We start from the raw sequence: 72,089 nt of genomic DNA, 5'->3' as shown, positions 1-72,089 counted from the left end.
TATTTTTCAGTTCTAGAATTTTATTGAATCTTCTTATGGTTTCCATTTCTCTGTTGAGAATTCTCATCTTTTCCTTTAACCCCGTGAACACATTTTTAATAGCTGCTTTCATGGTCTTGTCTAGGCTATCTAAGGATCTGTTTCTTTTTACTACTTTTGTTCCTTATTGTGGGTTGAATTTTTCTGCCTCTTCCCACATTTCTTAATTTTGTACTGTATGATGAATGTTGTCAATGATTTGTTGTAGGGACCTAAATTATGTCATTTTCTTTTAAAGAGTGTTGAGTTTTGTTTTGGGAAGCAAGTAAATAACTAGGGGGCTTACCTGGTGGCTGGACTATAGAGAATCTGCCTGCAGTGCAGGATACCTGGGTTCTATCCCTGGGTTGGACTAGACAGTCTTTTAGGTTCTCTTAGGCTTTGTTTGGGCTTCTCTTAGTGGCTTCTTTAGTGGCCTCTTTAGTGGTAAAGAACCCTCCTGTCATTGCTGGAGATGCAGGATCACTTCTTGGGTTGAGAAGATCCCTTGGAGAAGGAAATGGCAACCGACTCCAGTATCCTTGCCTGGTAAATCCCATGGACAAAGGAGCCAGGTGGGCTAAACTCTCTAGGGTTGCAAAAAGAGTTGGACACAACTTAGTGACTAAACAAGAGCAAGGCTTTGTTGACTTTCTTTTTAAGGGCAGGTCTTCTTTGGTTTTAGCCTTAAACTTGTGCTATGGCTTTATTTTCAGATATGATTCTTGCTCCAGAAGTGTGACCTTTTGGGGTTCTCAACTGAATGCCCAAGGTCTTGGTGAGTTCTCCTCATTCTGTCTGCACCCGAGCTTTAATGTTTTTAGCACTATACAACTTCCTGTTTATGCAGTCAGTTTTCAGCCCTGCAGCAGCTGCTCTCTACAAGACTTTCTTGAGTCTTGTCCTGCAAAGTCCCAGCCCAGCCTTCAGCCAAGGACATATGGTGAATCCCACACAGACTTTTGGAACACCCACTTTTGGAGCTCCCTTCTTCCTAGTTCCCTAAAAAAATCCAAGGACTTCTACAGTCTGGAATTCTGATCTCTGCCTTTTCAACTTAGCAAAAGTGCCAATCCACTCCAGTTGGGTTTTATTTTGTTTTTTTAACATTTGGAAAATGCCCCTAATAGAAAACATGGAGGTTTACCTTATATGTTTCTCTTCTCTCAGGTATCACAATCCTTCACTGTCTGTTGTTAATGCTTAAAGAAAGATACTTCATATACTTTGACCATCTTTATACTTGTTCATGGTGGGAGGGCAAATCTGGTACCATTTACTCCCTTATGGTTGGGAGCAGAAGTTTGAATGCTGTTTGTCACCATAGGGAAAGATTTTATAACTAACCACAAATGTGTTTGGTGAAAACAATGCAGTAGAAATTGAAGTCTTTCTCACTGCCCTCTCCCCTCATACCCTCAAACACATGCACCAATCATCGGAAATTCTGAGCTCTGATTACCACTGGGTATTCCAGTGTGACTAATGTCTTGATTCCAGTGGTGTTCTAAATATTTTCATGAGTTGCCATTAATTAAAAATTTAAGAAGACTGACCTAAAAATCCACAGTTTCTACTCTATTTTAAAATGAAAATATCTGGTGATATTAAATGGCAACAGTAACCTGGAGCAGAGTAGTGGTTGCCTTTTTTAGAGAGAATGTGTGTTTTCTGATCTGCCATAGGCTTAAGCTAGTCCATTTCACTCATTATGTTGTCTGCCTGATCCCTGTAGCTATTTATATGTGTGAGCCTGACATGTGGGCAGATAATCTTACACATAAGTAGCATGCCCACAATATCCAACATGATCTACCCCATCACTACCACATTCTCCATGATAGCTTTATTCCATGAATATACCCAGTTTTCCCAAGCTCCTGTTGGCCATGTAAATATTTATCTAGAGAAAAGAAATAAAGAGACAGGGAGCAGATATGGAATTAAGTTAAATTTGGCCAGTGTACCTTGGTCTTCATGTAGGTAGAAGTTCATCAGTAAGTGGTCAGGGGCCAGCCATGCTGTCTGTTGCCGTTCTGATTCCAAGATTAAGATGTGTTTATGCCTTTCAGCCAGTAAACCTCTCTATTGCTTAAAAGCTTCTCAGATATTACTTTCCTGGAAATTCAATTTGGCCCTGCTCTGAATTTTATACCCATAGTTTTGCTTGAAACTCAAAGAAATGAAAAACCATAATTGTTTTGCTTATGCAATAGGGAAATAGTCTTTGTGTTTTGTAATCAAAACATTGCTTTTTCTTGAATTCTGTGTATAGTGTGGGGGGGGGGGGCATGTGTTTTGAGGGATAATAATATTAACCAACATGTTTTGGATACTTACTATGTACTAGGGATTCTGCTAAGCATTTTTTATGAAAAGTTAAATTTTGTCTGCAACAACAATCCAGAGAGGTAGGAAGGAATGTTCTTTTCTTTTTACAGATAAAAAAAGAAGTGAGGCAAAGAGGTTAAATACTTTGACTGAGGTCAAATAAGTGGTGACAGTGGAATTTGAAATCTCTGAATTGAAAATGAAATATGTCAATCAAGTGCTAACCAGGTTGTGCTCTTTGACTTTCTAAGTGGAACGGTTGCCATCAAGGGTGTTGAGGATTCTCCACCCACCACCACTCTAGCAAGCCCATGGTTTATGCCATCCAGAGGGTCTTTCATACCTAGAATTATACTCAAGCATTCACTATGAAAAGGAACTCGTTCAAGTGCATGCCTCTTTTGTGTATAAGTCAGCAAAACCTGCAAAATGAACTACAGAGTGTCCCAGGGAAATGTGCAAAGCCCATAGGAAGTGAATTTCACCTACTGTGCTCTACACTGACTTTGCAGCTCATCCCTCTGTATTGAGCTCTTAGACCCAGAAAGCAAGCAGGACAGAGGCATAAAGAAAACCCCTTTAGTTTCAGGGCCAAAAAGCCTGCAAAGACTTGGCTGAGGGGATCAGGTAAGCCTTGAGGAGTATTCTTTCTTCCCACTCAAGTTCATAAAACATGAAAGCTAGAAGGTCCCAGGGAGATATTTTCCTCCAGTCTTCTCATTTTATAGATGGAGCAACTGAAGTCCAGACCCCAGTCAGGTGGGGTGTGACTTCCTAGCCACTGAGTCAGCGATGGAGGAACAGAACCGATACCCAGACCTTGTGATTTCCCCAGGACAGTGTTCTCCGCACAGCACACACAGTGGGTCTGCTGGGCAGGACCTAAGGGTCTCCTCAGAAGATGACTGCACTCTATCTTCTGGCCGCAGAAGCAGAGGGAGAGCAAAGCATCCACAAAGAAGGAGCCGGCAGTGGAAGAACAGTGATCATTCTATCAACAGGCAAAATACCACATTATTAAAAGCAGAGCTAGCTTTTCCTCTTCTATTACCACCCAAACTTTCATAGACATTTCTAAGCTGTCTTCCAAGAGATCTGAAGTAATAGGAAACTGAGGATATTGTTTTATTTTATTGGTTCCTTCTCTGGTGATTAGTGCCAGGAACTTATAATAGTGAGGGTCCTGACTTGGAATACCTCTCTTGTTTCAGTGCTTTGACACAATTCTTGCTGCTTGACCTTTTTTATGTGTAGTATGGTGTCCCCTTGTCATCAATGGAGAAAATGGGCTGGCAGAAGTCAACAGATGTTCTGAAGTTTGTTATCTACTAAGTTCAAAGTCTGGACCTGGAACCTCTGCATTTCCAGTTGTTTCTTCTTATAGATGTTGCTGCGGCTGCTGCTGCTAAGTTGCTTCAGTCATGTCCAACTCTGTGCGACCCCGTAGATGGTAGCCCACCAGGCTCCGCCATCCCTGGGATTCTCCAGGCAAGAATACTGGAGTGGGTTGTCATTTCCTTCTCCAATGCATGAAAGTGAGAAGTGAAAGTGAAGTCGCTCAGTCATGTCTGACTCTTCACGATCCCATGGACTGCAGCTTACCAGGCTCCTCCGTCCATGGGATTTTCCAGGCAAGAGCACTGGAGTGGGGTGCCATTGCCTTCTCCTCTCATAGATGAGCAACCATCAAATAAAACACATTGAACTCTAAAGGAGACATAAGTCTGAGGAGGCAAACTTGGAGTGGTGGACAGAGATGGAATATATTCTACCCATGGACGTATGTCAGCTCACTAGCTGTATGACTATGGCCAGCCACTCAACTTCTCTAAGCTTTCATTTTCTCATCTGTCAGTTAATAACAATCATAGCTGCCTTATGGGGATCAACATAAATATTGCATGGTTGTCCTTACAGGACATAAAGTAGTTGTCATGTAGTAAATTGTTCAATAAATATTAGAGAGTGTTCTCTCCAATAATCTTGGTCAACACTCAAATTATTCAAGAGTAGCCAGAACAAAAGATCTACATCTGGTTAAGGAAAATCAAGATACAAACAGAAATACCAAACCTTGACTGCAGTATGGCCTCTGATCAGGCTCCTCCATGGCACGGATACATGTTTCCCTCTTTTGATGACCTTTCAGATATTCCTATTGGCAAGCATTAAGGCAGAATAAAGATTTTTAATCTTTTCTAAGCCTCCTTATTTAAATTCTTCACAAAAAGCTTTGTATCTATCTTTGATATGCTGATTCAGTATGTGTATGGGTTTTAAAGAAAGAATGGTTGAAAAGAATAAAGACTGGAGACAGTGCTCTTTTGAGGCTATAGCCTGTGCATACTGGATGGCATCACCGACTCGATGGGCATGAGTCTGAGTAAACTCCAGGAGTTGGTGATGGACAGGGAGGCCTGGCGTGCTGCGATTCATGGGGTCACAAAGAGTCGGACATGACTGAGCAACTGAACTGAACTGAACCATGTCAGTCATGCTCTCAGGTTTTGGAAATAGGAAACAGAATTCCAAGAGGTTGAGTTCTAAATGCCAATGATAAATTGTAAAGTCTAGTTGAGGATACGGTTATCCCAAATGTGGGAATGGGGATGGGCCATGAAAAGGAGCTGTGAGTGTGGAAACAAGACAGTTGGGAAAAGGGCCCCAGAGCACTTACCGGAGCAAGGGCAGTAAGAAGCCAAGCTCCATGATGGACCTGTCCCCCCGGTGACTGACACTCCAATCTCACATTTCAGACAAAAATAAGGATTATTGTAGAAGTGGCAGAGGAGTTAAGGGTCCTGATACCGGCCCTGCCACCTCCCCTGTGTGACCAGGGTGGACAAGTGACTGTGGTTGTTTCTGCCTCCTTTGCCAGATTATATTTTTAATAAAGTGAATATTATTTTTCCCTTAAAAAATCTGCTTATTTTTATGGGTTTGTATCCACAGAAATTGTCATAAATAAAAATATTTAGCAAACTGCCAAAATCAATATAACAAATTGTAACCACATTTTGTAGTAGATTTTGGTGCATCTGCCTAGTCTCTATTTCACTGTTTTTCTAAGAACTATCCACCTACCCAAGTGGATAGGCTTTTGTTGCTATATGTATGCTGACTGACACTTCTTTTACTGGTTGTAAGTGGATTGGATTAGAGATGGAGAGTGGACCCAAACTGGACTAATGAGATTCTCTTTTAGGATTTTGGTATTCAGTTAGTTGGAAACCTTGATGGGTGGGAGGTGATGAGGTTCTAGGGCTGGGCCTGTGATATTCCACCATGTGCAAAAGGAACTGATATAAAGAGAAAAAACTAAAATAAAATAGGCACCTGGGGAGAAATAGAACTTCCCAGATGCCTCAGTGGTGAAGAATCCACTTGTCAGTGTAGGAGATGCGAGTTAGATCCCTGAGTCAGGAAGACCTCCTGGAGGAGGAAATGGTAAACCACTCCAATATTCTTGCCTGAAAAAATTCTATGGACAAAGGAGCTTAGTGGGCTACAGTCCACAGGAGTCAGACACTACTGAGTGACTGAGCATGCATACAGAAGCAAATAACCTCACAGTCACAGAAAACCTGGCAATAGCCCCCTTGGTTCTGATGGATTGTCCAGTCCCTATTTCCTTTTTTCCTGGAGCCTAAGGGTTGTTGAGTTCTATGAGACACACAAGGATTCTTTCAACAAGTTTTAATTTTCTCATATCTGAGTCTGTCACTTGTTCCAAAATTCTAACTGAGGTAGTGTGTATCATAGTGCTGTGTATGATAATTAAGTGGTCAAGATTATTATCCAGCTACTCCGTACCAAAGGTGTCCTGTAGGGAAGGATGAGTTTCTCCTGCTCCCTCCAAGAAAGCTGGGCTTCTGCCAGAAAAAAGCTACAACAATCGCTTTGTTCAAGTTCACTCACCATGCAGTTCTATTTTCCCTTCCATGTACGTGCCTTCTCTCCAACTAAACTGGAAGCATCTTTAGGGAGATGATTGTACTTACTCATCTTTTCATCCCCTGTAGCACCTGGCCTGTGATACTATTGAATTTGCTGATGGTGTTCATGTAAAAAGAAAAAAAAAAAGAAACTTTCTACTTCAACAATTTTCCATTTGGGCAAAACTTCTCTTACCTCGATTTAGGAAATAATCACATTTCTGTCTCTTTTTTTTTTGTTATAACTGATCTCTCTTCTTAGCTTTGTGTCAATGAGGAGATAGGTTTATTTAGCCAGTAATTTCCACTGCAGAAAATCTTGGTCCCAGATTGCCCTGCAAAAGCAATATGTTCTGTTTTATTTTTATATTACATTATATTTATTTTAATTGCATTCTCCATCTGGTCAAAGATAGCATTAGGCATCATACATAGAGAAAAGAAACAAAGAGATATCTAACCATGATAATAACTGGAATTATTATTTTTTAAAACTATCCTGGGGTACTATAACCTCTAGGAATGAGGCGAAAAACAATAGCCCTTTTGTTAGAGAGCCCTAGAATGATTCTGTAGAGGAAGAGAGAGAGGCGAAATGAATCAAACGGACTCCTAGTGTCTCCTGAGTGGCCCTGAGTGGACTCTTGCAAGGTTCCCACACCTGGAACCGGTTCCAGGACAGTGTGGACCACGGTGTGAAATGATATGTACAAGCTCTAAGTTATCTCGAGCACTTTTACTATTTCCCAAGCAGTTTCAGCAGGACATTAATGCACAGTTTCAATCACATATTTTATTAATAAACTTTAGAAGAGACCCCCAAAGGGGAGGTCGTTTCCTTCTCATTTCAGAAGATGTCTCTGCAAAACTCTGCTAGCAACTGGAGGTCTTCCAAATGAAGCTAATATTTTGTCAATGGTTTAGCATACTAGAAATAAATCCTAAATTGGATGCCTGCAGTGGATGGCTAGGCACTTGGCTTCTGGGTCAGGATGCCAGTTGAGGGGTTATCAGGGATGTTGAATTATTTTATTCCTGTGTTTAAATCTGAAAATGATGGGACTGGAGGGGAAGGTTTACACATGAAAGTTTGCCAAGAAACTGTGAGTGGTAACATTTCTTGATGAGAGTCCATTCCCCCAGCCACTCCCTACAACCTACCACTTAGGATATTTATGTTTCAAAAAAAAAAAAAAACCCATCTGAAACTGGCATAGGCAAATAATGGCATTTGTTGGCTCAGAGACTGATGATTCAGGGGCATGTATCTTCTGGTGGAGTTTGACTCAGAGATTCACGACATACTCCAAGGCTCCATTGATTTGATAACCTTTTGTCCATCTTTAGTGTCAGATCTTTTCTTCAGGTTGGCCCCAGGCTCAGGTTCCAGAAATGGTTTCACAGTTTGAAACATCCTTTTCCCATGCCAGTCAGAAGAGAAAGTACCTTTCCTAGCCTTTAATAATGGTAGGGAAGCATTTCCCCCCGAAATCTCAAAGAAAATATCCTTTGCACTTATTTGTCCAGCTGGGTCATGCGCTCATCTCTAAGGCAATCCTTGTGCCTGAGACGGGGGTGGATGGATTTTTCAGATCAGCTTAAGCTTATCAGAGCTCATACCAGAAAGAGTATGGACCTAACAGAAGAAGAAGATATTAAGAGGGGGTGGCAAGAATACACTGAAGAACTATACAAAACAAGATCTTAATGACCCAGGTAACCACGATGGTGTGATCACTCACCTAGAGCCAGACATCCTGGAGTGTGAAGTCAAGTGGGCCTTAGGAGGCATTACAATGAACATGGCTAGTGGAGGGGATGGAATTCCAGCTGAGTGATGATGATGCTAAAAGATGACATTGTTTAAGTGCTGCACTCAATATGCCAGCAAATTTGGAAAACTCAGCAGTGGTCACAAGACTGGAAAAGGTCAGTTTTCATTCCAATCCCAAAAAAGGGCAATGCCAAAGAATGTTCAAACTACAACACAATTGCACTCATTTCACATGTTAGCAAAGTAATGCTCGCAATCCTTCAAGCTAGGCTTCAGCAGAATGTGAACTGAGAACTTCCAGATATATAAGCTGGATTTAGAAAAGGCAGAGGAACCAGAGATCAAAATGCCAACATCTGTTGGATCATAAAAAAACTAGAGACTTGCAGAAAAACATCTACTTCTGCTTCATTGACTATGAAGAGCCTTTGACTGTGTAGATCACAACACACTGGAAAATTCTGAAACAGATGGGAATACCAGACCACCTTATCTGCCTCCTGAGAAACTTGTATGCAGGTCAAGAACTGGACATGAAACAACAGACTGGTTCCAAGTTGGGAAAGGAGTACATCAAGGCTGTATATTGTCACCCTGCTTATTTAACTTATATGCAGAGTACATCATGAGAAACACTGGGCTGGAAGAAGCACAAGCTGGAATCAAGATTGCTGGGAGAAATATCGATAACCTCAGAAATGCAGATGACATCACTCTTATGGCAAAAAGTGAAGAAGAACTAAAGAGCCTCTTGATGAAAATGAAAGAGGAGAGTGAAAAGTTGGCTTAAAGCTCAACATTCAGAAAACTAAGATTGTGGCATCTGGTCCCATCACTTCATGGCAAATAGAGGGAGAAACAGTAGAAAGAGTGGCTGACTTTATTTTTCTGAGCTCCAAAATCACTGCAGATGGTGATTGCAGCCATGAAATTAGGAGATGCTTACTCCTTGGAAGGAAAGCTATGACCAACCTGGACAGCATATTAAAAAGCAGAGACATTACTTTGTCAACAAAGGTCCATCTAGTCAAGGCTATGGTTTTTCCAGTAGTCATGTATGGATGTGAGAGTTGGACCATAAAGAAAGCTGAGCGCCAAAGAATTGATGCTTTTGAACTGTGGTGTTGGAGAAGACTCTTGAGAGTCCCTTGGATTGTAAGGAGATCCAGCCAGTCCATCCTAAAGGAGATCAGTCCTGGGTGTTCATTGGAAGGACTGATGTTCAAGCTGAAACTCCAATACTTTGGGCACCTGATGCAAAGAGCTGACTCATTTGAAAAAGACCCTGATGCTGGGAAAGATTGAGGGCAGGAGGAGAAGGGGACGACAGAGGATGAGATGGTTGGATGGCATCACCGACTCAATAGACATGGGTTTGGGTGGACTCTGGGAGTTGGTGATGGACAGGGAGGCCTGGCGTGCTGTGGTTCATGGAGTCACAAAGAGTTGGACATGACTGAGTGGCTGAACTGAACTGATGCGAGGAGCCAACTCACTGGAAAAGACCCTGATGCTGGGAAAGATTGAAGGCAGGAGAAGGGGACGACAGAGGATGAGATGGTTGGATGGTATCACTGAACTCAATGGGCATGAGTCTGAGCAAAGTCCAGGAGATGGTGAAGGAGAGGGGAGCCTGGAGTGCTACAGACCATGGGGTCACAAAGAGTCAACATGACAAAGTGACTGAACAACAACAGCAATCAGAACTTCTACTGGAAGTGGGACTTTTCCTCAATGGAAATCTGGAATGCTATCATCATGAAAGAGGAGGAAAGGGGTACGGGAGCAAAATTCCAGGTATGTTCAGAGTCATGACCAGTACCACTGACTACCCTCTGTGCTAAATGGCCCCCTTTCACCTGATAGTTACTACTCTTGATGCCAATTTCAGTGTATTTTATAGAAAAATGAAAGAATTTTTCTTGTATTCTGTGAGATCTGATAGGAACTATCCTTGAAAGAACATTCTAAAATAAGAAAGATGCACTTAATAATTAGAATAACCAGAAGGCTGTTATAGACACAGTTGGTGCCCCACTCATATCCCTGTTCAGGGGCCCTTCTGGGGCCCTTCCACAGCTGCTTTGAGAGGTGGCTGCTAAGAGCTAGTTCTCATCCTGCTCTTTGGGGAACTGTTGTTGGCCGATGGGAGCTGCTTTGTTCAAGAAGTTGACCTCAGTTCACTCCCAGACACCCAGCTAATTGGTGACTAATGGGATACAAAATTCTTGCCCCCATTCCTCAGGCTGAAACAAATCTGGTGAGCAGTTTGTCTTCTGAGCCCCTTGTGCCTCAGACCACGTCTCGGTTTTAGCTGACACCCTCCCCACTCTGATCCCCTCACTCCCTGACAGCTTCTTCCTGAAGAGCAGCCTCTGAGATCACACTACCCAGACCTCTGTCTCAGGCTCTGGTTCTACAGAACCTGACTTGGTGTAGAGGAGGAAAAAGCAAAACACAGATGAACACTCAAATGGAATCAGAAGCCGTGGTTTCAGGCGAGTTTGATGATCTAACAGGTTACAAGAGTTGGAAGGAGCCTGAAATAATTTAAGACTTTGCTATTTCCAGGTAACCACCCCCTCCCACCCTACCCCCACCCAAGTGAGTCAAATGTAAAAGGAAGGATGCCTTATAGAAATGGAGGTGGCACAGATGAGCTCAGGGCTGCAGGTAAGCCTTGGGAGAAGTCCATTCACATCATTGGCCTCAAATGCTTCCCTCGTCCTGTCTCTCCTCTCTGCATCTACTTCACTGTGTCCCTTCTCCACTCCCTAGGCTGCGTTGGGGGAAATCATCACAGTTAGGCCAGAGCTCTAAGTAGCTTTCTCTTGCACTTAGGATTGGACAGGACTCCACCATCCCATTGTTTTGCTCCAGAAGAAACCTTTTTTTTTTTTTTTTTTTTACAAAAGTTTATTCTTAAATGTACAATAGGTTCCAAGACAACACTTCATTCTAGCTATAGGTGGCAACAGATATCATGGCAGGGAATCCAGGTGTTTAAACAGGAATGGAACTAAGGGTCATCACTGCCTCAGGCACAAGGGAACAGGTTACTTTTTGCTAGATTTCTTAATTCCACCAGTGGCCAGGGGGCCTTTCCCCACAGCCTTTGCTTTTAGTTCCTCGAGTTTCTTCTGCTCCTCCTTCTGCTTCTGCTTGAATGCCTTATCTTCCTTGTCCATCTCCTTGGCTTGCTTCTTGGGCTGCTTCAGGGACTTCTTCTTGCCACCTTCGCGGCCTGACATGGTGCCTGCTGCCCCTTCCCCAGACCCTGCCACCGGAAGCCAGGAGAAACTTTAATTGGCCCACTTGTATCCCTGGACTTGTATCCAGAATCCCTGGACCAATTAAGGACCAATCCCTGGACTTGTATCCAGAATCCCTGGACTAATTAAGGACCAATTTAGGCCAGAACTCTAAATAGCCTTCTCTTGCACTTAAGATTGGACAAGACTCCACCATCCCATTGTTTTGCTCCAGAAGAAACTTTAATTGGCCCACTTGTATCCCTGGACTTGTATCTAGAATCCCTGGACCAATTAAGGACGAAGCCCATGGAGGCTTGATCTGCCCCATGCTGCCATGATCACACAGCAGCAAGCAGAAAACATTGAACATTGTGCACTGGCTATTGGAACTTCTGCCTAGAAGTGACATGGGTACTTTCCACTCACATTTCTTTGGCCAACACATGGTCACACCCAACTTCAAAGAAAAAAATGAAGCACAATCATATCACATGACCAGAGGTGGAAAGACAGATTCAGGATGGCACCAATAGGATTGTGATAACAGTAAACATTGAAGGTTCATATTAAGTTGACAGGAAGTAATTGTGATAATGAAGAATTCCTCAAGGAAATTGTGAAAAGATAGTGTAGGCTTCATTCCCTCAAAATTTGGGGAATAATAACTTAAATCTAATCATCTGAGATTGCCAGATTGTGAACCAGGTTGGTGGTTTTCATCCTATGCCATGGATGGAATGACTGCTTCTGAAGCCTCCGTAAGAGGTTAGGGATGGGGTTCTTAGTACTCCTATTTTTTTCTTTTTCTTTCTTTTTAACTATTTTCATCTGTTTTATTATGTATGTGTGTATTTGATGGGATTTTGCTTTTTAGCACCCATTCATCCTCAGCACTCCAATTTCTATTTGGAAAATTATGTCCTCCATGCTGTGTGCAACCTCAAAATGTCCTGCCCATCAGCCACAGAGGCTACTGGCTTCTTCTACCAGAAGCTCTCACCACTTGGTACAGCCAAGCACTTGCACGCATGTATACACAGTCTCTTAGTCGTGTCCGATTCTTTGCGACCCAATGGGCTGTAGCCCACCAGACTCCTCTGTCCATGGAATTCTCAAGGTAAGAATACTGGAGTGGCTTGCCATTTCCTCCTCCAGTGGATCTTTCCAACTCAGGGATTGAACCCGCATCTCCTGAGTCTCCTGCATTGGCAGGCAGATTATCACTGAGCCACCTGGGAAGCCCACCAAGAATGTGACCCAAGCTTAATCAGACTCTCCTGGATTTTGACCCTCAGATCAGTAACTACAAAGGCAAAAATAGTGGTCTGAGTTAATCTAGCACCACTTCTGTTCCTGCTGTTTTGTTTATTCTCAGCCTCATGCTTCCATCCTCCCTTCAATCACCAATACCTTTCCAGTACATCCCCTTTTGCTTTATTTAGCTCACTAGTTTCTGTTGCCTACAACCAAATAACCCTAGGTGGATAAATTTTCATTAAGATTGGTTTTTGTTTATTTTTTACACAGTTCCACTGCTAAAATATTAGAATTTGGACAGGATAATTTTAGATGTTGTTCCTAGTCCCATGCATTTAAGCTTGAAAATCACCAACAGAAGAAAATATTTATTGCAGAATGGGAGCTGACACAATGCAAATGTCACAACCAACAGGAACCACAAAGAAACCTAGGTCAGTAATAGGCTCATGTAAAAGATTTCTCAATAGCTTTCCCACCAATCTTCCAGTGCTGGCCTCTGAAATTTTACCCTTTCTAACATCCAAATGGTCAAACGCTGCAGATTTGCACATCTGGAACTGTGTAATCTCAGTTTTGCTTGTGAATTTCACTCTACATTTCTCTCTGTGATGGAGGAGAAAGAACATTGTTCTGTGTGCTTGCTGAATTTGAATGAGGTTTGTACAGGGCATTTCTGTAAAATAGAGACACCATTTTTGGTGAATGATTTGTATAATCCTGGCACCACCTCCTCAGTCTTCCTGGCTGATATTTACAAGTTTAAATATGGTTAATGATATAACATTCCTGCCAGATGGTCAATAGGAGCTACATGGTTTCAGATATTTGAGCATCAGACAAATGCTTGATTCCTTTGATGGAGACTCAAACATGAAGTCTTTTTTGGAAAATAATTTAAGCCTGAGAGTGCATAAACATTATGAGAGGTAAACAAAATTAGCCAGCAGAGATAAATGTAGCAAGAATGTGCTTAGCATGGACCATACCGGCTTCTCACCTGGGTTGGTAATTGGTGTCTTGTCAGGGCTGGTCCATGTCTTAGGACTCTATTTGTGTGTTCTGTCTAGAACACCTGTTGTTACATAGGTTGCAGGGTGTTAACATGCAATTGCTCTGTGATCTGCGCAGTGTTCATTTATTTTGTTTATAGGACTTTGCTCCCTCCCACTATAAATGTTTATAGGTTTTGCTGATCATTTTCATTGCCTCCACGGTCTCCACCGCCTTCCTCCTGTAAAGCATTCTTTGGCCGTAGTCTGAAAACTCTGTCTCACGCTGCCTAGAGGATACTCCACTTCATTCCATCCCTCTGCTGAGTCTCCACCCTGCATGTCTGTCTTCCCAGCCTCTATCTCCCTACCTCACTCACTTGATTATTGGTAATACTCCTTGGGGGCTTCTCAGGTGGCACAGTGGTAAAGAATCTGCCTGCAATGCAGATGTGGGTTATATCCCTGGATCGGGAAGATCCCCTGGAGAAGGGAATGGCAACCCACTCCAGTATTCTTGCCTGGAAAATCCCATGGACCGAGGAGCCTGGCAGGCTAGGGTCCATGGGTTCACAAAGAGTTGGACATGACTTAGTGACTGAACAACAACAACAATGCTCCTTGAACAGCCACCACCCACAGTGAACAGCCCGGGTATTCTCTGAGAAATATTTCTCACTCTCTGCAAAATGGTTACTTCTTCCTCCTTACCCAGAAAGCAACCTGGTTTCCACCAGGAAAGACTGACCTCTTGGAAAAATATCACCCCAATCCTCAAAACAAATTTTTATATGTGAATTTTTGTTGTTTGCTTTGTCTTCTTTTAATGCATCACTTGGCTGTGGCAAATGCAAGCACATTTCAAGTGCTAACAGCAAAGAGTAGAAAGACTATTGTGTGTTTCCTGTCTACTCTTTCCAGGTTCTAATTGAGGATGACTCTTGAGCTTAGGTAAGAGGGTGGAATAAGAGAGAGTTTCATGGAAGAGAGGATTTGCAGAGAATATAGAACAGAGTCCAGTGGAAGAGGGTTAAGGAAAACAGAAAGCAACTAGTTTTGGACAAAAAATTAAAAGGAAGCCACACAGACTCTGGAGGTGTTCAAAGCTGATTAAAGACTGGCCTCTTTCTCTTTGAGGATCGGTTTCCTTTGCACAGATTTCCTAAACAATCCACCCCGCTGACCTCACTGCTCTCTCCTCCACTTGCAGGTCTCTGGCAAAATCCAAGGAGCGATAAACAAAAACTACAAATAAGTGCTCCGGAATTAGAGGTTCAACTCCTGAACCATGAACACATCTAGTAAATTACATGACATTACTGAACAGTCATTACTGTCCTTCTGACCCTGATCTTATCAGGCTCATTCATTCCTATAAACGTGCCTATATAAATCAGCACTTCAGCCAACAGTCTCTTGCAGGGGAAAGGTATTTGCTTACCCTGTCTCTTATCCCTCTGTCCCTAGGTCTGTCCTGAGACGTCATTGTCAGGTCCTGGGAAGTACTGGACCTGCTTCATCAGTTATGCAGTCACGTGAATTCATTTCTTACATGTGCGTCGCACAGGGCAATTCTGTCACTAGCCAGGATTCTCTTTTGGCTCGTCTCCCCCTCCACCACCCCCACACCACCATTCCCCTAGCTATCTAGAATCTGGGGCCAGCTTTGGGAATAGCCCTGCCTCTTAGGAGAGAGAGTGCTTTGCTATGCTCTTCACCCTGATCAAGGAGATCTTTCATTTCCAAAGGAAAGATGTTTTATTTTGCCCCTGAATTAGAATAATGAAACATTTCTTGTAAACCTGGAAATTAAAATGCAGACAATACACGTCCTTCAATTTCCTTTTATTGGTCTTCAGAGGTGAACCAAGGAACAGTTGTAAATATGTATCAGGGCAGCTCCTGGCCTGGAGGTATTGAAACTCCACAGATAGCAAAGCCGAGTGCGCTGTCTGGCGTCCCCGCGGGCCCCCTCCCATGTGTCCCCACCCTCCATCTCCCTTCCATCTCTCTCCCCTGTTTACAGTGACTTTGAGGCTGGTAAGAAGCATTTTGAGGTGACACTCGAGCAGCTGTGTGGTCCAGAATGCATTATCATGTTATGTCTCAATTACAGTACTCTTCAGTGGATGGGGAAGGCCGGCACAGCCAGGATCCAACCTTGGAGAGCACTGCCATCTCCTGGAAAACCCTCTATCCTTGGGGCCTGCCGTCCCGGCTCCCCCAATGCCACCGGGAGGGAGGCAAAGCCTTAGTCATGGTCTTCTATCTTTAGAACCCAAGATCTGGGTACACAGAACCATCTTCTCGGCCCCTCCCACTTGGAACGCTCCAATTCCCTGAAGGAGACCAAAAGGTGTGGCTTTGTCCTGTTAATTAAAACAAGTAACTAGGTTGGGGAGGCCACTGGTGCTGAGACAGTGATCATTACTCCCGCCTTCTGCTCCCAAGGCTGGTAGCAGACGCTGCTTCCTGTAAGTGAGTGCCTGGCACCAGTACAGTCCTGCCTCCGGGGTCTTCGGAAGAAGCTGTAACCTTATTTACACTGTTGAGGATGGTGCTGGGGACTTGGGGCCGAAGTCACCTGCTCAGGCAGAACTTGGGAGAGTTCTGTGGCAGTTTCTTATTTCCACCTTACAGGCGTGATGTGATAACTAGTGAGATATTTTTCAGAAAGCACTGAGGACATAGAAAAGCCTCTCTGAGTTTCCACTGAAACTCAAGGCACGTGAAAGCCAGCACACATGATTGTGTCTTAGAGGTTCAGTGGATCTTCTGTAACATAGCTTTATTGATTAGAGCTGGCTCGTGGTCAGGCTTGGCCTAGAAGAACAAAATACACTTGGGAAGATATCAGCCTCATCGTTATGAACAAGAATAGGGTAATGGATTTGTCTACCAACAGCTTTGCTTTGAAATAAAAAAGGTTGTCAGCATAAAGGTAAATAAGAAAATATTCTCATTAACTGAATTAATTGATTTCAGTTAATTAACTGAATTGTTTAAATTCAACTAGCATCCCTCTGAATCAGTAGTTCTTATCTTTTGGAAGACCCTTTGAAAAATGTGAAAATGTCTGTATCCTTTCCCCAGAAAAATGAAGACACATTCTGCATTCGATTTAAAAAATTTCATCACCACCTGGACAAAGCCAGAGTGATCTTAGAGGCACTCAATTTAAAATGCCCTTTGTAGCTTGACTTTGCAACTCCAGGTTTAAATTGTGGGTTTCCTGATTATTTGGGGGAGAGATGGAGGCCCTAGAAATATTTGCAAATAAGCTAACCCCTACATTGGCACCCACAAGGAATGGACAGGTAGTCCCTTCTCTTTCACTCCCTGGACTTATATTGAAAGTCGGTTTAAATGCTCATCTTTTGAAAATCCTGGGCTTGTGAAGGTACACATCTGAAAAGCTCTGATAACGTCTTGTTTTCAGCCTGGCTCCAGGAAAACAAAGCTGAATCAAGGGTTCTGCCATGGCACCTATTTAGACACATCCTGTGTCTCTGAGCCTGGAGAGAAACCCTAATGAAAGTGATTTGGGAAAGCGGCTTTCCACTTGGCCGAAGGATGCAACACCACCTCTTCTGACACGGTCATATTTGTATTCCTGCAACCCTTCCAGGGGACTGTTGTGTATGAAACAAAGGGCAAATTTCATGGCACCAAGGTGAGGTGAATTGTCAGAACTCCTTTGAAATTGCAGTAAAATATGGACACACAGGATTTATTCCCGGGATCCAGGCTTCTAACCCAAGGCTTGTGTCCTTGTCTTCTTGTTTTTATATCGATCAACAGTTTCTGCAAGGAAGCCTTCTCTTTCCCTTCCTGATTTGTTGGCAGACACTGCGTGGTTACATGGGGAGTTTCTGGTTTGAGTTTCCAAAGAAGTTTCACCCTCCAGATTCTCTCCTGCCTGGGCCACTTCAGCAGGTCACTGGGCACTCACTTTCATTTCTGCATTTCACTATTTAAACCTCATCTCTCTCCACTTAGCAGATGGAAAAGTGAAGCACACATAGATAAGGATAATGAATATAAACTCCTGGCACCTAGTAATGATAATAACAGATAAATACCAATTGGTTCTTGTGTATCAGGCAGCTTATTTAGCACTTCATGTGCTTTTTCTCGTTTACTTTCCCCAAGAACCCTATAGAAGACACAATTATGAACTCTTCTTTTCAAGTCATATAAAAGAAAATTCAGACATCGAGAGAAGATTCAGTTAACTGTCATGCAATAATGCTGTGTAACAAACAGCTACACATTCTCCACGTCAGACAGCAGTAAGCACCTAGTTAGACTGTATCTCTGGGTTTACAGGAGGTTGGAGTTACACCAAGCTGGATTCAGCTGGAGCAATTCTATTATTTGCGTTTTTCATCCTTTTTAGACCAATGTGCTGGCTGAGGCATAGTCTTCTCATAGGGATGGTGGCGATGAAAACAGCAAAGTGGAAACATATGAGGCCACTGAAGTCTTAGGCTCAGAACTAATACAGGGACACCTTTACCTACACAAAATTAGCCAACACACATCACATGGGTGAGCCTAAAGTCCAGAAATGAAAAGGACACTCTGCCCAAGATGGAACTATGGCGAAGTGTATGTAGAAAAGGGTGAAGATACCCTGAGAAAACCATAATTCAAAAAGTTACAGATATCCCAATATTCATTGCAGTACTATTTACAATGGCCAGTACATGGAAGCAATCTAAATGTCCATTGATAGATATAGATAAAGAAGATGTGGTACATAATTACAATGGAATATTACTCTGCCATAAAAAGGAATAAAAATGGGTCATTTATAGTGATGTGGATGAACCTATAGTCTGTCATACACAGTGAAGTAAGTCAGAAAGAGAAAAACAAATATCATATATTAATACGTATATGTAGAATCTAGGAAAATTGTAGTAATGAAACTAGTCGCAGGACAGGGATAGAGGCACAGACATAGAGTATGGACATCTGGACACAGAGGTGTGGAGGGGAGGGTGGGATGGGCTGGGAAAGGAGCACTGACATATATTCACTCCCATGTGTGAAGTAGATAGCTAGTGGGAAGCTCTACACCACAGGGCGCTCAGCTTGGTGCTTTGTTATGACCTAGACACGAGGAGAAGGGAACGACAGAGGATGAGATGGTTGGAGGGCATCACCGACTCAACGGACATGAGTTTGGGTAAACTCCGGGAGCTTACCTGGACAGGGTAAGCCTGGCGTACTGCAGTCCATGGGGTCGCCAAGAGTCGGACAAGACTGAGCGAGTGAACTGATTGACTGAGAGGGGTGGGATGGGAGGTGTGGGATGGAGGCTCATGAGGAGAGGGGATGTATGTATACATATAGCTGATTCACTTTATTGTATGGTAGACTCTAATGCAACATTGTAAAGCAATTATATTCCAACTAAAGAAAGAAAGAAGTGAAGAACTGGAAACAAACCTGCTAAGGGACAGGCTCAGAATTTGAACCAAGGCAGCCTGGCTTTAAAACCTAAGTTCATAACTACTATGTTATATCAGAAAGGCCACTGTTGCTTTATTAAAAAACAGCTTGTCCCTCACAGACTAGTGGGATTAATGTAGACAAACAAATGAGAATAGGAGTGAAAAGCTATTAATAAGGAGAAAAAATAGAAGAATAAGAAATAGAACAGAGAGGGAGGTTGTAACTATGGTGTTAAATCACAATTACCAATATTCACCAGTTACTGAACACTTGCTTACATTTTATATCATCATTTCAGAGTAAACAGACTCCTGAGCATCTATACGGACATGTGTCAAATGTTTTGAGACTCAGAGTCACTTTTTAGTAATTTGGGAGATGTATCCCATTGTGGCAACAGCACTCATTTGGACAGGTCAGGGATACTGTACTCTTTTGGAAAGGGTGCTGGGTCAGAAATATGAGGATCCAGGCTCACAGGGAGCGGCAAGAGAGCAATGCCAACATCAGGAAATCAGATGAAGACAAATTGGAGGGACAATACCTTAGAATGACCTTTGAGAGCCAGTAGGATTGGGACAAAATAAAGGTGATGGGTAAAGGGTAGATGACTGTGCACAGATGAAACTTTTGCCTATCAGGGAAAGGCAATCTCATTTCTCTAAATTTGTGCCTCAACTCAGAGCTAGATTTCTGGTTGTTGTTGTGGTGGTTGACCCTCACTTGTGTCCAACTCTTCGACCCCATAGATGGCAGCACACCAAGTTTGTTTCCCCATCCTTCAGAATCTCCCAGAGTTTGCTCAAACTCATATCCATTGAGTCGATGATGCCATCCAACTATCTCATTCTCATTATTCACAGATTGCTGGTGGCTACTGCAAATAATCTGACAAGGGAGAGCAGTCTATGTCAAGGCCAGGTATCCAAATTCCTGGTCATCTTCAAGGAGGCCCATTCAGTCCGTATTTGGGAATTTGATTGAAGCTGTTGGAAAATATAAGCACTTTTCCTCCAGTGTTGCAGAGAGCGTAAAATGTAGGCCTGGAGCTGTGGGTGGTCACTGGCACCTATGTGGAAAGAACCTGCTTTAGTCAAACCAACAGAAAAAAATGCTGATGCAAAAGTGAAAAATGAAAAATTACTAATTCTGATAACACTTGGAATTTCCAGATCCTTTTCTCCCTGAACTCCTTCTATACATTTCTATGATCCAAACTGGTAAATCCCCTTTTATTGGTTTAAAGCCAGACCGTTTGGGGTTCCAGTCCCTTGTATCTGAAAAAAATCTCCCTAAGACATCTGTGGTTCCTTGGAAGAAGGCATGCTCTTCAGTCCTAGGGTTCAAGAACTCCATTCCTGCAAGGGTCGGATCCTGAGGATTTCCTCCTGTGACCAGGGAGAGCAGCCAATATCAGATGCTTGGCTTTTTATTTTAAGAGGCAAACATCCAGAGACAACCAGGTGTTTCTTCACTCTTCTCCCCGACTCTGAGAGAGGATTTGTGCATGCTTGTTCCCGCCCCACCACTCTCCTCCTAGCTCCTGATTCCCAACAATACTCCCCCTCCCCTTCCCACCCTGCCTCATTCTGCTTCATAAAAGACTGAGAATACTTTCATTACAAAAGCATAACTGAATGGAAAATCCATGGCTATTCACAAGCTCTCAAATGAGAGAATGTGTCTTGCATAGAACACATATCATTTAAGCAATCAGACCCTTTCCGAGTATTGCTCCATCTTTAAGGCAAGTAGGGGAAACCTCCCCGGGGCCACCCTAGATACTGTCACGGAGCCTGAGGTCGTGGCTCTTCTACTCTTAGCTCTGTGCACGTGGCCCATGTGAGGTGTTTGCTTGCTTTTCTGTATTTTGAACTAGATTCTAAGATCCTTGAGGGAAGAAACTTCTTTTCACGCTTTATCCCCTTTTACTTAAGAAGATAAATCAAGGTACCCTCGATTACCCAGTGGCATCTATATCCCAATGATGAGCCAAGTGCGCTTGATTAGGGTTCTGCAGTGTGTTTCCTAGAGCAGTAGCTGCAGCATCACCTGGGAACTTGTTAGAAATGCAAGTTCTCAGGCCCCACTTGCTGAATCAGAAACTGAGCTGAGCCCAGCAAGCCATGATTAACAACCCTTCCAGATGATTCCACTGCCCTAGCCTCTTGCTATTCACCAATAGTAGCAGCCTCATCTGGGCGCTTGTTAAACATGCAAAATTTCATGCTCTACCACAGACGTGTTGCTGTGCCTGAGAATCTGTGTTTGAACATGCTTCCCAGGAAATCTGTAGCTCCAGTCATGTCCAACTCTTTGTGACCCAATGAACTGTAGCCCACCAGGCTCCTCTGACCCTGGGATTCTCCAGGTGAGAATACTGGAGCGGCTTGCCATACCCTCCTCCAGGGGATCTGACCAACACTGGGATTGAACCCACATCTCTTATGTCTTCAGCAGTGGCAGGCAGCTTCTCTACAACTAGCACCACCTGGGAAGCCCCATACTCTAAAGCAGTGTTTCCTTTATTTTTAAGAACATCACTTCACTTAAGGAAAACTCAAGTTCTGATGCCTGAGAATTGGAATTTTTAACAAGCTGCCAGGTGAGACTGATGCTTCTGGTCCGTGGACCACACTTCGAGTAGTAAGTGCCTAGAAAGAAAACAGCAAGTTCTTCAAGACTCAGGGAAATTGGGGGCAAAGGAGAGCAGAGAAACATCTCCAGACCTACTTACTAACCATCCTCCTCCCAAGATCGGGCAGAGCAAGTCTGTCTTTATCTGATTTTAATATCATACTTTAAGGAAATTTTTGATTTCAAATAATAATTCTGCTGCAAAACAAATCTTCTAGGCAACTGCATTACAGAAAATAGCCTTTAAAGTGATAGACTTGCACACCTAATTCTAAATTAAATGTCATAGGGCAAATTAGTGTATGTGCAGGAAGAACCTGGTGGATTGAAATGAAGGTTGCTTGTTCCTGGAGACTTGGTTTAAAGTTGCAAAGCAAACCTTAAGTTTTAACTGATACTTCAGTGAGACAATTTTGCATTTCCTATTTCCTGTCTGAAACGAAATGAATGGCTCATCATTTTTCTATACTGCTTCCCTTTGGGCTCCACGGATCTGTAAGTCTGTATTCGGCGTTGGTCTGTTATACCTTTCTTGGTAGTGATGGGGTAAAAATGAATTAAGACAAAGTCTCATGATCTTCTAATACCACTGTTTTTCTGTTTGGCCATGCCCAATGATTCCAACCCTCCTTTTTCCACATCCCCATAATCAAAAAGACCCCACACCGAATCTTTCTGAACAATATCTCTGATGTCTGTTTGTTTCCATCTTTATGGCCACCAACTCAACTGAAATCTTCTTCAATTATGTATGTGCACCATACACTATATTCTTAACTGTTTGCCTAATCTGTCTCTCCTCCAACTGTCTCATTCTAATCTGTCCTTTTAGACTGATCTTTGTGTTAGGAAAAACACACTGACTGAAACCGCCCACCCTGGCCAGGCACCATGGTAACCGTTTGCATGAGCTATTTTACAAAAGGAGGTCCTAGTAAGGAACATGAAACTAACAGGCCACCCCCAAGCATAAGAATTTGGGAAAGGTCAAGAAGAGATGCCATGTGTTCTACTGTCTCCCAGAATCCTTCTCTCTGGCAATCGTTTTGGCTGAGCAGTGTGTATGCCCCACCAGTAAGGACCCTGAGTTAGAGTGATGGGCCAAAGACAACCCAGAAACTAATCCCACCACCATAACCCCTGAGACCGTGAGCCACTTGGCAGAGCAGTTCTCCCGTGTTCCCTTAACTTACTGCACTCCACCTGGGCACCTTCCCAATGAAGTCTCTTGCTTTATCAGCTCGTGTGTCTCATTGGACAATTCATTTCTGAGTGTTACACAAGAGCCCACTCTCAGGCCTTGGAAGGGGTTCTGCTTCCTGCAACATTGACATGACATGGGTTTAATTACCCTCTTTGTGCAAAAATATGGGGACTCCCTGCAGTCTATAGGCATAATGGCTAAACTCCTATCCAGTGCTCAGGGCCTTCAACAAGCTGATTCCAGCTTGACTTTCCACCTCACTTTCTCAGGATCTTCCACCTAATCAACCAGATTTTGCTGGTGGCAGGGGTGGGGCGGGGGGGGGGGGGGCAGGGGGGGGATCCAACCCCGTGAATACACATTCTTCTTTGCCTCCTCTGTGTTTCTGTGGTTGCTTTTGTACCATTTATGTAAAGAGGGAGGGAGACTTTTTTTTTTTTTAATTGGCACCATTTTTAGAGCTGACTTGCACAAATGTATTTTTTTTTTTTTTTAAGAACAAATTCTCAGAAAAAAAACATAATAAGAGCTCCAGAGGAAAGGAACATGCAGGTAGGAAAGGAGTTAATACATTCACCATTTAAGCTCTTTGGAGCTTTATTTTTTATTAGTATTATTTTAAATGAATGACTCCTTGGAAAGAAATAAAATTCTTTTTTCAGGGGAGCTAAGAAAAGGCTATGCAGTCTTGATTATGGCAGAGTGGAAAACTGTTATAAGTGGCTATTATTTTCTCATAAAGTCTTATCATAATACCAGATATTTCAAAATTTACAAGTCCATAAAGGCTAATCTTTTTTTTACTGTGCCTTCAATAGAGACCAGACTGGAAATGCATATGTTTTCCTGAAGTGCAAGTCTTTTCTGGAACAAGATTCCTCATGTTCCAGAATGGTTACATCTTCAAAATAGGAAATATTTCTGTCCATATGATGTTGTAATCCCCAGGCATATTCTGAATATTAAATACAGTAATACTTTAAAAAATTTATCTCTAGGTTTTTAAAATTAAAGTGTAGTTGATTAACATTTGTTTTCATTTCAGGTATATAACACAGTGATTCAGTCATATATTTTTAATATATTATATATATAATACATATGTAACATACATGGGGCTTCTCAGATTGTGCTAGAGGTAAAGAATCCAACTGATGCAAGACACCTGGGTTCAATCCCTGGGTCGAGAAGATCCCCTGGAGGAGGGCATGGTAATCCACTCCAGTATTCTTGCCTGAAGAATCCCATGGACAGAGAAGTGTAGCAGGCAGCAGTCCATAGAGTCACACAGAGTCGGATACAACTGAAGCGACTTAGTTCATAGTCACACATATAATATACATAATACATATATATATTATAGATATATATGCTTTTATTAAAAGCCATTTTAGGAAATTAATAAAGTGTTATGTTTTGGTAATAATTCCCAAGGAGATTGTCTTATGTTGGGTTCCCTAGAGGTAGATCCAGAAGTGAGGATTCATGTACAAATGGCTTGTTTAGGAGGTACCACCAAGAGAAAGTGACACAGGATGAGGAAAGGTGGAAGCCAAACGTGGCTGTAATCTCAGAGAAAGGCTTTGGAGAGTCACATAAACCGTATCCCACAGGAACTCTGGGACGCGAGTGATGCTTTGAAGTTTTTCCCGACCTACTGCAAGGGGCTGGGTTTCATATTATTGGACCCACGTGTTTCTATCCAGGCAGAAGCTGGGAGTTTTGCTTGGTGGGCAGAACTCACAAATGCATCTAAGCTCTCTGTGAAAGTGAAGTCACTCAGTTGTGTCTGACTCTTTGAGACCCCATGGACTGTAGCCTACCAGGCTCCTCCATCCTTGAGATTTTCCAGGCAAGAATACTGGAGTGGGTCACCATTTCCTTCTCCAGGAGATCTTCCCCACCCAGGGATTGAACCCAGGTCTCCCACATTGTAGGCAGATGCTTTACCGTCTGAGCCACAAGCTGAGAGAGAAGCTCTCTGTAGCTGCAGGCAAATCACGTGCAGCAGCCCAAGGGCAGACATTGGATAAAGAGTCACAGAGACACATCAAGGACAGAGAGAGATGCAGGAGAAGGGACCTGACAAGATCTGGAGGAAGCACTGGCCGGGGCCACTAGACAGTACTTTTAACATGATAGGACCAAGAAGTTCCTATCCCAAGAAATTATTTGATCAATCAAGAATGATTAAGAACAGTGTGACCACATGAAGGGCGCAGATGTGTTTTCTTGGACCTGTGTGGCCTTGTAAAAATAAAGCCATTTGGGGACTTCCTTGGTGGTCCAGTGGCTAAGACTTTGCACTCCCAAAGCAGGGGTTTGGTGTTCAATTCCTGGTCGGGGAACTAGGTCCCACATGTTGCAACAAAGAGTTCACACATCCAACAAAAAGACCTCTGCATGCTGTAATGAAGATCAAAGCTTCTGAGTGCCGCAACTAAGACCTGGAACAGCCAAATAAATAAATGTAAAGAAAACAAAAAAAACAAAAATTTAAAAAATAAAAGCAAGAACATTTGATAGAAAAAAAAAAACAATGTGACCATAGATATGCTACTTACATTCTCTTCGTCTCAGGCTCTTCATCAAATTAATAAAAGTGCCCAACTCAGGATTCTTGTGAGTATTATGCAAAGGAATACATGCAAAGGATTCTAATCACTACCTATAGTATCAGATTAATAATTATTAATTTAATTTTTAAAAAATCTTTCATGTTTAATATCGTAATTTTATATTCTTGGGCAGTGGGCCTCTCTTAGTGACATAATAGTATTATACCAGATTCAAATTATATGCAGAAGATAAGAATAACACCAGGCAATATGAAGAATGTGTTTTCAGTAACATATCAGAAGACTGCTAAACTGCATAAGAAAAGGAAGGGAAATAGAGCTTGGCCATACCTAATGTAAGCAAAAATATAACTCATTTTGACACTGAGGTAGAAAAAAGAGCTAGAAGCTTGGATACTATCTGAGTTTATCATTTTGCATCATTTTAAACTCTAAATTCACCTATGGGTCAAGAAGATCTCAATCCTTTGTAGGAATTGTTATGAGAGAAAAAGCATCAATCAAGTGTAATGGAAAGAAAGAAATAGTATATAAAAAAAAGCAAAATATTTAAACTTAGGAGTAAGTTGTGTGTACACACTCAGTCCTGTCTGACTCTTTGTGACCCCATGGACTGTAACCTGCCAGTTTCTCTGGCCCATGGAATTTTCTAGGCAATAATACTGGAGTAGATTATCATTTCCTTCTCCAGGGGATCTTTCCAACCCAGGGATCAAACCCATGTCTCCTGCACGTTCTGTACTGGCAGGCAGATTCTTTACCACTGTGCCACCCCAGGAAGCCCTAGAAACAAAGAAAACAAATGTAAATATGCTGAAGTTCACGCTGTTTCCTACGCTGCATGTGATAACTTCCTGTCTCTGACTCAGGGGGTCCATGTTTTCTAACAATCCTGAAACAGCAGCGAGCTAACTTTCTAGCTTTAAAATGTGTCTTGTGTGCTCAGTCACATCAGTCATGTCCAACTCCTTGCGACCCTGTTGCAGGAAGGGGGACCCCTTCCAGGGCCCGAAACTGGGCTCTTGTCTAACACTTGGAAATGAATTGTCAGAGGAGACACATGTGCTGACAAAGCAAGAGATTTTATTGGGAAAGGGCACCTGGGTGGAGAGCAGGAGGCTAAGGGAACCCAGGAGAACTGCTCTGTCACATGGCTTGCAGTCTCGGGTTTTACAGTGATGGGATTTGTTTCCGGGTTGTCTTTAGCCAATCATTCTGACTCAGAGTACTTCCTGGTGGTGCAGCCTTGTTCAGCCAAGATGGATGCCAGAGAGAAGGATTCTGGGAGATGGTCAGACATGTGGTGTCTCCTTTTGACCTTTCTGGAACTCTTCCGGTTGGTGGTGGCTTTTTAGTTCCGTGTTCCTTAGCGGGACCTCCTGTCATAAAACAGCTCATGCAAATGGTTACTATGGTGCCTGGCCAGGGTGGGCAGTTTCAGTCAGTGTGCTTCCCCTAACAACCCTAAGGATTGTATTCCGCCAGGCTCTTCTGTCTGTGGGATTCTCCAGGCAAGAATACTGGAGTGAGTTGCCTTGCCTTCCTCCAGGAGATCTTGCTGACCCAGGGATTGAACCCGTGTCTTTCCTGCACCTCCTGCATTGCAGGTGGATTCTTTACCCACTGAGCCACCTGGGAAGCCTTAGCTTTAAAGTAGGGTAAAATAAAATTTCAGACCCAACAAAGCCTCAGTACAGGCTGCTGCTCCTGCTGCTAAGTCACTTCAGCTGTGTTTGACTCTGTGCCACCCCATAGATGAAAGCCCACCAGGCTCCTCTGTCCCTGGGATTCTCCAGGCAAGAATACTAGAGTGGGTTGCCATTTCCTTCTCCAATGCACACATGCATGCATGCCTGCTAATTCGCTTCAGTTGTGTCCAACTCTATGCGACTCTATGGACAGCAGCCCACCAGGCTCCTCCATCCACAGGATTCTCTAGGCAAGAATACTGGAGTGGGTTGCCATTTCCTTCTCCAGTACAGGATACTTTCAAAATTGCATTAGTTGCATCAGTTGTGAAGTTTTCCCAAACTACTACCATTTAAGACCAGAAAGTTGAAAACATCCTTGAGAAAGATCAGTGTAGTCATTCATCACTGTTCTAGTCTTGCTTTTAGCATCCTTTCACACAGAGTAAAATACTTTCAGAAGAAGTAAAAAACATGTCATGGCCCTCAGTCTCCCATACCCTCAGAGAGATGTGAAACCCCTGAGAAAGCTACAATTGTATCTGAAACTTTTGGAAAGATCCCTGTAGGAGGTTTCAGGCAAGCTGATAGCTTGCATTTCCATCCATTCCCTACCAGCTTTATTTGGCTGTAGACTCAATCTTTAGACATGAATCGAGCTTTGTAGCTTCTATAGTACTCAGAGGTCCAACTTGTTAACAGACAGCCTTAGAAACTAAAACAGGGTCTGAATGAAAGCTAATAAACTGAGTCTCAAGCCTCAGCACCTCAGCTCTTTTCTAGGATATGGCATTGGTGACCATACTAGTTTTCTTCCTTCACAGGCTGACCATTGATGAAACCCAACCATTTGCTCCCCGACAATGCCACAATTGTGGAGCTGGCATTTTTATGTAAATAGCTGTTCTCTGATTCATTAAGCCCCGCTGCCCCTGACATTTTCCTTTCTGACCCTTATCAGCCACACACTGGCAAAACACAAAAAAATAAGAAGGACAAAGAAAGGCAATAAAAGGGTTACAAGCAAGAAGTGTATTGTGACTGTGACCAACAAGGAAATTCAGAAATGGGTGACTGAACACCCAAGGATGCCTTGTCAGTCGGTCACAGTGACAACATTTGTTCAAAGCCTGACAAGTGCTTAGCATCATTTCAAGGTGTCACATAGAGATACATAGGAAATGACAATCATAGGTGCTACCTGAAGAGCATGTAAAATGTCATGGACAAGATGGCACCATTAAATGGCTGTGTGTACCTGGAAACATACAATCTGGCCCTTACTTACCTCTCTACTTACTCTTTATTTCTTTCCTAGCCCCTGTTACAAGCTGCTATGGTTAGTTTATATATTTGTGTTCTTGATTATAATGGCTCCCCAGAAAGGAGATTTGCCTGGTAAGCAACACTGTCCATTTAAGTCACTCTCACCCATTAGAACAGAAATTCTAGGAGAATAGGGACCATGTCTACTTTACTCACCATTGTAAACACAGAGCCTAGCAAAATGTACCTTGTAGATTCTCAAAAAAAAGTTTTTTTGAATAAGTAAAACACTAAATAAATAAGTAAAATAAGCAACAGCTATAGAGAAATTATATAACTTTATCTTCTGACTGCTGCTACTAACAGAGTTACACAAAATTAAGAGTAAACTTGGATCAAAGGCACGAGCAAAATTTTCAAAGAATTTATATAGGAAAAAACTTTCTAGACCCTGAGGCAACTGCCTTGAAACTGATCACAGATCAGTTTCTGTGAGCACAGGCAAGATCAGAACTTCCTAGATGACCTAGATGTGTGAGCCACTGAATTGTAGAGTGGTACTTGGTGAACAATCTGCCTGCAATGCAGGAGACCTGTATTCGATCCCTGGGTTGGGAACATCCCCTAGATAAGGGAAAGGGTGCCCACTCCAGCATTCTGGCCTGGACAATTCCATGGACTATATAGTCCATGGGGTTGCAAAGGGTCGGACATGACTGAGTGACTTTCACTTGTAGCATTACTGTACCATTAACTAATATTACACTCTTTTAAAGTAATAAAAATTAATTACAGCAGAACAAACATAAAAATACAAAGATGATTCATCTTTATTGAAAGTATTTCTAGTTAAATTATTTGATTTCTCCATATTCGCAAAAGCACCTATTGTGCAGCCATATCCATGTCACTGGGGCTGAGCAGGCCTGGGTAGGATACACTCAGAGAAGAGACATGAAGGCCATCAGCAAGCTCAGCACCAGAGCAGTAGACTTTGCCTTTCTGGCACTGTTTGTGTACCAGTATTTCTCATATACATCATCCAGGACTGAAAGCACAGCCTCCATGGTTTCCTCACAGGTGGCCTGAATCTGAGCTTCTGGCAGGACAAATCCATAGGTACCATTGTCCCTCAGTTCAAATGTGTATGAAAAGGGGATCCCAATGTCCCGAGCCCAGTCTCTTGAGGATCCTGACGAAGCATCTACAAATAAAACATGGAGGCAGAGTTAGAAGTTACTCTGGGAAAAGATAGACTTCTTTTTTTTTTTTTCCCCATTTATTTTTATTAGTTGGAGGCTAATTATTTTACAACATTGCAGTGGTTTTTGTCATACATTGAAATGAATTAGCCATGGATTTACATGTATTCCCTATCCCGGTCCCCCTTCCCACCTCCCTCTCCACCCGATCCCTCTGGGTCTTCCCAGTGCACCAGGCCTGAGCACTTGTCTCATGCACCCAACCTGGGCTGGTGATCTGTTTCACCCTAGATAATATACATGTTTCGATGCTGTTCTCTTGAAACATCCCACCCTCGCCTTCTCCCACAGAGTCCACAAGTCTGTTCTATACATCTGAGTCTCTTTTTCTGTTTTGCATGTAGGGTTATCGTTACCATCTTTCTAAATTCCATATATATGCATTAGTATACTGTAATGGTCTTTATCTTTCTGGCTTACTTCGCTCTGTATAATGGGCTCCAGTTTCATCCATCTCATTAGAACTGATTCAAATGAATTCTTTTTAATGGCTGAGTAATATTCCATGGTGTATATGTCCCACAGCTTCCTCATCCATTCGTCTGCTGATGGGCATCTAGGTTGCTTCCATGTCCTGGCTATTATAAACAGTGCTGCGATGAACATTGGGGTGCACGTGTCTCTTTCAGATCTGGTTTCCTTGGTGTGTATGCCCAGAAGTGGGATTGCTGGGTCATATGGCAGTTCTATTTCCAGCTTTTTAAGAAATCTCCACACTGTTTTCCATAGCGGCTGTACTAATTTGCATTCCCACCAACAGTGTAAGAGGGTTCCCTTTTCTCCACACCCTCTCCAGCATTTATTGCTTGTAGACTTTTGGATAGCAGCCATCCTGACTGACGTGTAATGGTACCTCATTGTGGTTTGGATTTGCATTTCTCTGATAATGAGTGATGTTGAGCATCTTTTCATGTGTTTTTTTTTTTTTGCCATCTGTATGTCTTCCTTGGAAAAATGTCTGTTTAGTTCTTTGGCCCATTTTTTGATTGGGTCATTTATTTTTCTGGAGCTGAGCTGGAGGAGTTACTTGTATATTTTTGAGATTAATCCTTTGTCTGTTGCTTCATTTGCTATTATTTTCTCCCAATCTGAGGGCTGTCTTTTCACCTTGCTTATAGTTTCCTTTGTTGTGCAAAAGTTTTTAAGTTTCATTAGGTCCCATTTGTTTATTTTTGCTTTTGTTTCTAAAATTCTGGGATGTGGGTCATAGAGGATCCTGCTGTGATTTATGTCGGAGAGTGTTTTGCCTATGTTCTCCTCTAGGAGTTTTATAGTTTCTGGTCTTACATTTAGATCTTTAATCCATTTTGAGTTTATTTTTGTGTATGGTATTAGAAAGTGTTCTAGTTTCATTCTTTTACAGGTGGTTGACCAGTTTTCCCAGCGCCACTTGTTAAAGAGGTTGTCTTTTTTCCATTGTATATCCTTGCCTCCTTTGTCGAAGATAAGGTGACCATAGGTTCGTGGATTTATCTCTGGGCTTACTATTCTGTTCCATTGATCTATATTTCTGTCTTTGTGCCAGTACCATACTGTCTTGATGACTGTGGCTTTGTAGTATAGTCTGAAGTCAGGCAGGTTGATTCCTCCAGTTCCATTCTTCTTTCTCAAGATTACTTTGGCTATTTGAGGTTTTTTGTATTTCCATACAAATTGTGAAATTATTTGTTCTAGTTCTGTGAAAAATACCGTTGGTAGTTTGATAGGGATTGCATTGAATCTATAGATTGCTTTGGGTAGTATAGCCATTTTGACAATATTGATTCTTCCAATCCATGAACACGGTATATTTCTCCATCTGTTTGTGTCCTCTTTGATTTCTTTCATCAATGTTTTATAGTTTTCTATGTATAGGTCTTTTGTTTCTTTAGGTAGATATACTCCTAAGTATTTTATTCTTTTTGTTGCAATGGTGAATGGTATTGTTTCCTTAATTTCTCAAGATAGACTTCTATAGCCATTTAAGGGACTAAAGGTTCAGCCTAGCAAAGTCAACTCTTCATACTAGGATCTATGGACAGCTGCCTTCTTCCTCTATTTGATATTTTCGGCTGTGTCTCCACTCACCATCCCAATACCTGGCATTATGCCTGGCATATAGCAGAGGTTTGGTTAAAATTTGTTAGCTGAATCAAAGACAAGACAATCTGATATTGGATGGTAAGAGTCAACTGACATATCGGGGACAGAAACAAAGTGACCTATAGGAAAAATATTAGGAAAATATCATCTTGCTGGTTCTTCAGTGCTTGGAGGGGGTGGTAGCTGGGGATTGGGAAAGCAATGCACTGTTCTTTCAACTAAATTCTTTAAAAAAAAAAAAAACTCCAGGCCCCACCTCTTTTGCTTTCTTAGCCTGATGGTCCTCTGGGAACTAAATCAACTGATCAAAGGTCACTGGAAACGGTCTTTCCTATTAACTCCTGTACCTTCTCATGGCTAGCTCTTTATAACTGAAGCCAGAGGGAGTACTGGTCTGAGCCAGTGTATTAATTTTTACCTTTAGTTAGCTTGCACCTTATCCCTAGAGAACACAATTCTGGATTTGTACAGACTGCCTTTTATACTTGATCATTTTGATTTGTACAACTTCCTGTTGATCCATGGAACGTTTTTATCCTGTCCACCCCACCCCATTCCAAAGTCCACTGACTTCTTTTGTGCCTTAGATACTATTGGAGAAGCAAAAAAAAAAAAAGATACTTACATAAAATATCTGCACTAGATCCAACTCTATAATTGGTTCCATGCTTTGCTTTCAATGCATTTGCTGCCTTCTGTCCAACTTGGATCTGTAGGTGGGAAATGCAGAGACAGATATCTGGTGTTAAAAATAAATCTAACAATCCAGAGGGTTTGCTATTTTGTCCAAATCCATCCTCTGAGTTCCAGACCATCTTTCTAACTTCCCACTGAACACCTATACCTGGGTCATCTGCTGATACTTCAGACTCAACATACTCAAATCCAGTTTCATCATCTCCTCCACTAATAAGGCTGTTTTGACTTTCATCATTCTGTCTTATCATGTGCCCCAATATGTAAATTCTGACAATCATCTTTGACTCTTCTCTCAAATGATGACCAAGCTGCACTTCTAACATCATCACTCTATTTCAGTTTTATTAACTCTGAAATGGACTGTTGTCATCTTCATAAGTTTTCCTTCCTCTCACCTATCCTTAATCCCAGCTGATCTCCCTGACTTCAGGGTGAACCTTTGTAGAGCAGGACCATGATCATGATCCTGCTGAAAACTCTCACTGACTCTTGGTTGCCCGCTGAGTTAGGGTACACCTCTCAGTGTAGTATTTCAGATTCTCTACAATAAAGACCTAACCCACCTTTCCAGCATCACGTTCTCTTGATCCTACCCTAGATTATAGTCAAACTCCAGTTCTCTGACAGTTCCCCAGATGTGCCCCCATGTTCCTCAGCTTCTCTGCCTTTACTCAAGATATGCCCTCTACCTGTATTGTCTCATTTCTTATCTTTGTTGAAATTGCACACCACCTCAAAACCTTCTCAAATGCCAAGTTCTCTGTAGGTCTTTCTTGAGCACCATGACTAGATTATCTCCCCCCATTTTTTTTTCTCCCATAGCCCCATGTTCATACTCCTCCTATTGCTTCCCTCTTATTTTTATTTAAAGTTATTTGATATTTATCTTTCACAAGCTCATAGATGTTCAGAACAGGAAATGACACCCTTCTCCATACCTATCACCATCTCACCTGACTGCTTTGGAAACCCTTCAGAACTAGATAATGTCTAAGGTCTCGGCCTTGCTCTCTGAAGACCCTTTGATGAGATCAGAAACACTAACTGAAGTCTAAGTATATTGGCTATGTTTATTGACCATGCAATAAATCTCCTTTCATACCCTACTGACAGTCTAAGTATTCCCCACCCTAGATTCCCTAGTGCTATATTCTAGTCACCTGATGAATTACCCCACTACTTCCCCTTGGGTTCTACATAAGACACCACGAAAATCCCCTTATCCACCACCTGCCTGGATCCACCATTCCTTCACCCCTTAGGGCAGCCAGACTACACTTTCAGGAGCATCAGTTCCCGTACTTCTTCCCTTGACCAGTGACAGATCTTGTTTTAGATTCTGTCTTTTTCCCCCTGTTCCTGTACTGACCCACTGAATCCTAATGTGTGACAGTGTGGTGTTCGGGTAGAGTGGATTTAGGCACAGTGACATTCAAAAGGAAAAGCAGGAGAGGTAATAAGTGGCGGTAGGGTTCCATGCAACAGTGGTAAGTCTTAGAACCTTAAATTAAACATATTTGCAAGCTTTTTGCCTCCTCTCCACTCACTACTGAGTTTCACATTCTCTCTCTCTTCTGGAAAGATTCTACATCTGCCCTAGTTCCTGGTTCCTAGTTCCTGTTCCTGTCTCCAGAACTGAACTGATGGGTAGGAAGGGTTAAATAAGTGCAAGGAATAAATCTGGTTTTAATCACTTACACTGGAAAGAAGTTGTTGTTTTTGTTGTTCAATTGCTAAATCATGTGTGACTCTTTGTGACCCGCCAGGCTCCTCTGTCCATGGGATTTTCCAAGCAAGAATACTGGAGTGGATTGCCATTTCCTTCTCCAGGGGATCTTCCTGACCCAGGGATTGGACCCTTGTGTCCTTTATCGGGCAGGCCAGTTCTTTACCACTGAGCTACCAGAGAAGCCTCTGGAAAGGGGTACAAGAGCTGTTGGCAGAAAGAAGAGGAAATTATAAGGAGAAGAGAGTCAGAAAGGGAATTTCTGGAGAGAAAAATTCCATTAAGGAAATCAGAAAGAAGAGTAGAGAGAAAGGAAGGAATCAGGGTAGCTGCTATGTGTGAGTGAAATTAAAACACACACCCTGGAGAAAGAGTTGCTAAAATTTAGCAGCTCACTCCTTTTTGTAGTTCTTTGGGAGTCTCTGGTAGAGATATGAATTGCTTTTAATTATTCTTAATTCCCATGTGTTTCTGTGTTTCTTTGAATGAAACTCTGCTAACTTGTCCATGGGGGTCTTAACCATTATTTGGTTTGTATGGCGCAGCTCCAGGCTACATTTTCTATTCAGATGGGTTCTTGCACTTATTTTTTCTTTATTGCAACTCACTCCAGACCAAGATTCCTTCTTCTCATGGCCAAATTTAATTTTATATAGTTCCCTCTCCTTAAATCCTGCCTATTGTGTGGGAAAGAGTCTTTCCAGTTTCCTTTTCTTTATTGACAAAAGAACTTGTGATTTTTTTTAAATGATTACACCAGGAATTACAATAGATAAATAGATAGGAATAGGAAATATAACATCTATGAGAAGCACACAGCTGTGATACTTAGCTTATGAGTTTGGTCCTTTCTGAAAAGATGAAATATTATTTCCCTATCTCTAGGGGTCGACCTCCTGATTATTCTTCTGCCTCCTTTTGACACTATACTGCAAGGCCATAGAGAGCCAATTCCTCTGCTGTCCTTCTTCTCAGCCTAAAGTTTCCTTCTAGTCAAAATAATAAAAAAATCTCTTTGCTAATAGTGTGTAATTTACACTGTTAAAGACCTCATGCATGCTTAATAACTTCTTTCCTGGACTCAGAGAGTTTCCTATAGGCATATATTCACAGGCAAGCACTCAGCAAGATTGATCAAGGCCCTGGCATCTGTGTGGGAAGATGGAACTGAATGGGATACAGGGGTTGATATGGAAAGAGTTCAAATGGAAAGAATGTCAGCATTTGAAACATTAGACTTCTTATAGCTATTCTAATTTCCAGAGAAGTTTCGAATGAGGCTATATATAGTTCTATTTCCCCTACTTAGTGATTGCCAAGTTGTCTATCATGCAGTACAATATTTATCATGATTTCTACAAATTTTTGGTTTTGTAAATACATAGAGATTAATTACTAGTCTCTGGTGGTTGCAAATACACCAGAAATGGAAAACTTCTGGAACAGTTGGTATGATTCTGTCTTTGTGGGCTCTATCAAAGCTTACCACTGAGAACCTAAAAACACTGCTAACTAGCTCCAATGAATTTGACACATGGCGGAAACATTTTCTGACTTTTTACAGAGAAGTCTTGGTGATGAATGTTATGCTAACTTTTTAACACCTGATACTGTAAAAGACACAGAATTGAAACAATGTTTGTCAATTCAATTTTCTAATGTCCACATAGAGTATTAAGGATTGCCAGTAATTCTCATCTTAGAGTTCCACCTTCTGCTAGTGGTAAAGTCAGTGCCCACTCTGTGGTCAGAGGTTTCTAAGGAGACAGCCATCAGTAGCCCAAGACCCTGTGACCTTTGAATGCAAACCTTGCAACATGGTGATGTAGTATTTGTTTTCCTGGACCAAAAAAGGGAATGAAATTGCCTAGAAAAATACTGGGATGTATGAGCCAGTATTCTTTTTTGCTGGTAGAAGACCTGTCGCATCAAAGATCTACAATGGCCTGTCTATGGTGGTTCATTTGTATTTGTCACAGAATCCTTTAAGAGGAAATCAAACGCCTATGGCGAGATGGTTGGATAGTATCATTGACCCAATGGACGTGAGTTTGAGCAAACTCTGGAAGATAGTGAAGGACAGGGAAGCCTGGTGTCATCCATGGGGTCACAGAGAGTCAGAAACAACTGAGCGACTGAACAACAACAACAATGACAAACATCACGGGAACTGGGAGATAAGGAGATAAGGAAGGGTCTGGGCTTCTTGACTGAAATCCCTGTTTCTGTCCATTACTGAAGAAATAGAATTTCTGGAGCACAGAAATGAGGAGAATATGGGACACGGTGACCCAGGCATCAAAGTCAATGACAGCTTCCAGAAGCTGCAAACCCTTCTTAAGTGGAGAGGAGAGGCAGTGTCTGGTGGCCTGATGAATGTGACCCTTGGAATCTGAAGATGTGAGCTCCAACCCAGACGCCACCATTTACCGTCTACAGGGATTTTAAAAATACTATTAACTCAAGGTCTTAATTTCTGCATCTCCAAAGTGAGCTTACTATTTTGTCATGAGGATCAGATTAGGGCCATAAAGTCTTCTTGTAATTTTTCAAGTTCTAGGTAAATGTTATTTCTACCTCATACAAAATAATCAGGTAGTACAAATGCCCAAAAACAATTGTGGAAAGACACTGGGGTACTGTTGGGTATTTTTGACTACTGCAGGAGGTATTCCCCTCAGCAAAGATCTACAGTGGTTTTTCTTGTAGAGCCCCGACATGTGTTTTATAAGCGATGTTCCAGGGGATGAGAGACAAGAAGAATGATAGAGTCCATGGGCCACCAGCCTTCTGTGCTCTTAAGAACAGAGCAAGCCAGGCCCTCATCCAGCCCAGCATTTATTGATAATGAGAAACTTGTTTAAAAAATATTTTAAAGGGTATACAGAAAATAACAAGTGTTGGTGAGAATGTGGAGAAATTGGAACTCTTATTTGCTATTGGAGGGGATGGAAAATGGTGTAGTTGCTCTGGAAATGATGGTTCCTCAAAAAGTTGAAGATAGAATTACAACATGATTCAGCAATTCTACTTCTGGATGTGCCATGTGCTCAGTTGTGTCTGACTCTTTGCGACCCCATGGACTGTAGCCTGCCAGGCTCCTCTGTCCATGGAGTTTTCCAGGCAAAAATACTAGAGCAGGTTGCCATTTTCTCCTCCAGGGGATCTTCCTGATCCAGGGATCGAAACTGCATCACCTGTGTCTCCTGCATTGCAGGCAGATTCTGAATTGAAAGCAGGGTCTCAAGGAGATATTTGTACACTTGTGTTCATAGCTGCATTATTTGCAATAGGTAAAAGATGGAAGCATTCAATTGCCCATTGATTGATGAATGAGTAAAGAATATGTGGTACATACATACAATGGAATATTATTCAACCTTGAAAAATGGAACTTCTGACACATGGTGCAACGTGTATGAAGCTTGAAGATATTATGCTAAGTGATTATAATCCAGTCACCAAAAGGACAGATGCTGTAAGATTCCACTTATATGAGCTACCTAGAGTAGTCAAACTCAGGAGTCAGAGAGTTAGAGTGGTGGTTGCCAGAGACAAAGTGGATCTGGAGTTGTTTGACAGGTAGAGATATTTGATGATGCAAGGTGAAAGTTTTGAAGATTGGTTGCACAATAATGTGAATATACTTAACTACTGACCTGTCCACCTAAAAATGGTTAAGATAGTAAATTTTATGTTATATCTATTCTACCACAATTAAAAGTTGAAAAAATAAATTTTAGAAAAAGATAACAAATACTACAACAATTCTAAATTGACCCCTTCTTTGACTTACGTCTATTGTTCTCAGGTTTACAAAAGGGCAAGAGCCCAGTACTTTCCAGCAATTCTGCCCACCAGGGCTTGGGTAAATAGAGCTTCAGAAAAGGACCCCAGATAAGACAAAGCAGGATTTCCCTGCCCCGGCTTGAATTTCACTGGCACTTCCCTTACAAATATTCCTAACCAAAAACTAGAGGCAGAGTTCAGGAGGAAATAAAGCATTGTGTTGAGCAGAGAAGAGAGCAGATATTATTTAGCCATGTTATTTTAGATATGCCATATTCCACTAACAGCTGGCAAGCTCTTTAAAGCACAGTTCAGAAGCTATAATTGCTGAACTGAGCTTCAAGAGAATTTACAGAAATGAAAGCACATTCCTACAGATTATTAACATAATCATCTCATTTATATTATACATGAATACCTAAGATGTCTCCCAACTTGACACTTTTCGAAACAGGTAGTTAATTAATGTAGGTAAAGCAGCATTTAACCTGAAGCCTTCCCAGCAGGCATCTGGCAAGGTGAGAAAAGCAGGAGAAAGAAAGGAAGGAAAAGCAGAGGGAATAAAAGCAGGGCTGGAGCCAAAATCCTATTAAAGGAAACGAGGGGGGAGAGGAAGGCAGAGTCCTATTGAGGCTTCTCAGGGCTCCGGCACCATGTATGGGCTTACCAGTTCTTCATGGTTATTTGATTTATTTTTGGTATAGCCATAAGGCACGAGAATGAGCTGCCCGTAAGAGTGCATGGTCAGGAAGCAGGCAATGTTCTCCTTCTTGCTCTCGATAAAGCTGGAAACAGCTTTCGTCTCTGGTTCAGACACAGGTCCTGTCCCACAAAATGTTAAACTTTCACAGTCGGTAGTTGCACCAATACCTGAAATAAACAGGAAACCCCAAGGAAGGCATCATGGTCTCTGTTTAGCACTGACCTGGGTGGAGGTTGAGATGGAGGGGGGTTGGGTTGCGAGGAATCACTCTTACTCAGGGCATCTGTGGGTGGAATCAAGGCTTGCCTTTGCTTGTCTAAGTTTGTCCTGGTTAAATAAGTCATTTAAGGAAGAGCATAGAAAGGCAGGAGGGCTGATGTTTAGATTTAGAAACTAACTCCCTGCTTATGTGGCTGGGGAAGGAAGATGCAAAAAGGAAGAGCATTTTCAGCCATCTTTCACTTAAATTTTTGGTGAACCCTGAAACAAATGCTTGGGAACCAGTTCTTGGGTCCCAGGGTCAGCCTCTGTCATAGTCTTATTGTCTTAAGTTTCTCTTGCTGTTTTACTGGCATGAGTCTCTCTAGAGCTATTTTGCAAGGATAGAAAAACAGTTATTTTCAGTCAGTTGTCCTCACCACTAATAATAAGGACCATCAACAGAGCACCTTTTCCATGCTGGGCACTGTACTCAGCCCCTCCTGTGAGACATCTGAGAAATGGGATATTTCCTGCCATATCAGTAAACAAGGATATCACAGTCATCACCAACTGCAGCCCTCCAAGGTGAGCTGAGCCTTGAGGGAACTCGGGAAGGGGAAGAATACTTGCCATCTAGCAGCCATCAAAATGCAGCCACTCTCTGCAGTGAACCCCGAGGAAGTTGAGGAGGAGAAAAACAGACAATACTGGCCCCAGAGAGCTGAGGCGCATATCAAAGGAGATCTCAGCGAGTCCGGACGCTTGCATCTTCCCATACACAGAAAGGGTTAAATTCCATATCTCGGTATATCTGGTTTTCTTTCATTAACAATAACATTTTGACCTTCAGATCACCTGCTCTTTATTGTGAAACTCTACTTAAACCTGGCTTTTCCCCTCACCTGCTCAGAGCAGTTCTCTCAAGGTCGCTTCACACACTGTCTCCCAGGCTTGAAATCCTAAAAATTCTCACCGAATAAAACATAATTCTCAACTTCTAGGCTGTGAATGTTTTTCAAGTTGGTACATCTCATTGAATCCCCACGACAACCTCCTGATAAGATGGTATTATGTTGAGCCACATTTTTTTTTAAAAAAAGAGAAAACTAAAGCTGAGAGATAGAGCAATTTTTTCCAAGATCACCCAGCCACCAAATCTGAACCTTTGTCATCTGGTTTTTAACCAGACTGCTCTTAACCATCCTTATTTCTGTTTGCTTCCAATATATTGAGTGTGTTTGGATTCAGAAACATGAAAATGCCTTAATGAGAAGAAAATGTTTATCTTGTTCTTCCCTCATGTTGTAAAAAATTTCTGCAAGGATAATCCTCTGACTTATCTTTATAACAATTCATAAAGAGATTCTTGATGAAGGTGAAAAAGCAGAGTGAATAAGCTGGCTTAAAACTCAACATTAAAATAACTAAGATCATGGCATCCGGCCCCATCACTTCATGGCAAATAGATGGGGAGACAGTGGGAACAGAGACAGACTATTTTCTTGGGCTCCAAAATCACTGTGGATGCTGACTGCAGCCATGAAATCAAAAGACATTTGCTCCTGGGAAAAAAAGGTATGACAAACCTAGATAGCATATTAAAAAGCAGAGACATCAATTTGTCAACAAAGGTCCATATAATCAAAGCTGTGGCTTTTCCAATAGTCATGTACAGATGTGAGAGTTGGACCAAAAAGAAGGCTGAGCACCAAAGAATTGATGCATTCAAATTGTGGTGCTGGAGAAGACTCTTGAGAGTTTCTTGGACAGCAAGGAGATCAAACCAGTCAATCCTAAAGGAAACAAATCCTGAATATTCATTGGAAGGACTGATGCTGAAGCTGAAGCTCAATACTTTGGCCACCTGATGTGAAGAGCCAACTCACTGGAAAAGACTGATGCTAGGAAAGATGGAGGGCAGGAGAGGAAGGGGGCAACAGAGGGTGAGATGGTTGGATGGCATCATTGACTCAATGGACATGTGTTTGAACAAACTCGGAGATAGTGAAGGTCATGGAAGCCTGGCATGCTGCAGTCCACGGGGTCACAAAGAGTCAGACATGACTTAGTGACTGAACAATATGAACAAAGTGATGGATTTCAAACATATTCACACAGATCAAACTCATCGTTGCCCTTTTTTAGGCAATCTCACTTGAAAAGAGTCCTGCATATGAGTGTTGCTGTTCTTATCGCATAGATAATATCATCTCTTTAGACAGAGTAACACTGACCAGGAAGTCCAGAAAGCTATACAAAATTTGATGTTTATTTCAAAAGTTGCATATATAAATTATACCAACTCTACTAATGCACATATATAAATAGTACTAACTTTAGTAATGCATGTCTTTCCTGGCTTCTCTGCTCCATTTTTTTCGTTGTTATTCATCTACTTACTAATGATGTACTTAGTAAGCGTGTACTTACTGCACCAGGATGCATCAAAGTTTCGATTGAGATCTGTTCCGAAACACGTGCCATTATTATGGGATGAACGGGACTTCCTCCAAAGCCGATCCTGTAACAGGGAAACAAACAGGGATGTTGTCATTCCAAGGTCTCATAAATCACAGTGTTAGTGATGTCGGGTGGTCCTCGATATGAAAAATAGTTCCTAGGATTGTCTGGAAGAACCTGCCTCAACATTATGAAGCTAGTGCATTTAATTTTTAGTGCCCCAGATGGGTTAGTAACCCCCAATAACAGGAACATCTGCACAACCCTAAGTGCACATGTGTGTAAACCATCACTTTGGAGGGGTAATTTGGCCTCTCCCTCGTGGGCGATTAATAGTGCCTGGTGGATGTAATCTGCTTAATCAGGAAAAGCTTCAGAGAGTCATTTTTTTAGGTCCAAGTGATAAAGAATGAAAGAGAAATGGCTTGGCAGATGGAAAAAGGCTCTTCCAGGTGCATCAGAGATGGTTTGTGCACATTTCTGGAGGCAGACAACTGACGAGTAGAGATAGGGCTAAAGACATGTTTCACCAGACAAGCCGGGAGGGAAGGCCTTGATTTATACTGCGCCAGAGAGGCCGTTACAGAAAAAGGGGTCCCTTGAAAGTCTGGGGGAGCCGGAAGAAGTGGGAAGAATGAAGACTCCCTAGAAACAGGGGCTCTGACTTCTGGGGCAGTATGCTTTAGAAACATTTTAAAAGAGGAAGTTGTCTATTAAATAAAAATCTTGGATCTCCCTGGTGGTTTAGCGGATATGAATCCGCTTGTCGATACAGGGTTCAATCCCTGGTCAGGAAGACCCCCACATGCCACAGAGCAACTAAGCCTGTGCCCCGCAGCTCCTGAGCCTGGGCACCCGCAAGTCTGTGCTCGGCGACAGAAGCCACCGCAATGATAAGTCCGCACACGGCAATGAAGAGTACCCCCAGCTTACTGCAACTAGAGAAAGCCTGCACAGAGCAACAAAGACCCAGCACAGCCAAAAAAAAGATAATGTTATGAGATGTTCCCCTGCCCCCAACTCCATACGGATGACCATCATGGAAAAATAAAGGTTGGGTTAGAATTTATAGATTATTTGTGCCACTTGTGTTTCAAGAACTGATTTAAGGATACACGGTAGTATGGGAATTTTATACCAACATAATCCTTATCAGGTGACAGGCAATCCACAAATTTTATTTTCTTTTATTTTTCATTTATTTTTATTAGTTGGAGGCAATCCACAAAGTTTAAGGAGACGGAGTTGAAGAAACACTAAGTCTGAAAAACTGGGAATATGTCAAAAACAAACAAAAAAACATGTTCAAAAAAGGCCTTCAGCGTCCCCAGTCCTTAGATTGTTGACTTACAAATGTGGATTTTAATCCCAAATCAGGTTTCTTCCTTTAAATGACCACAAAACATTTTTATAGTTGCAGTGACTGAAGTCAGAAAATGAACCTGAATCAAGATCTAGTTTGTGTCCTATCCCAGGACCAAACTCAATGTACTCACAGAAGTCCAAGTGTAGATGTAACCATCTATGTTAAGAACTGGAAGCACATAGAAGTCCAGGTTTTTAAGGAGCCTTCTTATCCTTTGGTTGTCTTTATAGTTCTGGAGAATCTGGACATTTAATAGAAAAATGTTTGGAATGATCCTGGTAAGAGGTCTTTTCTCTCAATTTTCTAACAATTTCAGCTTAATCGTAGGAGGTGAGTGTGCACTGGCCTTTGCCCATCAATCCTGCCTCAGTTGTCCTGTTCAATGTTGTGGTCTTTCTGAAACCTCGGCATGCATCAGAATCACCCGGAGGCTGACTTGTTAACATACCTGGCTACACACCCCCATCTCCACCCCCAGCCCCAATTCACTAGGCATGAGGTAGTGAGGTGGAAACCCAGAATTTGCATTTTGAACAAGTTCCCAGTTATGTTGATGCTATGGGTCTAGGAACCAGACTTTGAGAACTACTCCTTGTGGATGGCATCCTGTTTGGGCTTCTGAAAAGGCTTGACACAGAAGTATCTTATACTAATTTTAAAGTCTTTTTCCCTACGGAGGGGTAATATGTGAGGATTCACGGTGCAAGGTATTGATAGTTTCTATGTGTTAATCTCTTAATCCACACAACAGGCTACTGAAGTAGTCATTTCACACACTTTTTGCAGGTGAAAAACTAGGGGTCCTGGTGTTAGAAATTGTGCACCAGACTGTTAGAAAGAGATGGCTCTGGGATTCAGACTCAGCTCTGACTCCCAAGATGTTATTTTCTTCTCCATTTACATTTGTTTACCTTCCAATAAAAGTGATTTTGGGTGCACTAGAAAGACAACAGAACATCTAACTCAGTTTTCAGTGAACCTACTTATGAATTCCTTTCACTTTGAGGTGAAGGAGCAGTTCAGTGGAGAGCTGCCTTGCGGATGTGTGGAAAGAAACATGCTCTCCAAATAGCTGAGACGTGACAGGTGTTTTGTAGGGTAGTTAGCCACCCGGTGGCTCAGACAGTAAAGAATCCGCCTGCAATGTGGGAGACATGGGTTCAGTCCCTGGGTTGGGAAGATCCCCTAGAGGAGGGCATGGCAACCCCCTCTAGGATTCTTGCCTGGAGAATCCCCATGGACAGAGGAGCCTGGCAGGCTACAGTCCATGGGGTTGCAAAGAGTCAGACACGACTGAGCGACTAAGCACAACTAGCCATTGTAAAGAAGTTAAAAATACTTACTTCTTTCACAAACCACTGGCAGAAAGCAGGGGCAATCCATTCCCTGGCATGAATTCCACAGTCCATCCAAATAATCTTCTTGGGGTTATTGGATGGTTGGCTGATCTGGAGGGGACATTTGTGTTCCATTATCAAACAATTGCTTATGATTGCAAGCCACTGTGAAAAGTTATTAGATTTTGTTTTATTCCCCTCCATTTTATTCTGTCTCCCTCCATTCTGTGGTTTCAAGGATGAGGCAAGGCTTCTGGCAAAGACACCCACCAATATGACCCTCCTATGGTTACACTTGCTCTCTTTCGGTTACCTTGGTTGTTGTTCTTAGGACAGCTTACTGACTTCCCTGTGTCTCCTTCACAAAGCCTGGTCTCCCCTTTACCTTAAATTATTCCCTAACTTTAAATAAAGGCTAAAACTTCCAAGCCACAAACTGTGATGCTAAATTTCTATAAACCTTATGAAACCTTCCCAGGTAGAGTTCACTCACAGTGAAAAAGTACACAAGTAGTAACATTCAAGAATCAAAAGAAGTAAAATTGAATCCCAGTCTACATTTAAGGACTTCCCCAATGGTTCAGCAGTAAAGAACCCCCCTGCCAATGCAGGAGACATAAGAAACACCGAATCGATCTCTAGGTTGGGAAGATACCCTGGAGAAGGAAATGGCAACCTGCTCCAGTATTTCTGCCTAGAAAATCACATGGACAGAGGAGCCTGGCAGGCTATAGTTCATAGGGTCGCAAAGAGTCAGACATGACTGAAGTGACTTAACATGCACACATGAACTTTAAACTTCTTGAAAATTGTGAAAGGATCCAAATATACAACGTCCTGCAATACTTATTAAATTCATTAATTTCTTCTTTCCTTAGAGACTCCTCCAGTACCAGTTGACCCAGTCTTCTTTCTCCTCTTCCTACTTGTTCTTGTCTATCAGGTCAGCCTCACTCAAGCAATAGAGATCCTCTCCTCTTTCGGGGCAATTATGGATTAACCTGGCAATTAAAGATTCTCTTTGATGGAGAAATTGTGAACATGCCCATGTTTGTAACAGTCACATCTGGTTCTGTTTTGTAAATGTCCTGGACTCTTGATCACTGAAAGGTCTCGGGAGTTGGACTGATGAAGGTTCTCCCTCTGTATCTATGAGAAAGTTACAAATTTTGAAATATGCAGCTTGAACTCATCATATTCAAGGAATTTTTCCTTTTAGCCTCACCCATTTTCAAAGCTCCTAATCTACCTTTTACCTTAAATTCTGCCTTATAATTCCCTCTTTTATGAGTGTATATATATATGACCATAAGTTTATCTTTATTGCCTCCTTATTACATGCCAATTCTCTTTTAAAAAAGATGTCCTGTGCAAAGGATGTTTAGATGTCTTCTTGGCTGACTCAGCTCAGCTTGACAGCCTATAGAAAGTCACATAGGTAGGTGGCCCACATTTAACATAGCAGTCAATTCCTCGGTAAATTCTGTTTTAAAGTCAATAGACTTTTTTGTAACTGTGGGTAACTAAAATTTGAGGATGTGCTTTGCAAAATAACATGTCTATAATAAGTAGTAAGAGGACAGCAAACAAATAATGCTAGTTTTTAATGCCAAACTGCTTTGGTGGTGGTTCTGGAAGAGCAGTCCTGGGCCAGTGATATCAGCACCAGCTGGGAACTTGTTAGAAATGCATTGTCGTCCTGAAACTTGTGCATGGGGTGTGCCTAGTCGCTCAGTCGTGTCCAACTCTTTGTGACCTCATGGACTGTAGCCCACCAGGCTCCTCTGTCCATGGGGATTCTCCAGGCAAGCATACCGGAATGGGTTGCTATGCCTTCTCCAGGGGATCTTCCCAACTCAGGGATCGAACCCAGGTCTCCCACATTGCAGGTGGATTATTTACCATCTGAGCCACCAGGGAAGCCCTCTGAAACTTGAGTGTGCATCAAAATGGCCTGGGGGAGGGCTTGTTAAAACACAGATTGCTGGGCCCAACCCCAGAGTTTCTGATCCAGTAGATCTGCAGTTAAGCCTAAGCATGTGCATTTCTAACAAGCTCCCAGGTGATGTTGATGCTGCTGGTCCAGGGCCGCCCTTTGAAAACCTGCTGATTAAGTACAGCAGTCATCAACCCTGCCTGTACCTTAGGGTCATCTAGGGAGCTTTCAAGGGGTGCCTGGGACCCATCCTGGAGCAATTAGCTCAGAATCTTTGTGAATGGGACCCAGGCATCAGTATTAAGCAATCAGGATTGAAAAATCACTGGTCCGTATCTGAGAGTCTATGGAAAAGTGGTTAATCAGCCTCAAACACTTTCATTATGTCATATGCAAAAGGGGCAGAGAACTTTGGGACTGGCTTATTCCTCTGGCTATGCTTTGATCTGACATTGTGACTTTGCACAAGTCACTTTACTTCTCTGGGACTTTGTTCCCTCATAAAATGAGGGAACCAAAAATAAAGATTGTCCATAATGTTCAAATATTTTTTACGGAAAATAATGTGTTAAAGAAAGCTGAGCGCCGAAGAATTGATGCTTTTGAACTGTGGTGTTAGAGAAGACTCTTGAGAGTCCCTTGAACTGCAAGGAGATCCAACCAGTCCATCCTAAAGGAGATAAGTCCTGAATATTCATTGGAAAGACTGATGTTGAAGCTGAAACTCCAATACTTTGGCCACCTGATGCGAAGAACTGACTCATTTGAAAAGGCTCTGATGCTGGGAAAGATTGAAGGCGGGAGGAGAAGGGGATGACAGAGGATGAGATGGTTGGATGGCATCACTGACTCAATGGACATGAGTTTGGGTGAACTCCAGGAGTTGGTGGTGGACAGGGAGGCCTGGCATGCTGCAGTCCATGGGGTTGCAAAGAGTCGGACACGACTGAGCGACTGAACTGAACTGAATGTGTTAAAAAACAATTTTGTAAAGACTCAAAAGCATGAAAAGTGAACTGGGATTTCTCCCTTCTGCAGACCATCCTTCCTGCCCCCCGCCCACCCCAACTGTGGGAACACTGGAGGAACCCAGGCCTTCACAGAACACAGTCTGGAAACCGCTCAGCCAGAATGTCTTAAGTTCTTTTCAGCCACCATCTGCAATTCTAAGCTCCTCAGTTTTAGCAGGGACAGGGGAGGCACAGCAGGAAGGAAAACTAAGGAGTAAGTTCTTATTTCTGGGCCTTCGGTAGTGCAGTGGTAAAGAATCCTAGTGCCAATGAAGGGGTCTGAAGAAATGCAGGTTTGATGCCTAGGTCAGGAGCATCCCCTAGAGAAGGTAATGGCAACCCACTCCAGTATTCTTGCCTGGGAAATTCCATGGATGGAGGAGCCCAATGGGCTACACGGGGCTGCAGAGTTGGACACAACTGAGCGACTGAGCAGGCAAGCCCATGGTGTCACACAACCATTCCAAGTTCTCTTTGCTTCCAAACATGATTCCACTCAGGTGATTAATATGTAAGCATTTACAAGTTGTTAATTTTAAAAGCCTGGTTTGGGGTGGAAAAGTCACCATCTCTCTGTCCTGTCTCTTTAACCTTGTCCGTACTTGTGACTAGAGCCCCTGAATAGTAAGCAAATATCCTTGGGTAAGGCTGTAACTCTCAGCCTTCTCACTCACCTTCAAATAATACATGGGCCGGCTCTCATAGGTCATTCCTAGGAGATGCTGTGTCACCACTTCGGTGTACTTCTCCCTTATCTCACTCATCCACTGGTAGATCTGAAACAGCCAGGGAGGACTGAGGTTATCAATTAGAAGATCCTTTGCTTGCCTCTAATTAAGATAATTGTTTCTTTCATCAAGGTACTGAACTTTCAACTCTTGGCTCTTCATTAGCACACAAATGAAAGACAACCAATGAATTATAACTGTCCCTTCTCCCCTTTTCTTTACCACCACCCAGGGTGGTGGCTAGGACGCCCTGTTGAACTTCACAAATAAATGATTGAGAATGATCAAGTTCAACAATGCAGAATAACACTTCCGAAACATTGTCCAATCACACAATCTTCAAACAGCCACCAGACTTCTGGACTTTGCTGTGGCACTCAATCATGCCAGAAATTTCAGGATAAGCTTATTTTGTGGGATCTTCTTTGAATCCCCAAAATATCCTTTGTTAATATCCATGGATTGAAAATTAGAGTAGAGTCTGGGTATGCCCCTTCACAGAGCAGTGAAATTTCTAAATCAAGACCAAGTTAATAACTTTAAGGAGAGAATGAAATAAGGTCCTTTAAGGGTCCTTTAAGGAAGAATTAAATAAGCAATTAACCAAGATAAGACATATTAGGACAGTCCTCAGCCTATGATACCCTCCACATTCAATTTCTGTATAGTAGAATTATCTGAATGATAAGAATTATGGTAAATGATAATAATTAATTTGGCATAACAAATTCTATTTGGATTTCTGTGTCTCAATTGACTTTGTCTCAATTCTGACACAAATTTCTGTGTCTCAAATGACTTTCATCTTAGCATGGAATATCTATGGATAAAATGCATTATTATATGAAGGAAGAGATTAACAACTCATCACATGGGTACTATATGCTTTTTTGTGATGAGACTGGATCAGATGCAGGTGCCCTGAGTCCTGGGAGAGATATAAATAGCACATCACAGTTGCAGCTATCATTTTATTTATTGCTTCATCAGTAAAAGTGTAGCCTATTTCATTTACTCTCACAACCAAACTGCAGGAGAAGTACTGCTATTCCTTTTTCACGTATAAGGAAACTGAGGAACAAAGAGATTAGATGTCTTGGACAAGGTCACAGAGCAAGAAACCAAGCCAAGTATATCTCATCTCTGACACCAGCACATACACTTCTCGGGTCTTACTGGATCTTGTTAAAAAAAAAAAAAATTCTAAGAGACTTTAGTATTTTGGGGTGATGTTACAAAAGAAAGGGTAAATTTTTTCTTGTACTCTTTGGAAAAAAATATGGAAAATATTAATATATTCCCCAAGACTGAGGAAATAAGTGGCAAAGCCTGGCTGGAGGGCAACTTGGGCATTTATATAAAAAATGTAAATGATTGTTTAACCCAGAAATTCTATTTTTAGAAATCTATACTTCAAAAGAAGTGTTACATAATATCACATGCATACATACACTGCATATATGCATATATACTTTTTACTGTATCCAGTTTCAGAAACCACTAAACATATCTTCATAGCAATACAAATATTTCTTTTGAGAGAGGTTGCCTGTGTTTCTTCTATCCTACTGGAAATATCACTCTTTTAGCTAAACAGGATTCAATCAGACGGCTTCTCCACCCGTGTTTTATATCCATATACACACTGATCCTGCCCTACTTAAAGCAGCTAAAAGACTTGATGAACAAGAGTAACATTTAATTTTGACCCATGTTTACACTAGAAAAGCTGGGGCATTCTTTTCCATTTCTTTTCTTTTGGTTGTTGATTTACCTTTTTATTTCTATCACTAGATTTGTATCTGTAATGGTGATGGTCACAGAATGATGTTTGTGAATCCCTTGACCTCAGTGCACAAACAAATCTCAGCTTCTCATTTTGAGGCCCTCTGGTCTGCAGATATTAACAGTGAACTATCCCTTGCCCACCATAAAGCAGTTGTAACTACCACCAACCCCCCTACCATGCGTCCGTGCTCACCTCCCCCATGGGGTGGTATCTGTTATAAGAATATGTCTCCAGGATCCTCCATGGACTCGCTACTTTATCCACACCTTCTTGTCTCTGTTGTGTGAGGGATCTGCAAAGACAAAAAGCAGCAATGAAACCAGGATATCATGAGGGTTGGAAGGTTGATGATAAAAGTAATGGAAACCAACATGCACAGCACCTTGAGGACAGAAGTCAGTCCTCAGGTCTCGCCTCTGCAGCTTATTCTCTGTGAGACCATGGGTACCACTGAGCTCCTCTGAACTGCAGTTTCTTTACCTGCAGGTTGGGGACAGCCATTCCCACTTTGCAGGGAGGCTGGGATAATTCAGCCTTATCTTATGTTGTAGATAAGAACACTTTTTAAATGTGTAAAATAAAGAATAAGGTTTATTGAACTGAAACTTACTGTGAGACAGTCATTAGATTCACCAATTTAAATCTCTCACTTTTCTGGAAAACTCTAAGATGAGGTATTCTTTTTTTTTTTTTTTTTTTTGGCCACATCCTGAGGCATATGGAACTTTTGTTCCCAGACCAGGGATTAAACCCATGTTTCCTGAACTGGAAGGTGAAGTCTTAGCCACTGGACCACTGGTTAAGTCCTAAGGTAAGGTATTCTCTTTTAAAAAAGATAATTTTATGTATTTATTTTTGGCTGCACTGGGTCTTCGTGTTGCTACAAGTGGGCTTTCTCTAGCTGCTGTGAGCAGGGGCTACATTCTAGTTGCAGTGCTGCCGTTTCTCATTGCAGTGGCTTCTCTTGTTGCAGCTCCCAGGTTCTAAAGCACAGGCTCAGTGATTGTGGCACACGGGCTTAGCTGCTCCACAGCACGCAGAATCTTCCCAGGCCAGGGATCAAACTGCATCTCTTGTATTTGCAGGTAGATTCTTTATCACTGAGCCACCAGGGAAGCCCCGAAGTATTCTTATTACCCCCATTTCAGAGATGAAATTGGGTCACAGGGAAAGTATTGTTAGGACTTAAACTCTGACAGCCTGAGTGAAAAGGCTGAAGTATTAACCACAATACTGTATACAGTTGTAAGAATCTTAATGCAGTGGTTTATATTTTTTTTAAAACAAGCTTTGTTTTTTAGAGGAGTTTTAGGTTCACAGCAAAATTGGATGAAAAATACTGAGAGTTGCTATATACTTACTGTTCCCTGCCCCCTCCGACACACACAACCTCCCCCATTACCAACATCCCACCCCAGAGCAGTCTATTTGTTATAATAAACCTACATAGACACATCATTATTTCCCAAAGTCCATAGGTTACATGAGGGTTCACTCTTGCTGTTGTACATTCTATGGATTTGGACAAATGCATAATGATGTGTAGCCACCATTATATTAATAGTATCATACAAAAGAGCTTCACTGCCCTAGAAATCTTCTCTGATCTGCCTATGCATCTTCCCCTCCCACCTAACCCCTGGCAACCGCCGATCTTTTCAGTTTTAGTTTTGCCTTTTATAGAATGTCATGTAGTTGGAATCATACAGCATGTGGCCTTTTCAGATTGGTTTCCTTCACTTAGTAATATGTATTTAACTTTCTTCTATGTCTTTTTAGGGCTTGATAGTTCATTTCTTTTTGTGCGTGCTAAGTTGCTTCAGTCGTGTCCAACTTTGAGCAGCGCTATGGACTGTACTCCCGGCTCCTCTGTCCATGGGGATTCTCCAGGCAAGAATACTGGAGTGTCCCCTCCTCCAAGGGCTTGCCCCGACCCAGGATCGAACCCAGGTCTCTTATGTCCCTGCCTTAGCAGGCAGGTTTTTAGCGCTGTCTGATGGTCCACTGTCTATATGGCCATAGTTTATTTATCCATTCACCCACTGAAGGATATCTTGGTGGCTTCCACATTTTAGAAGTTATGAGTAAAGCTGCCGTAGATAGCTGTGTGCAGTGTTTTGTGGACGTAAGTTTTCAATTCATTTTGGATCATACCACGGAGCATGTTTGCTAGGTCATATGGCAAGAGTATGTTTAGTTTTGTAAGAAACTACCAAATGGTCTTCCAGAGCAACTGAAGTGACTGTGCCATTTCTCATTTTCTCCAGCAAGGCTTTCTATGTTTATTTGCCACCTGTGTATCTGCTTTGCTGAGGTGTGTCCATTCAGGTCCTTTGTCCATTTTTAAAATCAGGTTGTCTCTGTTATTACTAACAAAGAGTTCTTTGTATGTTTTAGATAACTGCGCTTTATCAGATGTGTCTTTTGCAAATATTTTCTCTCACTTTGTGGCTTGTCTTCGCCTCCTCTTGACATTATCTTTTGAAGAAGTTTTTAATTTTAATAAAGCATAGGTTATCAATTATTTACTTCATGGTTCATGTCTTTGGTGATGTATTTAAAAAATCATCACTATTCCCAAATTTATCTAGACTTTCTCCTACATTATCTTCTAGGAGTTTTATGGTTTTACATTTTACATTTTTTCGGTCTATAATCCATTTTGAGTTAATTTTGTAAAGAATGTAGGTCTGTGTCTAGATTCACTTTTTGTGTGTGTGATGTCCAATTGTTCCAGCACCATTTATTGAATTTTTTCAATTTTTTTTCCTACATCTACTGATATGATCATATTACATTAATTGGTTATCAAATGTTAAACTAGCCTTGCATATCTGGGATAAATTCAGTCAGTGGACATGGTGTATAATTCATTCTGTACATTTTTGGATTTAATTTGCTAGTGTTTTGTGGTGGATTTTCACATCTATGTTCATGAGAGATATTGATCTATAGTGTTTTTTCCTCATGATGTCTTTGACTGGTTTGGATATTTGGTTGGCCCCAAAGAATGAATTAAAAAATATTCCCTCTGCTTCTATTTTTTAGATGAGATTGTAGAGATATAACTTTTTCCTTAAATATTTCATAGAATTCACTGAACCCATCTGGGCTTGGTGCTTTCTGTTTTGTAAGGTTATTAACTATTGATTCAATTTCTATAACATATTCTTTGTTGCTTAGTTGCTAAGTCATGTGACCCCATGTAGCCCACCAGGTTCCTCTGTCCTTGGGATTTCCCAGGCAAGAACAATGGAGTGGACTGGGTTGCCATTTCCTTCTCCAGTGGATCTTCCCAACTCAGGGATAGAAACCAGATCTCCTGCATTGGCAGATGGATTCTTTACCACTGAGACACCTGGGAAGCCCATAATAGATAAAGGCCTATGTAATGGATTGCCATGTATGGCTTATATTTTAACAAACAGTTTGATAAAAGTATTCAATGCCTCTCCTTTGTGCCAGATATTGTGCCAGAACAATAATACACAATATATGATTTATTCTCATTACAACTCTGTGAAATATCATCATCCATGTTCTACAAATAAGGAAAGTAGGCCAAGAGAAATCAAGTAACTTGCAAACAGTCACAGAGTTAGTAAGTCATAGAGCTAATTCTCTGTCTCCAAACCACACAAATGTTTGAGGAATGTTTTGGTTCCCTAACTAAAAGTCTACCTAAGTTAAAAGTAGGGTTATATTTTCATTATGAGAGCATAGTTATTGATCATTCATTTACCCAATAACTATATTTGGAGTGATTTCTTTCTATGTTAATAGCACTAGGATGTGAGTTCTTGGTGAAGCTAGGGTGTGAACTTTTGGATAGAGAGAAAGAAACGTGTTAGTGATCTAATTAGCTAATGTTTCAATGATTTTATCTATTTTCTCACATTTTTTTTCTCTGAACATTCTGACATTATATTTAGCCTCATTTTATAATCTGTAAAATGGGAATAATACCTTTCCAAGGCATTCTTATGAGGATTAAATTAGTTAGTCCATGTTTTAAAATAAGCTAATTTCTGGAACGTAGTTAATGCTTAATGTATGTGAAAACACAATAGCAATTCAAAACAATGCTGAGTAAAAACCCTATTTTGCTATAATAATATTGAAAATAATAATTATATGGAGAATAATTTAGCTATCTAACTGATATTATCTTCAAACAATATCAAACTACAAAATATTTTGATAGAATCAATTAAAACTCAACTTCCATTCACATTTATATAACTCCAATGTAGAACTGACTATATTTAATTTTTTAATCTGTTCAATTAGCACCATGTACTATAATAATCACCCACTGGAGTAGAAATCAATTTCTACAATTGTGTAGACAATTCCATGATTTTAATTGTTACTAATATTAATAATAATCTGAACTTAGCAGAAGCTCTTTATCTTAAAAACTGTAAATGTTTTATTGTTAAATGAGTAGTACTTCATTTAGCTTGTCCAAGAAAAGCTCACAAGATATGATTGTCTAGATAATTAGTTAAAACAATGAAATTAATTTTAAAAGGAGATTACAAGAAACAAATGCTATTAAAATTGTAATTGTTGTGGAGCAATACACTTTTCCACTCAAGGATGCATATCTAATGCTTATCATCTATTTGATTTTTTAAGAAAACCAGAGTGCTTCAGAATGAACAATTTCAGTTTAAAAATACTATAAGTGTAATATGTTGAGGCCGATTATTTACAAAACATATTATCATTTTATAAAGAAAACACATACATCCCTTGGTGTGTTTAAAATTAAAAAAAAATTCAACTTACCCATAAATTTTCAGAAGCTCATTTCATCTGCTATTATCATATAATCATCTAGTATATATATGTTATATTAAAGTTTGTTAACCCTTTTGGGCACTATAGTCTAGGCACCAGTCTAAACATTTACATTATTATCTTATCTAATTCATTCAACAACCCAATAGGTAGGCACCCTTGGGACTCTATGCAAAAGTGATAACACAGTAATAGTAATAGAATATAGATTTCTTCCTTACAGAGCTTAAAATCTACTTAAGGAAGTGAGATATAAATACAGGAAAAGCAAAATAACTTAGCTATTAAAAAATATAAAGTGAGGCATGATAAGCTAGAGCCTAATTACCAATTAAATAGTGCACTAAGTGTACTGAGGACAGGAGAGGGAGAATCCCAAACTGAAGAGTAGTTGGTAATAATAGCGACCAATATTTTACAAGCAATTATGCATGTCAGCACTGTTCTAATTCTACATATAATCCTAACAACAATCCTTAAGGTAAATACTAGTATCCTAGGTTGTTGGATTTTTTTTTTCTCCTGTGAAGATTTTGTTACAGAGGCTAAATTAGACATTTGCGTGCATGCTAAATCACTTGAGTCACGTCTGACTCATTGCGACCCCATGGGCTATAGCCTATCAGGCTCGTCTGTCCATGGGATTCTCCAGGCAAGAATACTGGAGTGGGTTGCCATGCCCTCCTCCAGGGGATCTTCCTGACTTTGGGATCTAACCCACGAATCTCACATCTACCTGCATTGGCAGGGGGGTTCTTTACCACTAGTGCCACCTGGGTAGTCAAATTATACATTTATTATACTCTAGAAAATATGCATTAAAATGTTTATTATCCTATTTTTTTATTATTGATCTCTAATTTGGACTACAAAGAAAGCTAAATAAATGTTAGCACTATAAATGCATTGGGACCTAGTTTTGGCGCTTTTGCAGAATGGGGAGAGGAGAGGAAATGAAGCTAATGAGAAGAGTCTTTTCAGCCCTTCTCACTCCTCACACTGGCTGTCCAACTGAGAAAGGAGATCACTGCAGATGCTTTCCTGTGGGGTTGGGACCAGGGATAGTGGTTGTTCAAGGCAACATGGTTCTTTCCATCACATAGTTCAGCAAAGGTCTGTTTCAATCACAGTCATCTACTTGGTAACACAGGAAAGTGAGTACACTAAGAAGCAGCCTGGCAGCTGGTGAATTCCTGTTTCAACTGAGCTGGTATTCCCAGGCAATTTCACAATATGGAAGGGAATAAATGAAAGGTCACTGGACACTTTCAAGCACCAACCTTCAACTTTGCCCCAGTTAAATGTCTGGAAAATGTGTGAGTATGATGCTTCCTAAGCCCAGCATTGAATGACTGGGTGCATATGATATACAAAAAAGTGAGCCATGTGAGATTTGAATGAAAACCCCTAATATTAGAAGTGCTGATTATTTTACATGAAATTAAACACAATACTTACATCTCAAAACCCCAAATGTTACTTAGTTCAAGCAACATACAAACCATATACTTAGAAAAGGCAGCTTCCTGTTTCCAGGCGATTTCTTGGGTGATGCATAATACATGTAGAGAGAGAAGGAAAAAGCTGGCTAATCCCCCGAATTATCACCAGTCTCATCTCACAATCAAATGAAGAGATTATTGTACGTTGTGTATTCTTTTTGAATAGGAATTCATAAAATGTTTAACAGAGAAAATGATCTCTTGGGGTACATTATTAATAAACACTGCAGATCAAAGATTGTCTGATGAAATTTTTTTTGGAATGTTGAAAGAGGCAAAAATCCTAATGTATATTGAGGCAAATTTTGTATTTAAATACTTAGGAAACAGTTGCATGAATATTTCATGACAGAAATGTATTTTCAATTTTTTTTCTTTCTTACAAAATTAACATTTGCTTATAAGTGGAAAATTTAGGAAGTACAGAGAGAAGAAAAATAGAAAAGAGAAGGAAGGAATAATCCTCCCATCTTCCTGAGTTAACCACTGCTGATATTTTGACATATTTCCCTTCAGGCTTTTATCAGTGAATATTTTTTCATAAACACAGTGCAAATTATCTCTATAGATAATTTTGTATTTGCTTCTTTTTATTATATATTTTACCAGAGACATTTTCTCAAACTAATAGAAACTCATTATAAATATTTTTATTGACTGTATAGTATTTGACAATAACTACTGGAGCTTCCCAGATGGTGTTAATGGTAAAGAAACTGCCTGTCAATGCAGGACATGTAAGAGATAGGTGTTCAATCCCTGGGTTGGAAAGACCCCTTGGAGGAGGGCATGGAAACCCACTCCAGTATCCTCACCTAGAAAATTCCATGGACAGACGAGCCTGGTGGGCTACAGTCCAAAGGGTCACAGAGTTGGACATGACTGAGCATGCAGAAGCATCCATCCTTGATTCATAGTGCTAGATCCAAATGATTCTACATATTGGGAGTATGTAATATATATAATAGACCATCTCCCTAAATTATCAAGGGAAAGATTACAAAGCTTGTCATCCTTGTGTTTTTTTTTCTTTTTGTTTTTTTTTCTTTTTGTTTTTTTTGTCATCCTTGTTAATTGTAGATTTTCTGGACTTCTATAATATCAGATGTTCAAGCTGGTTTTAGAAAAGGCAGAGGAACCAGAGATCAAATTGCCAACATCTGCTGGATCATCAAAAAAGCAAGACAGTTCCAGAAAAACATCTATTTCTGCTTTACTGACTATGCCAAAGCATTTGACTATGTGGATCACAACAAACTGTGGAAAATTCTGAAAGAGATGGGCATACCAGACCACCTGACCTGACTCTTGAGGAACCTGTATGCAGGTCAGGAAGCAACAGTTAGAACTGGACGTGGAACAACAGACTGGTTCCAAATAGGAAAAGGAGTACGTCAAGGCTGTATATTGTCACCCTGCTTATTTAACTTATATGCAGAGTACATCATGAGAAATGGGGTGGATGAAACACAAGCTGGAATCAAGATTGCCAGGAGAAATATCAATAACCTCAGATATGTAGATGACACCACCCTTATGGCAGAAAGTGAAGAGGAACTAAAAAGCCTCTTGATGAAAGTGAAAGAGGAGGGTGAAAAAGTTGGCTTAAAGCTCAACATTCAGAAAACCAAGATCATGGCATCCGGTCCCATCACTTCATGGCAAATAAATGGGGAAACAGTGGAAACAGTGACTGACTTTATTTTTCTGGGCTCCAAAATCACTGCAGATGGTGATTGTAGCCATGAAATGAAAAGATGCTTACTCCTTGGAAGGAAAGTTATGACCAACCTAGACAGCATATTAAAAAGCAGAGACATTACTTTGCCAATAAAGGTCTGTCTAGTCAAGGCTATGGTTTTTCCAGTGGTCATGTATGGATGTGAGAGTTGGACTATAAAGGAAGCTGAGCCCAGAAGAATTGATGGTTTTGAACTGTGGTGTTAGAGAAGACTCTTGAGAGTCCCTTTGACTGCAAGGAGATCCAGCCAGTCCATCCTAAAGGAGATCAGTCCTGGGTGTTCATTAGAAGGACTGATGTTGAAGCTGAAATGCCAGTACTTTGGGCACCTGATGCGAAGAGCTGACTGATTTGAAAAGACCCTGATGCTGGGAAAGATTGAGGGCAGGAGGAGAAGGGGACAACAGAGGATGAGATGGTTGGATGGCATCACCAACTCAATGGACATGGGTTTGCGTGGACTCCGGGCATTGCTGATGGACAGGGAGGCCTGGCGTGCTGCAGTTAATGGGGTCACAAAGAGTTGGACATGACTGAGCAACTGAACTGAACTGATTACATCACAAAGTACAGAGGGAGGATCAAAAATGGCAGCTAACCTATGTTTTGCGTTGGTAAGAGCCTTATGAAAGTGGACGTTATTATATGTCAGTAAATAATAATGAAAATGAAACCCATCAACAAGGACCAGGACTAGCAGATTTGAAATGTTTTGCTCAAGTGCTGGGATGAGGAGCTGTGCACTGGAAGTCATCTTGTCCGATTCCCCGTATCTGAGCCAAATCATTTCCATAATTTAACTTGGGCTTGTCAATCATTTTTAAAATAAAAATTTTATGTATTTACTTTGTAGATATTTGCAAAATGAAGAATAGTTGAGGGAAAAGGAAAAGAATTAGCAGCCAAAGATAACAGTGTCCATTTTGGTACATATCTGGTTTCTTCTATTTTTTTAAGTATTTTTATTACATTTTGTATTCTGCATCTTTCTTTTAGCATAAAACATGTCTTTTCCCATGGTATTAATTTTTTCATAGTTATTATTCTAATGGATAAATAATATCCTACTGTCATCTGTCATGTATCAATATTTACATACCTTAATATGGGGCATGTAGGTTGTTTCCAAATTTTATAATATTTAATATCATGTTTATCTTATAAATAAAGCTATATCTCAGTGCATAGGATTCTTTCCATAGTTTGTTTTCTCAATATAAATTTACAGAAGAAGAAATACCAGTTCAAAGAATATGTATGTTTGTTTTGCATATTAGGGTTATCATTACCATCTTTCTAAATTCCATATATATGCTTTAGTATACTGTATTGGTCTTTATCTTCCTGGCTTACTTCACTCTGTATAATGGGCTCCAGTTTCATCCATCTCATTAGAACTGATTCAAATGAATGAGACAAGTGCTCGGGCCTGGTGCACTGGCAAGACCCAGAGGAATCGGGTGGAGAGAGAGGTGGGAGGGGGGACTAGGATGGGGAATACATGTAAATCCATGGCTGATTCATGTCAGTGTATGACAAAAACCACTACAATACTGTAAAGTAATTAGCCTCCAACTAATAAAAATAAATGGAAAAAAATGGAAAAAATAAAAAAAGAATATGTATGTTTGAAGGTTTGTGATATTTTAAGCAAGTTTTTTATTCCAATCAAAGTCCTATGTTATACATAAGTCTTTGTCTATGATTTATGAATGTAGATTCTCAGAAGAGAAGATAAATGCAGTATCTATATGAAACCCAAGTAAAGTAATGAAAACATGAGATAGTGAAGTCCAAACAGCTTTAGGTATCACATAGATCCTGGACTTCCTTTATGTATCTGAAATCAGACTGTCTATGAAGCTGAGGGACAAGCTGAGGTCATACAGTTAATATAGGGCAAAAATTGGACTAGATTTCTCTGCTCAGTGAGAGCGTGTTTGCTGTAGGATTAGATTAAACATGAAACTAAAGAGGAAACACTGTTTCTGACCCCATGTGCATGATGAGACATATTAAGTGTGCAGAATAATAAACTGTGCATAATACTAATAAAGGAAAATACACTTAATGTTGGAAATACACATACACACCATGTTTAATATATATTATATATTCCAAAAATTTATTCATTATGAGTGGAGAAAGAACACAAAATGGCAAATGACATGAATGAGCAATTTATAAACTGATAAAATGAGTAATAAATAAGACAAAATACTTAACCTTATAAGAAATCAACAAAATGAAAAATAAGTAACTGTGGGTATTTTTCACTTGTCAAATTGGAAAATGCTTAAAAAGTGCTTTCATACACTGTAGTTGGAAGTGTAAACTGATGCAGCTTTTCTAGAGGGCACTTTGGCAATATGTAGCAAGATTCTTGAGCTTTTTGCAGCTTCTAACCCAGTGATTCCACTTCTTATAACTTATATTAGGGAAATAATAAAAAAATTTGCAACAATAACAACAAAAATTATCATATGGCTGGATGTGCATCACAGCATTATGTATAAAATGACAGTAGAAATCACTCTGCCTTATAGGGTAGCAATGATGGAATATTATTAGTGATTGCATTATGCTTTCAATAAGTTATGAATGCCATAAGAAATTTTGTATAAGACAACTTAACTGAAAAATGTTTGCAGTAGTACTATATGCTTAATTAGCTATCTCACTATCTGTTCAAAAACATCAACAGTAATTATGTCTTAGTGAAGTTGTTTGGTAGTTTTAAACACTTGAAACATTTTCTGAATAATTAGAATAATGTGATTTATCAACGGAGAAATTATGTAAATGAGGGATATAGAATTTTCATTACAGTTTTCTTTTTTCAATTACAAAATATGACATATCTATTGGTATTTATCATATACTGTGCTAGGAAATCTTTGTTGAAGATCTATATATTTATTTAAAGAGTATTAGAGTAATGCTCTAGAGAAGGGAATGGCTCACTCCAGTATTCTTGCCTGGAGAATCCCATGGACAGAGGAGCCTGGTGGGCTACGATGCATGGGGTTGCAAGGGACTGGACACGACTGAAGTAACTTAGCAGCAGCAGCAGTGTAACACTCAGTTTGATTCCTGGGTTGGGAAGAACCCCTGGAAAAGTATTCTTGCCTGGAGAATTCCATGGACAGAGTAGCTTGGCAAGCTACAGTCCATGGGGTTGCAAAGAGCCAGACACAACTGAGGGATTAACACACACACACATACACACACAGAGTAAAGCTCAATGATAAAATTTCAGTCATTATTATTCTCATTTCATGGTGGTATGCGTAATGGGTAGGAAGAGTGGAGAATTCAACTGCACAGATCTTGAAGAGAAGCTTTCCATTTAGGCAATCCAAATCATACCAGTCACCCCTCCTTCCACTTCATACTCACCTATCGTATCCCAGCCAACCAGGAACCAGCATACCCAACAGGTAAAAGGTTCCAAGCAGAGGTTTCATTCTTCTGTAAAGAGAGCTAGAAAATCCTGTGCTTCTCCTGCAGGTCAGTGGATCCTGTGTCTCTGAGAATGCATAAGGGCATAGGCTCCCACAGTCAAGATAAGATAAGTCTGGATGTCTCATCAGAAGTTAATACATAAGCAGTTGCTTCATTAACTCCATCATGTCATCAAACAACTTTTTTTTAATAGTGGAAAATTATTTGACTTTTTTCTCCTTTAAAACCAACTTTATCAAAGCTCTTGGCTCCCCTAGATGCAGAAAGAAGTTTCTTCCCTGTGTAAAGTCCTCAGTTCTAGGAATCCCCATCACCTATATTCAAGAGCAGATTACTCCTGCTCTTCTTCCACACAGGTCACTGAATATAATAGGGGCTCTGTCTTCTGCTGTGGTCATGGTGGGTATGATTATTATTTGGGGTCTTCACTTCACTCTGCAATCTAAGGCTTTATCCGGGGTCAAAAGTCTTCTCTGGTTCTGATGGACCACATCATCAGCTTCTTAAACAAACGCAGGCCTCTCCATATCTGAGCGTTGAAAACGTTTTCAATCCTTTCCCAAGTGGATTTCCCCATACATTCTTCTTACATAAAGGACTCTTGTCAGACACTGCCTCCCATCCCCATGTTTTTAGACAAACCCAGGATACTCCTCGAGTCTCAAACAGTGACCAGTAAAACAAAGGTTCAAGTTAAGATTCCTGATAAAAATCTAACTGAGCTAGGCAAATTTTAGTGCAGAGATGTAAAGGGTTTAAACAGAGTTCTTAGCATCTGGGTTGTGTGTGTGTTCGCTGTTCAGTCGTGTCTGACGCTACGCAGTCCCAACAGGCTCCCCTGCCAATGGAATTCTCCAGGAGATCTTCCTGACTCAGGAAATGAACCTGGGTCTCCTGCATTGCAGGCAGATTCTTTACCATCTGAGTCACCAGGGCAGCTCAGCAGTAAAGAATCCGCCTGCAATGCAGGAGACACGAGTTCAATCCCTGAAACAGGAAAATCCCTAGAGGAGGAAGTGGCAATCCACTTCCTGAACAACCGTGCCTGAAAAATCACATGGACAGAGGGCAGTAGCTGGCTGTAGTCCAAAGGGTCACAAAGAGTCAGACACAACTGAGCCACTATGCATCTCCCCTCACGGTGGGGGTTAGGGTTCTAGAATTTGGGGATCCATCTAAATCCTTTGCCATGTATGATCATTCATCCATTCATTCTTTCTACAAAAATGTAATGAGTACTCACCAGGTACCAAGCACTATTACAAAGATCAATACATACAAGATGAATGAGGTTCTTTAAATGGAATTCAAAGTAGAATTGAGAAGAAAATAAGCAAGTTCACAAATAATACAATTTTGAGTAAAAGAAATCACAGTAAGGAAAGATATGGGCCAAGAATATATTGAGATAGAGAGCCATTCCTGACTGATGTAAGACAGTTCTGAATGATGTGGTTCTTCAGAGGTCTGTAGAAAAAGTTTTTTAAGTAAAGGGGAGCAAAGGTGTAGGGAAGAAATGAGCTTGGCATGATGGAGGAACTGGAAGGAAATCAGTGTTTAAGTGAAGTGGGAGCAAGAGAGAGTGATGGAAAATGAGGTCAGAGAGAGAAGCAAGAGCCAGATCTTGTAGAAACCATGGGCCACAGTATGGACTTAGGATTTTATTCTAAGAAATCATTGAACAGGTTGTGTTTTGATATTTTATTTTTAATTAATCTTACTGATGTAAAGTTGCTTTACAATGTTCTGTTGGGCTACCCAGGTGCCACCAGTGGTAAAGACCTGCCTGCCAATGTGGGAGACGTAACAGACATGGGTTCCATCCCTGGGTCAGGAAGGTCCCCTGGAGGAAAGCATGGCAGCCCACTCCAGTATTCTTGTCTGGAGGATCCCTATGGACAGAGGAAAATGGTCAACTAGAGTTCAGAGGGTCACAGATTCACATGACTGAAGGGACCACACACATGTGCTGTGTTAGTTTCTACTGTACAGCAAAAAAAATCAATCATATTTATACATATACACCATCCCGTTTGGATTTCCTTCCCATTCAAGTCACCACTATGGATGGAGGTTCATAACACTGCACAGGAGGTGGTGATCAAAACCATCCCTAAGAAAAAGAAATGCAAAAGGAAAATGGCTGTCTGAGGAGGACTTACAAACATCTGAAAAAAAGAAGAGAAGCAAAAGGCAAAAGAGAAAAGGAAAGATATACCCACCAGAATGCAGAGTTCCAGAGAATAGCAAGGAGAGATAAGAAAGCCTTTTAAAGTAAACAATGCAAAGAAATAGAGTAAAACAACAGGATGGTAAACACTAGTGATCTTTTCAAGAAAGTTAAAAATACCAAGGGAACATTTCATGCAAAGATGGGCACAATAAAGGACAGAAATCATATGGACCTAGCAGAAGCAGAAGATATTAAGAGAAGGTGGCAAGAATACACAGAGGAACTATACAAAAAAGATCTTCATGACCCAGGTAACCAAGATGGTGTGATCACTCATCTAGAGCCAGACATCCTGAAATCAGAAATCAAGTGGGCCTTAGAAAGCATCACTACGAACAAAGCTACTGGAGGTGATGGAATTCCAGCTGAGCTATTTCAATTCCTAAAAGATGGCACTGTGAAAGTGCTGCACTCAATATGCCAACAAATTTGGAAAACTCAGCAGTGGCCACAGGACTGGAAAAGGTCAGTTTTCATTCCAATCCCAAAGAAACAAAATCCACAGAATGTTCAAACTACTACACAATTGCACTCATCTCACACGCTAGCAAAAGTAATCTTCAAAATTCTCCAAGCTAAGCTTCAATAGTATGTGAACCGAGAACTTCCAAATGTTCAAGCTGGATTTAGAAGAGGCAGAGGAACCAGAGATCAAATCACCAACATTGGTTGGATCATAGAAAAGTAAGAGAATTCAAGGAAAACATCTACTTCTGCTTTATTGACTTCGCCAAAGCCTTTGACTGTGTGGATCACAACAAACTGTGGAAAATTCTTCAAGAAATGGGAATACCAGACCACCTGACCCACCTCTTGGGAAATCTGTATGCAGGTCAAGAAGCAACAATTAGAACCGGACATGTAACAACAGACTGGTCCCAAATTGGGAAAGGAGTACCTCAAGGCTGTATATTGTCACCCTGCTTATTTAACTTATATACAGAGTACATCATCAGAAATGTTGGACTGGATGAAGCACAGCTGGAATCAAGATTGCCAGGAAAGTTATCAATAACATCAGATATGCAGATGACACCATCCTTATGGCAGAAAGCAAAGAGGAACTAAAAAGCCTCTTGATGAAACTAAAAACAAAGAGCTAAAAAGCTGACTTAAAACACAACATTTTAAAAATGAAGATCATGGCCTCCAGTCCCATCACCTCATGGCAAATAGATGGGAAAACAATGGAAACAGTGAGAGACTTTATTTTTTTGGTCTCCAAAATCACTGCAGATGGTGACTGCAGCCATGAAATGAAAAGACGCTTGCTCCTTGGAAGAAGGACCATATTAAAAAGCAGAGACATTATTTTGCCAACCAAGTTCCATGTAATCAAAGCTATTGTTTTTCCAGTAGTCAGGTATGGATGTGAGAGTTGGGCCATAAAGAAAGCTGAGCACCAAAGAATTGATGCTTTTGAACTGTGGTGTTGGAGAAGACTCTTGGGAGTCCCTTTGACTGCAAGGAGATCAAATCAGTCAATCATAACAGAAATCAGTCCTGAATATTCATTGGAAGGACTGATGCTGAAGCTGAAACTCCAATACTTTGGCCACCTGATGCAAAGAACTGACTCATTGGGAAAGACCCTGATGCTGGGAAAGATTGATGGCAGGAGAAGGGGATGACAGAGGATGAGATGGTGGGATGGCATCACCAACTGGATGGACATGCATTTGAGCACACTCCGGGAGTTGGTGATGAACAGAGAGTCCTGGCATGCTGCAGTCCATGGGGTCGCAAAGAGTTGGACACGACTGAATGACTGAATTGAACTGAACTTGCATCTTGGAAGAAAAGCAATGACAAACCTAGACAGCATGTTAAAAAGCAGAGACACTAATTGGCTGACAAAGGTACATATAGTCAAAGCTATGGTTTTTCCAGTAGCCATGTACAGATGTGAGAGTGCCAAAGAATTGATGCCTTTGAACTGTGATGCTACAGAAGACTCTAGAGTCTTTTGGATGGCAAAGAGATCAAACCAGTCAATCCTAAAAGAAATAAACCCTAACTATTCATTTGAAGGATTTTGAAGATGATTATGAAACTGAAGCTCCAATACTTCGGTCACCTGATGCAAAGAACTGATTCATTGGAAAAGACCCTGATGCTGGGAAAGATTGAAGGCGGAAGAATGAGATGACAGATAATGAGATGGCTGGATGGCATCACTTACTCAATGGACATCAATTTGGACAAGTTCTGGTAGATGGTGAAGGACAGGGATGGCATGTGCAGTCCATGGGGTCTCAAAGATTCAGACACAACTGAGTGATTGAACAGCCTCAACAGGTCACCACAATGTACTGAGTAGAGTTCCCTGTGCTATACAATATGCTCACATTAGTTATCTATTTTATACAAGTAGCTCAATATTAAAAAAAAAAAGCAACCAAATAAAAATATGGGCAGAAGACCTAAATAGACATTTCTCAAAGAAGACATAGAGATGGCTAATAAACGCTTGAAAAGATGCTCAACATCACTCAAAATCAAAAGTACATCAAAAGTAAATCAAAAGTTCAATGAGATATCACCTCACACCAGTCAAAATGGCCATCATCAAAAAATCCTAAATCCTGGAGAGGTTGTGCAGAGAAAGGAACCCTCTTGCACTGTTGTTGGGAATGTAAAATGATATGGCCACCATGGAAGTCAGTATGGAGATTCCTCAAAAAATTAGGAATAAAACAACCATATGATGCGGAGATCCCACTATTAGGCATGTACACAGAAGAAACCAAAATTGAAAAGACACATATACCCCAGTGTTCACTGCAGCACTATTTACAATAGCTAGGACATGGAAGCAACCTAGATATCCATCAACAGGGAATGAATAAAGAATCTGTGGTACATATATACAATGGAACATTAGTCAGCCATGAAAAGAAAGGTATTTGAGTCAGTTCTAATGAGGTAGATGAACCTAGAGCCTATTATACAGAGTGAAGTAAGTCAGAAAGAGAAAACAATATCATATGTATGCATATATATAGAATCTAGAAAGATGGTACTGATTAACCTATTTGCAGTGTAGCAGTGGAGATACAGGCATAGAGAACAGACTTATGGACATAGGTTGGAGGGAGGAGGGCGACTTGGGGATGAATGGAGAGACTAACATGGTAACATATACCCTCAGTTCAGTCAGTCAGTTCAGTCACTCAGTCACGTCCGACTCTTTGCGGCCGCATAAATCGCAGCATGCCAGGCCTCCCTGTCCATCAGCAATGCCCAGAGTTTACTCAAACTCATGTCCTTCGAGTCGGTGATGCCATCCAGCAATCTCATCCTCTGTCGTCCCCTTCTTCTCCTTCCCCCAATCGCTCCCAGCATCAGGGTCTTTTCCAATGAGTCAGTTCTTTGCATCAGGTGGCCAAAGTATTGGAATTTCAGCTTCAGCATCAGTCCTTCCAATGAACACCCAGGACTGATCTCCTTTAGGATGGACTGGTTGGATCTCCTTGCAGTCCAAGGGACTCTTAAGAGTTTTCTCCAACACCACAGTTCAAAAGCATCAATTCTTTGGCGCTCAGCTTTCTTCACAGTCCAACTCTCACATCCATACATGACCACTGGAAAAACCATAGCCTTGACTAGATGGACCTTTGTTGGCAAAGTAATGTCTCTGCTTTTTAATATGCTATCTAGGTTGGTCATAACTTTCCTTCCAAAGAGTAAGCATCTTTTAATTTCATGACTGCAATCACCATCTGCAGTGATTTTGGAGTCCCAAAAAATAAAGTCTGACACTCTTTCCACTGTTTCCCCATCTATTTGACATGAAGTGACGGGACTGGATTCCATAATCTTGGTTTTCTGAATGTTGAGCTTTAAGCCAACTTTTTTACTTCCTCTTTCATCAGAGGCTTTATAGTTCCTCTTCACTTTCTGCCATAAGGGTGGTGTCATCTACATATCTGAGGTTGTTGATATTTCTCCTGGCAATCTTGATTCCAGCTTGTGCTTCATCCAGCCCAGCACTTCTCATGATGTACTCTGCATATAAGTTAAATAGGCAGGGTGATAATATATAGCCTTGACATACTGCTTTTCCTATTTGGAACCAGTCTGTTGTTCCATGTCCAGTTCTAACTGTTGCTTCCTGACCTGCATACAGATTTCTCAAGAGGCAGGTCAGGTGGTCTGGTATGCCCATCTCTTTCAGAATTTCCCACAGTTTATTGTGATCCACACAGCATATACCCTACCATATGTAAAATAGATAACCAATGGGAATGTATTGCTTGACTCAGGGAACTAGAACAGGGTCTTTGTAACAACCTAGAGGGGTGGGAAGGGGTGGGCGGTGGGAGGGAGGTTCAAGAGAGAGGAGACATATGTGTGCCTGTGGATGACTCACATTGATGTATGGCAAAAACAACACAATACTGTAAAGCAGTGATCTTTCAATGGTAAATAAGTAAATTTATAATAAAAAATGAAGACAGAAAGAGCAGTGGGGAAGGTTACCACAGCATTCCAGGGGAGAGATGATGGGGCCCAGGGCTAAATGTCATGGACTGCATGGTAAGCCATGGTCACACTGGGAATTTATTTTAGCAGCAGACTAACACATATGCTTATGGAATAAATACAAAGTATGAGGAAATTGAGGAACTCAAGAACAACTCCTAGATTGAGGGGCCACGAAATGGATTGAATAGTAGTGACTTTTTATGATATGGGGGAAGTCAAAGGAAGAGTGACTCTGAGGGGATGGAAAGTCAAGATTCGATTTAGGGTTGATAATTTTGAGATGTTTCTTAGACACCCCAAGGACTTAGAAATGGGCAGCAGCTATAGCAGGCTGGGTCTGGAAGGAAAGCTGGAGTTAAGTCCACACATTTGTGACTATCTGGGATGAAAGAGCTAGTGTTTGAAGCCACACAGAGGAGCCCTTCTAGGGTCCACGTATAGATTGAGAAGGGAAGAACAAGGACTGGTGTGTAGGTCAGTGTAACATTTAGAGATTGTGGTATAGAAAAGGAGAACTCCAGCAATGAAAATTAAGAAAAAACAGCCAGTGAGGTAAATAGAAAACCGAGAGACTGTTGTGTCCCAGAAGTCAAGTGAGAAGACCATTTTAAGAAAATGAGAGTTACTCACTGGGCCAAATCCTGTAAAGAGGTCAAGTCTGATGATGGCCGAGAACTAGCAGGATAGAGATTCCTGGAGACCTTGAAAAGAGCAGTTTCAGTAAGTACATGCCATGTGATAAGACAAAAGTCAACTAGAGTTGGTTCAAAAAAGACGGAGAAGAGAGAGGAGGTGAGGAGTACAGAAAATTCTGCAGCTTGCCTCTATGGACTAATAGAAACTTCACTGTTAATAATCTTCCTTCATCCCCCTGGGGAAATTGCCAATTTGGAAATCTTGAATTTGAATTTTGATGGTGTTCAGAAGGAGAAGTAAAATGTAGCCTCTGTGATATTCTTCCCCTCACCTAAATGCAGAGACAGGCCAGCCCCCTGGATGGTCCTAACTCTGAAGCAAATGTTTTCATGGAGCTGAGAGCTCCACAGAGGGAAAGAGGAACATAGGAGATAAAGGTGTTTTCTTTCCATGCCTCTGCTAATTGGAAGGGGACCCAGATGGACTCAGGGATGCATGGGTAGTTTAAATAAAAAGCAAGATTAAATAGGCTTTTCCCCTCAATAGATATGCAAACCCATGCAGTCATTCTGAAGAAAAAGAACATAAATAAAAATAAGAAGTACATGAAATGCATGGTCAAATAATGCATAAAAATTGTTAATGGAAATCAAATAATTTTTAAGAATACATTGTGAGGACATTTGGCAGTACTACACAGGATTTTCCTAACAATCACTGATAATTGGATTTTCCTCAATCCCCATGTCCAATTTCACTGTAATATGTAGTCTCCTGCCAACCCAATGGTCAAAGATTATCTTTCTGCAACCTTATGGAATGCAGGCAGTAATCTAGAGCACCCGGGGCCAATGAACTGGAACCACGGACTCCTCACTAACAAGCGTGAATTATTATCATATCTTTTCTGGTGATTAGATTATTCCTTATCATTGTGTTTTATAGCTTTCTAGTTAGTCATCTCAACACAATTTATTCTCAATAATAGTGTTTTTTATTATTGCTGTTTCATAGTACTTATAGCAGTAAAATTTATTATCAACTTTATTATTACAATATTCAACTACTAATGGAATTCTTGTTTTTATTTGATTGTGTTTTAAAGCCATAACAATAAAATTTACTCCCCAAAATTATTACTGCAAGTTTTATGTTCTCTAAACTACTTGATAGAATGCCTACAAACACATGTGGTTCTTTAAACCATGTGAGAGAAGGCCTGTCAAAATGTAAATATTATTTTAGAAAGAAAAAGGGAGGAATTAGTTCCTATTATGGTGAGATCCATGTCCTTTGTTAGAATAAGTAATAGGGTGAAAGAAATGCAAAGGACCTTAGAGACTGCTGATATAGTGGAAGATATATTTCTAATTGGCAGGAATAGCTCTTTAAAAAATCAACCTCTTTTCAGTATCTGCCAAGCCCTAGACAATCCCACCATTGGGATAAAGATCCTCCAAAGTAATATGCTCTCAAAATCAAGTCCATGATTTCTCATGGCTGGTGGCCGTATTAGTTGGAAAGAGGATGCTATGAAATGTTATAACCAAAGGCCGGGGTTATCTTGAAGGTAAATAGTTTCAGTGACTTCAGAACTGGAAGGCACACAGCCAAGCCATCTCACCACCTCTGCTGTCCCGTAGCTGTTCTTATTGACCCTGAACCCGAGGACATCACAGGGAACCTCATCACTTGCCATGCACCTTTTATGCCTGCAACGCTGAGTCAAAGGGCTATAACATAAATTATGGTCTATCTAGTGGAGCAAAGTATCATTAAGACTCAAGAAAGAGGTGTGTCAGACTGGTAGAAATTAGGGTTTATAAAGGACTTCATTTCAGAAGTGTATGTTGAATTAGGAAGAGAGGCATATTGGGTAGAGATACAGGCTAGTTGTCACTCACAGATTGTGGCTGTGGTAGCAAAGAGGCAAAATCTAGATTTGGTTTCTGAGGTAGCACCATGGATAAGATTCTTGTTTTGAGAGAAGCCTCAGAGATTGCTACTGTCATCTAAGGCGATAAAAGAGTGTATGGGTGGATAGTTAAGTGGGTGGATCCATGGACGCATGGATGGATGCATGAATCTGTATCCATGTTCTTATCAAATGACATAAATCTTGGCTATGTCTACCATCTCATGTATACAGCTAGGCACTTAGCTTTCTGTTTCTGTCTGCTTCCCTTCTACCAGCTATAGCAGCTGTGGGAGCACCCCATTGAGATTCAGTTTCAAGAAGGAAACTTCTGCCAATCTCTGGCAGTGGGTGCCTTCAGAATCTTACTCAGTATTCAAGCTAAAACTATGCGCTACCTGGACATTCCCCAACCAATGATAGAACACAGAAATGGCATAAGAGCTCTTCCTTGTAGATATGCAGGGTTATTCTATGAGCAATATTCTTGGAACTGCACCATGGTCTATTCAGCCCTCCTTTCTTCCCTCTCTCTTTAATGAGCGTCAGAACTGCATCAAGTTCTGAAGGGTCTCCTGCTTACTATGCCTTTGATCTTTCACAAGGACTACCCCTTATAAATCTTTTCCACTTCCAACTCCATCTTGGCATCTACTTCTCAGATGATCCAGCCAACACACCAACCAGATTCCAGGACAAATGAAAATAAGTAAATACAATTGGTCTTAGTCTTCTTGGACTTTGTGAATAATTAAATGCAGAAACAAGATTGAGGTTTGGAAGAACAGGAGCAATCCTCCATGGCCAGATCTTATCAGGCTTCCAAAACACAGCCAGCAAACTACAGAAAATTATACACTAGCTAAATAGTGCCACATACTAGTTGGCTTTAAAATATATATATATTTTTTTATCTCATTGCTTGCTTGCCCTGTCTACTTTGTTCCCAATACTGTTTGGCAGGTCCTCTATCTTTTCCTGGAGATAACAAACTGTTCTTTCTTTCTTTTTCATGCTAAAGTATATTCTGTTTAGGTCATTAGGGGAAGAAAGAGAAACAGGAAGGAAATACAGGCTCTCAAGTGCCAGGAGTGTAGACGGGAGGGTAAGGAGAATGAAGGGCTACCAGTGAGGAGGTTGGGTTTCCTCCAGAAACCCCAGCAACCTGCCTGGAGGTGAGATAGGCATAGAACCAAGGTATGCTAAGGGCAATTAGCTTAGGGATTAGCCCTTTGGATACTTTTCCATCTCTTTCACAGTTGGATAGTATCTCATTCCACATCAGCCACCAATTGGTTTTCAAAAACTGTTTTTGCTTCTTATGAGTTTAAACAAATCAAATTAAAAAGAAAAAAATAACACTTCTGATTTATCACCAGTGGGACTTTGTCAATGGTGATATTTAAATGGAAGGCATTCAAATGGGAGGCAAAAGATATGGAGACAACCTCAGTGTCTGTCGACAGATGAATCAATAAAGAAGATTTTAAATAGATAGAGAAATATATAATAGAGTATCATTTAGCCATGAAAAAAGAAAGAAATCCTGCCACTTGCTATGACTTGGATGGAACTTGAGGGCACTAGACTAAGAGAAATAAGTCAGAGAAAGACAGACCAATATGCTCTACTATATGTGGAATCCAAAATAGCCAAACTCATAGAAACAGAGTGGAATGGTGGTCACCAGGGAATGAAGTTTGGGGAAAAAGAGGAGATTTTGGTCAAAGGATTCAAAATTTCAGTTAGAAGATGAATAACTTCTGGGGATCTAACATACCGCATGGTCATCATAGTCAATAATATTGTGTTTTATG

The 72,089-nt window shown here is 41.0% G+C and overlaps 2 protein-coding genes across 2 annotated transcripts; both read right to left on the bottom strand.

Annotated features, from left to right (window-relative positions):
• Positions 1-10,949: 10,949 nt before the first annotated feature.
• Positions 10,950-11,309, bottom strand: LOC110150818 (translation machinery-associated protein 7-like). The gene has a single exon (XM_070458434.1). The coding sequence runs from the start codon at positions 11,307-11,309 to the stop codon at positions 11,115-11,117; it is 195 nt and encodes a 64-aa protein (XP_070314535.1). The 3' UTR covers positions 10,950-11,114.
• Positions 11,310-29,210: 17,901 nt separating this feature from the next.
• On the bottom strand, positions 29,211-61,002 carry CPO (carboxypeptidase O). Its single transcript, XM_070458433.1, has 9 exons — positions 60,935-61,002; positions 49,679-49,778; positions 47,644-47,745; positions 44,030-44,134; positions 42,817-42,927; positions 41,291-41,381; positions 38,624-38,826; positions 32,368-32,452; positions 29,211-29,602 (listed from the first exon to the last, which is right to left on the bottom strand). The coding sequence occupies exons 1-9, from the start codon at positions 61,000-61,002 to the stop codon at positions 29,340-29,342; spliced, it is 1,128 nt and encodes a 375-aa protein (XP_070314534.1). The 3' UTR covers positions 29,211-29,339.
• Between the last annotated feature and the right edge of the window lie 11,087 nt (positions 61,003-72,089).

Source organism: Odocoileus virginianus, chromosome 30 (assembly GCF_023699985.2).
Source record: "Odocoileus virginianus isolate 20LAN1187 ecotype Illinois chromosome 30, Ovbor_1.2, whole genome shotgun sequence".
In the NCBI taxonomy this organism is placed as follows: Eukaryota; Metazoa; Chordata; class Mammalia; order Artiodactyla; family Cervidae; genus Odocoileus; species Odocoileus virginianus.
The sequence above is the reverse complement of the archived record's forward strand: the minus strand, read 5'-3'. Positions and strand labels throughout refer to the sequence as shown.

Excerpts from the sequence above, each read along its gene's own strand:
- CPO (XM_070458433.1), bottom strand. The coding sequence starts at position 61,002 with ATGAAACCTCTGCTTGGAACCTTTTACCTGTTGGGTATGCTGGTTCCT. Across the intron at positions 42,928-44,029 it reads GCCAGTGGTTTGTGAAAGAA|ATTCTCCAGAACTATAAAGA; the intron begins GTAAGTATTTTT and ends TTAAATGTCCAG. Across the intron at positions 41,382-42,816 it reads ACATCTACACTTGGACTTCT|GATCGGCTTTGGAGGAAGTC; the intron begins GTGAGTACATTG and ends TCCCTGTTACAG.
- LOC110150818 (XM_070458434.1), bottom strand. The coding sequence starts at position 11,309 with ATGTCAGGCCGCGAAGGTGGCAAGAAGAAGTCCCTGAAGCAGCCCAAG.